Source organism: Phyllobates terribilis, unplaced genomic scaffold (genome assembly GCF_046119375.1).
Source record: "Phyllobates terribilis strain yellow unplaced genomic scaffold, ASM4611937v1 Scaffold_63__1_contigs__length_7903474, whole genome shotgun sequence".
Classification (NCBI taxonomy): domain Eukaryota; kingdom Metazoa; phylum Chordata; class Amphibia; order Anura; family Dendrobatidae; genus Phyllobates; species Phyllobates terribilis.
The window spans coordinates 3,661,635-3,733,723 of record NW_027362823.1 but is presented as its reverse complement, the minus strand read 5'-3'; the positions used below and the strand labels follow the sequence as shown (position 1 = coordinate 3,733,723).

The 72,089-nt window shown below is 51.6% G+C and overlaps 1 long non-coding RNA gene across 1 annotated transcript; it reads right to left on the bottom strand.

Moving 5' to 3' along the window:
• Positions 1-16,242: 16,242 nt before the first annotated feature.
• Positions 16,243-44,299, bottom strand: LOC141192507 (uncharacterized). The gene is made up of 3 exons (XR_012265891.1): positions 43,965-44,299; positions 20,058-20,144; positions 16,243-16,313 (listed from the first exon to the last, which is right to left on the bottom strand). It is a non-coding gene; the product is annotated as an uncharacterized lncRNA (long non-coding RNA).
• Between the last annotated feature and the right edge of the window lie 27,790 nt (positions 44,300-72,089).

Below are 72,089 nucleotides of genomic sequence, written 5' to 3'. Positions count from 1 at the left end.
AAAGCAGCCAAAGACTCCTCTATCCTTGGTAAAGGGTACGCATCCTTGTGTGTGATACGGTTGATTTTCCGGTAATCTACACACATCCTCATAGTGTTGTCTTTCTTTTTGACTAAAACTAGTGGGGCTGCCCAGGGGCTACAGCTATCCCGGATTACCCCAGCCTCCTTCATGTCTCTAAGCATCCCCTTGGCGTGTTGGTAATGTGCAGGGGGTACGGGTCGATACCTCTCTTTTATGGGAGGATGATCTCCCGTGGGGATGCGGTGTTCTACCCCCTTGACTCGCCCGAAGTCTAACGGGTGTTTACTAAACACTCTCTCATACTCTTGAACCACCCGGTAGACTCCCTGTTTCTGGTGGGAGGGAGTGGAGTCAGTTCCCAAGTGTAGTTGCTGACACCAATCCTCCATTACTTTCTTAGAGCCGTTACCTTCCTCCGGGTGAGATGGAGGCAAGGGTTCCACAGACTGTATAGAGTTTTGGTTGATGGTATATAATTTGGCTAGCGTGGCATACCGGGGCAGGTACACTTCCCTCTCCCCGATATTGATTATGCGAACGGGCACCCTCCCATGGCGTACATTGACCACCCCCCGTGCTGTCAAAATGGTGGGCCTACTGTCTGAGTAAACTGGTTCTACCATTGCCTGGTAATCTCTACCTCTCAGACCAATAGCTGCCCGGCACCAAATCATCATTTCACTTTTTGGGGGCATGGCAATAGGAAAAGGGTCACACATTCTTACGCTACCAATCTCACCGCCGGAGAGTTCCACCTGTTGCCGTCGCATCAGTGCCCGGATCTCTTTCTGGAGCACCCGCTGCTCGCCGGAGCTGGCGTTCTTGGCAACCTGCTGTAAAAGGAAAATCACCTCTGCAAGACAATTTTCAATTACATTAGTTCCTAGAGTTATTTTTGGGTGACTCTCATGTTTGTCAATATCTACAATGATCAGTCCCTGTGCTGCCAGTTCGACTCTACCGATTTTGATGGTCACCTCTTTAAATCCGATCTGTGGCACGGGCTGGCCATTGCTGGCGATGATACTCAAGTCGTCGTCAGGGTAGCGGGTAATATCCGAGTCATTCCAGTACTGCTTAAAGAGCACGTACGGGATGGTGGTGACCTGTGACCCGGTGTCCAGTAGGGCACTCATGGGAATGCCATCCAGTACAACAGGCAAGACTGGACGTCCTCCCACATATCTGTCGCGCCAGTTCGATGGGCCTGGTGATCTTTTTCCTGGGGGTTGGCCCTCTACCCCAGGTTGTGCCCGTTTAAAGAACAGTACCTTGCCATATGTCCGGGTTGATTGCAGCGGCGGCAGATGGGTCGTCCGTCCTCGCTGTATCGGTCACTGGGTCTTCCTCTGGCCGGTGGGGTCCTCCTTGGTCGACGCCACGGGATGTCCTCCGGTCCGGATGCCAGCTGGATCTTCCCTGGGGTGGAAGCCTGTAAAGACTGCACAGTTCGGGTTAGCGCAGCAATGCTCTTAGCTAGCTCTTGGACCTGATGGTGTAGGTCTGGAGCCGGGTCATTGTCCAAAGCCTGCGCATCAGCTCCCACAGGCCCTGCCGACAAGGGCGCCGCCTCCTGGTGGTAAGTGATAGCAGGGCGCTTGTGGGTCACAACGCCACCCGGTGCCGGTTCTCGGAGCACCCGGATGGCTCTGTCCTTGAACTGTGCAAAGCCCAGATGGGGATCCTGTAAGGCCATTGCCCGCAACTGGGTTCGGTGGGTATTACAATACAGTCCCTCTATAAACTGTTCGGTCAACAGCCTGTCCTCGTTTCCCACTCCATCAGGGTCGGTCTGCTTAATGGCCCTCAGGGCCTCTTGTAGGTTTAGTGCATAGTCCCTTATACTCTCATGCGCTCGCTGCTTGCACCCGTAGAATCTAAGCTTAATCTCGGCTGAGGTGCGGGTATCAAAGGTGTCCTTCAGCCGGGTTAGTATCCCTGCGACAGTCTTCCTCCCAGGTGGCCAGGATTTTACTTCCCTTTTGGCTGCCCCGGTTAGTTGGGCCACCAGGATGCTCACTTTTTGCTCCTCTGTGAGGGGGTACACCTGGAAGAGGCTATCCAGCTTTTCTCTAAAGTCATGCAGGGTATGTGACTCCCCTGAGTACTGGGGTAGCCAAGCTGCTCCCGGGATATAGGGCATGGTGAAGGGCATAACTGCAGCAGCGGTAGCGCTGGCGGGGGTTGAAGCGGTGAAGCTCTCCTCCGTATCCGACATCTTCCTCCCCCCTAGTGGACCGTGGCCTACCTTGCGATGATCCTCTTCCGTAGGCCGCGGCTCCGCAGTGGATCGTCAGGGTTGAGGACCTTCCGTCGCGCTCCTGTGACGTCGGCGTCTGCTGGGCTCCTTCCAGGACCTTACGCAACGTCCGGACGTGAGGCGGGGCTTCAGTTCTCGCGCGCTTTCGGAGTCCACGCCCCTCTTCTTCCCGCGTGGCGTCCTCAAGATGGCGTCCAATGGCGGGAAAACTCCACGGATGGCGGGAAGAAGGCAGAAGATGGCGCCGGATGGCGGGAAACTTCACCGATGGCGGGAAGAAGGCTGAATATGGCGCCGGATGGCGGGAATCTTCACCACAGGTAAGTTTGGAAAGTCTCTTTTTCAGGCACGCAGTACCCAGTGGTTGCGGGCACGAGATCCTGCCGACTACGCCAAAGTTGACGCGCCCCTGGGCCTGTGTCGCGCTGCGTTGCGCACGCGGGAGCTTACCCGGAGCCGGATCTCTTGAGGGTTGTAGTCTCGTGGCGGTGATCCGGTCCGTGCCCAGGGAGTCAAACTGAGCGGCGCTGTTTTAGCAGTAGATGTAGGACGACTACGCCACCCGTTGAATGCAGCTATGGAGCTGCCGCTGCAGGGCAGACCGCTGAGGCCGGTGGTAGGATAGTGCAGCGTAGATGGTATAACCCCCAACGGGAGGGGTATGGCCTCAGGGCAGCCGACGTGGATGATGGGGGTAGCAGGAACCACTCAGAGATGGTGCGGTGTAATTCAGGGTCTTTACTGGTAACAACGATAGACCCTCCCGGAGTACTTGCTAGCGAACGGGGCCTGGTCAGTCCTTGAGCAGATGGGAACTCCCCTGGCCAGGCGGAGTTGTAGGCCTCCCAAACTGACTGTACTCTTCTGGCTACCTTGCTAGAAGCGGATATAAGTAGCCCACGTCCCTGAGTGTACCGTGTGGTGCTCACCCGTATGGCCGGTGACTCGGGGCCTTCTAATGGCTTCCGCCCCACGATGGCGGTCCTGGTCCCACGCGTGTGACCGTGCCTTCGGGTTTCTGGGCCTGGGGACCTGAAATCCCCTGGCGGTCGGCTTCAGCTGCTGGGTAAGAGTTAGTCCCCACAGCCTCGGACGCCGGGTCCGGTAAGAAATCTTCTCAGTCAGGGCGAGCTCTGCAGCTGCCAGCCCCTGACTCTTAGTAATATTGCTCCCACTGAGCTTCTGCTGTTTCTTCCTATGCTGCTTCTTGTCTCTACTCTCCTTGACTGACTAACCCTGCTTCAGCCCCGGGTTTATATAGGGGAAGTTCTTCCCCTCCCAAGACCGGCCAGGAGGTGTGGCATGCACAGGATCCCTGACCAAAGGACCTCCCACCTGCTCTCAGACATAACATTACATTACTGTGGGAACCAGACCCCTGGGGTGCCACATATGCCCCTCCATCCATCCATCCTGGGTAAATGCATATGCCCCTTCATCCATCCATCCATCCTGGGTAGGAGTAAATGCCCCTCTATCCATCCATCCATCCATCCTGGGTAGGTGTAAATGCCTCTCCATCCATCCATCCCTCCTGGGTAGGTGTAAATGCCCCTCCATCCATCCATCCATCCTGGGTAGGTGTAAATGCCCCTCCATCCATCCATCCATCCATCCTGGGTAGGTGTAAATGCCCCTCCATCCATCCATCCTGGGTAGGTGTAAATGTCCCTCCATCCATCCATCCATCCTGGGTAGGTGTAAATGCCCCTCCATCCATCCATCCTGGGTAGGTGTAAATGCCCCTCCATCCATCCATCCATCCTGGGTAGGTGTATATGCCACTCCATCCATCCATCCATCCATCCATCCAGGGTAGGTGTAAATGCCCCTCCATCCATCCATCCATCCTGGGTAGGTGTAAATGCTCCTCCATCCATCCATCCCTCCTGGGTAGGAGTAAATGCGCCTCCATCCATCCATCCATCCTGGGTAGGTGTAAATGCCCCTCCATCCATCCATCCCTCCTGGGTAGGTGTAAATGCCCCTCCATCCATCCATCCTGGGTAGGTGTAAATGCCCCTCCATTCATCCATCCATCCATGGTAGGTGTAAATGCCCTCCATCCATCCATCCATCCTGGGTAGGTGTAAATGCCCCTCCATCCATCCATCCTGGGTAGGTGTAAATGCCCCTCCATCCATCCATCCTGGGTAGGTGTATATGCCCCTCCATCCATCCATCCTGGGTAGGTGTATACGCCCCTCCATCCATCCATCCTGGGTAGGTGTACATGCCCCTCCTCCATCCATCTATCCTGGGTAGGTGTATATGCCTCTCCATACATCCATTCTGGGTAGGTGTATATGCCCCTCCATCCATCCTGGATAGGTGTATATGCCCCTCCATCCATCCTGGGTAGGATTATCTGCCCCTCCATCTTTCCTGGGTAGGTGTATATGCCCCTCCATCCATCCATCCTGGGTAGGTGTAAATGCCCCTCCATCCCTCCATCCATCCTGGGTAGGTGTAAATGCCCATCCATCCTGGGTAGGTGTAAATGCCCCTCCATCCATCCATCCTTCGTAGGTGTAAATGCCCCTCCATCCATCCATCCTGGGTATGTGTATATGCCCCTCAATCCATCCTGGTTAGGTGTATATGCCTCTCCATCCATCCAGTCTGGGTAGGTGTATATCCCCCTCCATCCATCCATCCTGGGTAAGTGTATATGCCCCTCCATCCATCCATCCTGAGTAGGTGTATATGTACCTCCATCCATCCTGGTTAGGTGTATATGCCCTTCCATCCATCCCGGTCAGTATATGCCCCCCTCCATCCATCCATCCTGGTGGGTATATCCCCCACTCCATACTGGTGGGTATATGCCCCCCTCCATCCATCCTGGTGGGTATATGCCCCCCCTCCATACTGGCTTGTATATGGTCCCCCTACATCCATCATGGTGGGTATATGCCCCCCCTCCCTCCATCCTGGTGGGTATATGCCCCCCCATACTAGTGGGTATATGCCCCCCCCATCCATCCTGGTGGGTATATGCCCTTCCTCCATCCTGGTGGGTATATGTCCCCTCCATCCTGGTGGGTATATGCCTCCTCCTCCATCCTGGTGGGTATATGCCCCCCTCCATACTGGTGGGCTTATGCCCCCCCCATCCATCCTGGTTGGTATACACCCATCCTCCATCCTGGTGGGTATATGCCCCCTCTATCCTGGTGGGTATATGCCTCCGCCTCCATCCTGGTGGGTTTATGACTCCACCTCCATCCTGGTGGGTATATACCCCCCTCCATACTGGTGGGTATATGCCCCCCCTCCATCCATCCTGGTGGGTATATGCCCTTCCTCCATCCTGGTGGGTATATGCCCCCTCCATCCTGGTGAGTTTATGACTCCTCCTCCATCCTGGTGGGTTTATGCTCCCATATATTAAATGCAAAGGAAAAAAAAGCAAAACAATAAACGCTTCTACTCACCTTCCACGTTCCCACGCAGCGCTGTGTCTGTGTTGCCTGAAGATGTCGGCAGTGATAACAGCAGAGAAGCTGAGATCACCGCACGGCGCCGCCGCAGATACTCACTCGGGGCCTCCACTCCCAGGCATTTCCTCCCCGGCAGCTCCTGTCATGGCACGCTCTGACTGAGCAGTGCGTGCGACAACAGGGGGAATGTACAGCTTACACTGCAGGCTCCACAAAGATGGCTGCAATCTTCTCCCACGGCTGCGACCTGAACAGCCAAGGGGGCGTGCCCAGGTCACAGCTAGAGGCAGGAGGAGCGGCCTCTAATGTTAGAGATAGGGTCGGTGACAGACTACTGTCTCTTATGGCCAGGGCTGCCGTAAATGAGGTGTGTAAGAGCGCTTCTTACACCCCCCAAATAAAAATGGCAGCGCCTAGTGGCCAATGTCAACATAAATAACTAAAAAACTAATAAAGTGGTACATTTAATTTTGTATTAAAAATAATTGATTACATAATTAATAATACAAAACATAAAATGGTGGCCCCTTCCCTGTAAGAATAGCACACGGCTCTTTTCACGTCTGGTTATTTCTCTAACAGGTAGAATATGCTCCGTTATAGACCGGGGACAGGTTTACAGCTCTATTTTTTGTGGACGATTGATCTGTACATCAGAACTGAGACCGGTCCGATTTTCATCCGATTTGTAGATAAAGATCATCTATTGAAGTCAATGAGTCTGTCAGAAAAATGGCCAGAACCAACCATGTTGCCTGTACTGCTTGTTTTCCAGGGTCTATAGGCCGGGCAAGCGAGGCTAGGAAACCTTTAGCTTTTTACTTTACATATAAAAAAATATGCCCCACTGAGGAGAAAAACTGCCACACTGACCAAAATCAGATGAAAATGAGAAAAAAACATTGATTAAAACCTGACATGTGAACGGGGCCTTAGGCCTTAATCAGATGTCAGTGACTTATCGTATATGCAAAAAATGTCTGAAAGTGGTCAGTTTTTTCTTCAGCGTTTCATCAGCTTTTCTTGTATGCAAAATAAATCCATAAATTGAGAAGCTTCTCCTCTGGTAACAGTGTTATCACAGACAGCACATGGATGGCAATGCCAGCTGTCAGCGATGTCATGGACCCATAGATCTGACTGGAGAATTTTCATCAACCACTAGGATAAAAAACGGACACTACGCGGTTTTCAAAAAAAAAATGACATGTGGACGACTCCACAGATTATATTGTGTATGTGATCTATCCGTAACAAATATGGAGAGGACACAAACATGAAAAACAGACGTCTGAATGAGGCCAAAGATATATGTTTCCACCCTGATAAGGGAGCGAGAAATATCTATTTCAGATTTGCCAATGAGTCCATGGCAGAAAATTCCAGTTAACCCCTTTATCACCTCAGGTTTTTCCGTTTTTGCGCTTTCATTTTTTGCTCCCCTTCTTCCCAGAGCCATAACTTTTTTATTTTTCCGTCAATATGGCCATGTGAGGGCTTGTTTTATTGTGGGATGAGTTATTCTTTTGAACAACACCATTGATTTTACCATATTGTGCACTGGAAAATGGGAAAAATATCCAAGTGCAGTGAAATGGCAAAAAAAGTGCAATTCCACAAAAGTTTTTTTTTACCATGTTCAGTAAATACTAACACTGACCGGCCATTATGATTCTCCAGGTCATTACGAGTTCGTAGTTACCAAACATATGGAGCTTCTACTTTATTTAAGTGGTGAAATCAAAATTCAAAGCTTGTAAAAAAAAATAATCATTTTTCCGAGACCCGTAGCGTCTCCATTTTTCGTGATCTAGAGCCGGGTCAGGGGTTATTTTTTGCGCACTGAGCTGACATTTTTATTGATACCGTTTTGGTGTAGATATGATGTTATGATCGCCTGTTATTACATTTTAATGCAATGTTGCGGTGACCAAAACAACTTAATTTTGGAGTTTTGTTTTTGTTCTCGTTATACAGTTTACTGATGGAAGTCATTCTTTTTATATATTGATAGATCGGGCGATTCTAAATGCGGCGATACCAAACGTGTATTTTTGATTGTTTTATTTTGAATGGGGTAAAAGGGGGGTGATTTGAACTTTTAAATATTTTTTTTTACTTTTTACATGCTTCAATAGTCTCCTTAGCAGACTAGAAGCTGTGATCTTCCGATCGCTTGTGTTACACAAATGGCCGCCTGAGGCAGCAGATGCGCAATTGAGACCTCAGTAGCCGAGATCTCAGGAGACATTTACTTGGTTTGGCTTTCTACTTCTTTATCTAACTGTATTGCCCTCTGTATCATCCATTCTGTATGGACTGCTCTGTACTCATATTGGACATTTATGCATTTAGTAGGGCTTAAGGGGATTATTGTGCTTGTTACCCATCAAATCTGTAGATGCGCTCACTAATTAGACTTTGTTTAGGGTAATTTTAAAGTATAATATTGATAACGGTCCTGCACAGTGACAAGATTATGTTACAGGATTCTGGACAAATGTACAGTGCCAGTCATTCAAGGGTTAATTCTTTGGAACACTGAGAGAGACTTTCTAGCCAGTGAAGCACCAGTAATGAACACCTGTGGTAACTACGGCAACTGTGCTGATGTCATAAACACATACATCTATGATATAGAAGATGATTCCGGAACCACAGGTCATTCAGCCGTATGAAGCGCCGTACTTGATGTGTCTGGAGACCTGGAGCTTCATCACTCCATAACCTGTAAGGGAGGAAGGGGATACGGCCTAGCCAGCCAGATCAGCCATACCGCCTAGCCAGCCAGATCAGCCATACCGCCTAGCCAGCCAGATCAGCCATATCGCCTAGCCAGCCAGATCAGCCTAACCCTAGCGATCAATGGGGTGACAGATGTTGCAGCCAGATCTCCCTCACGTCCGGTACTAGTTGCCTTCACCTTTATGTGTACGGCCTGGAGATGTCGCATTAGACTTCTCCATATGGTGCTCGCACAGGGCACCTACTTTGACCTTCTCCATTACTGTCTGTTTTCTGATGATGTAATGTGTAACTTGTGTGACTATGTGATGTCACTGCTATCATATCTATAGTGGATGTATATTATGTCTCACTGTAAATATGATACAATGTACAAATTCTAGTACAATTTGCTGTTACTTGTTGGCACTATCCTTCTAAGCCCGAGGGATGGGCAAGTCCTCCAGCCATGGTTCCCTAGAGGTTTCCTCCACAGGGGGTTTTCCTCTCCTGAGTGCTGACGGATGATTCTTCGTGAGTCGGAGGTTTGCCATTTTCAGTGTCTTTTTCATAGCAATTGGCTGATTCTAAATTTCAGACACTGAATGAAATAATATGATTTGTAATAAAATTTGGTCTATTTAACATTCACTAAAAGTGTTTTGTGCATTTCTTTCACAATCTTGGGTTGGTGGGATTTTCTTGGGAATCAGGATCCAGCATCTATGATCAAGCCATGAAGCCGGATATGGAGTCAGAGCATTGTTAACCCTGTGCTTGAAGACAGAATGGAGCAGAAATGACAAAGTGTTACTGCACAAGTAGCACAAGTTCACAATCTTCCTTGCATTCAGATAATGGAGGTGGCTGCTGCAGAAAAACATACCCACAGCATGATACTGCAACCACCATGTTTCACTGTGGGGATGGTGTTCTTGGGGTGATGAGCTGTTGGTTTGGTGCCAGACATAGCATTTACCTTGGTGGCCAAAAACTTCAATTTTGGTCTCATCTGACCACAGCACATTCCTCCATATATTTTGGGAGTCTCCCACATGTCTTTTGGCAAACTCAAATCGAGACTTACAATTTTTAAGTAAAAGCTTTTTTCTGCCCACTGAACGAGACAACTGTAGACTGGACAAGGGGATCAGAGGATGCCCGCAAGCTCGGACACTGAGTTTTCAGCTCCTGCAGTGTCAGTGTGTGCAGGGCTGAGGATTCAATATAGGCAGTGCTGTCAATCATCGTAAGGGGAGGGGCAGAGGATGGTAATTAAGCGTGGGGTGTAAATGCTGTTTTTGCATAAAAATATCTATCCCTAAAGTATATTTTTTTTATAGGGGCCAAGATTCCTATACAAATCCATAAATGATTTGAGTATTGGGGTGACAGACTCCCTTTAAGAAACTGAGACCACCCCATTAACTGGTTGTACAAAAAACATGAAAAGTGTGAATTAACCAGACAGGTAAATTACAAAAAAGGAGATAAATACCAATGGAAATTTTCTGAAAATGTGATCAGTTTATTTTTATTAAGCATAAAACACGTTTTCCTGGAATATCCCTGTGTTTCCAAATAAATACCAGTAACGCAGTGAAGGATGGACATGGTGGAACAGGTTTCTATTAAAGTGCTTGAGCATATATTATGGATGCACCAAAATTCTGTAGTATAATAAAGCCTGCATCTTGGAGGGTTTCGTCCATATCTGGAGTAATATTAATAAAAATGTGGAGTTGGTGCATCCCTAGTATACTGCTATATCACTAGTAACACAATGGGACACACACAAAGCACTGTGTGCTGCCACCTAGACAGGGTAGCTGCTCAGCAGTGAGGGGTGCGGATTCGGCACAGATTGTCTATGATGACAGATATGTTGAGTTGTCCTCCACATTTATCTGATAGAAACTAAAGGGCTCCACAGCAAACAATCTTAGCATATCCAGTTCTAGGGGATGCATGCAGCCGCTGACCACCAGGGAATGAAGAGGACCTCCAAAGTCAACAGTGCTGAGTTGCTGCAGAGTGCCCGCCGCTATATGTTGGCAAGATGCCCCCCACTCGGCCCAGTCCCACGCAGATTGTGTTCTCAGGTAGAGCTGAGGATCGCAACAGAAACATTTGTATCTCAATGATATCGCAATACGGTCTTCTATTTAAAAACATTATAAGAAAACTCACATGGAAAAATACATATACATATATATATATATACATATATATATATATATATATATATATATATATATATATATATATAAAAACCTTTAGGCACAATGGATATTGATGCAAATCAAGGAATTTATTCAGACAATAAATTGTTCATGAGACAGATGTATGACCAACACTTCGGCCTCAGCCTTTATCAAGGTTTATCTAAAACAATACAAAAATGGGAAGAACTGTATAAAAAACGAAAATCCATCGTCTCATGATAAATCAAATTACAATCATATCTGAGAAAAAGAGGGGGGGTAACAAATAAGTCGACACTCAGCACATGAAAATATCTCATATAAATGAATACAAAGCGGTGCTTCATTCCGGAGTTAACCAATAAAGAGGAAAAATAAAAAATATACACGATTTAGTTATGGATTGTAACACATATATGCTTCAAGTGTAAAACAGCCTCCTTCAAAAGAGTAAAAAGGGGGGACATACTATGAGGTCAGACGTATCACAGGTATCAAAAGAGCCAAAGCGTAATGACACCATATACGCCCTACAGTATATGCCCCTCATCCTTCTATATGCCCCATCCTGGTATATGGAATATGGTCCCCATCCTGGGTAGGTGTAGATGCCCCTCCATCCATCCAGGGTAGGTGTATATGCCCCTCCATCCATCCTGGGCAGGTGTATATGCCCCTCCATCCATCCATCCTGGGTAGGTGTATATCCCCTTCCATACATCCATCCTGGGTAGGTGTATATCCCCCTCCATCCATCCATCCATCCAGGGTAGGTGTATATCCCCCTCCATCCAGGGTAGGTGTATATCCCCCTCCATCCATCCATCCTGGGTAGGTGTATATCCCCCTCCATCCATCCATCCTGGGTAGGTGTATATGCCCCTCCATCCATCCATCCTGGGTAGGTGTATATGCCCCTCCATCCATCCATCCTGGGTAGGTGTATATCCCCCTCCATCCATCCATCCTGGGTAGGTGTATATCCCCCTCCATCCATCCATCCTAGGTAGGTGTATATCCCCCTCCATCCATCCATCCTAGGTAGGTGTATATGCCCCTCCATCCATCCATCCTAGGTAGGTGTATATGTCCCTTCATCCATCCATCCTGGGTAGGTGTAGATGCCCCTCCATCCATCCATCCATCCTAGGTAGTCTATTCTGGTAGGTGCATATGCCCCTCCATCCATCCTGGTTAGGTGAAAATGCCCCTCCATCCATCCACCCTGGTTAGGTATAGATGCCCCTCCATCCATCCACCCTGGGTAGGTGTATATTCCCCTCCACCCATCCTAGGTAGGTGTATATTCCCCTCCATCCATCCATCCTGGGTAGGTGTATATGCCCCTCCATCCATCCATCCTGGGTAGGTGTATATGCTTCTCCATCCATCCATCCTGGGTAGGTGTATATGCCCCTTCATCCATCCATTCTGGGTAGGCGTAGATGCCCCTCCATCCATCCTGGGTAGTCTATTCTGGTAGGTGTATATGCCCCTCCATCCATCCTGGTTAGGTATAGATGCCCCTCCATCCATCCACCCTCGGTAGGTGTAGATGCCCCTCCATCCATCCATCCTGGGTAGGTGTATATTCCCCTCCATCCATCCATCCATCCTGGGTAGGTGTATATTCCCCTCCATCCATCCATCCTGAGTAGGTGTATATTCCCCTCCAACCATCCTGGGTAGGTGTATACGCCCCTCCATCCATCCTGGGTAGGTGTATATGCCCCTCCATCCATCCATCCTGGGTAGGTGTATATGCTTCCCCATCCATCCATCCTGGGTAGGTGTAGATGCTTCTCCATCCATCCATCCTGCGTAGGTGTAGATGCCCCTCCATCCATAAATCCATCCTGGGTAGGTGTATCGGCCCCTCCATCTATCCTGGGTAGGTGTATATGCCCCTCCATCCATCCTGGGTAGGTGTATATGCCCCTCCATCCATCCTGGGTAGGTGTATATGCCCCTCCATCCATCCTGGATAAGTATATATGCTCCATCATCTATCCATCCTGGTTAGGTGTAGATGCCCCTTTATCAATCCATCCATCCTGGGTAGGAGTATATGCCCCTCCATCCATCCTTGGTAGGAGAATATGCCCCTCCATCCATCCTAGGTAGGAGAATATGCCCCTCCATCCATCCATCCTGGGTAGGTGTATGTGCCCCTCCATCTATCCATCCTGGGTAGGTGTATATGCCCCTCCATCCATCCATCCTGGGTAGGTGTATATGCCCCTCCATCCATCCATCCTGGGAAGGTGTGTATGCCCCTCCATCCATCCTAAGTGTATATGCCCCTCCATCCATCCATCCTGGGTAGGTGTATATGCCCCTCCATCCATCCATCCTGGGTAGGTGTATATGCCCCTCCATCCATCCATCCTGGGTAGGTGTATATGCCCCTCCATCCATCCATCCATCCTGGGTAGGTGTATATGCCCCTCCATCCATCCATCCTGGGTAGGTGTATATGCCCCTCCATCCATCCATCCTGGGAAGGTGTATATGCCCCTCCATTCATCCAGCCTGGGTAGGTGTATATGCCCCTTCATCCATCCTGGGTAGGTGTATATGCCCCCTCTCTCTATTCTGGTGAGTATATGCCACCTCTCCATCCTGGTGGGTATATGCCACCTCTCCATCCTGGTGCGTATATGCCCCCCCTCCATCCATCCTGGTGGGTATATGCCCCCCCTCCATCCATCCTGGTGGATATATGCCCCCTTCATCCATCCTGGTGGGTAAAAGCCCCCCTTCATTGGTGGGTATATGCACACTCCCTCCATCCTGGTGGGTATATGCCTCTTCCATCCATCCTGGTGGGTTTATGCCTCCCCCTCCATCCTGGTGGGTTTATGCCCCCATATATTCACTGCAAAGGAAAAAAAAACAAAAAACAATAAACGCTTCTACTCACCTTCCACGTTCCCACGCAGCGCTGTGTCTGTGTTGCCTGAAGATGTCGGCGGTGATAACAGCAGAGAAGCTGAGATCACCGCACGGCGCCGCCACACATACTCATTCGGGACGTCCACTCCCAGGCATTTCCTCCCCGGCAGCTCCTGTCATGGCACGCTCTGACTGAGCAGTGCGTGCGACGACAGGGGGAATGTACAGCTTACACTGCAGGCTCCACAAAGATGGCTGCAATCTCCTCCCACGTTCTGCGACCTGAACAGCCAAGGGGGCGTGCCCAGGTCACAGCTAGAGGCAGGAGGAGCTGCCTCTAATGTTAGAGATAGGGTCGGTGACAGACTACTCTCTCTTATGGCCAGGGCTGCCGTAAATGAGGTGTGTAAGAGCGCTTCTTACACACCCCCCAAATAAAAATGGCAGCCCCCAGTGGCCAATGTCAACATAAATAGCTAAAAAACTAATAAAGTGGGACATTTAATTTTGTATTAAAAATAATTGATTACATAATTATTAATACAAAACATAAAATGGTGGCCCCTTCCCTGTAAGAATAGCACATGGCTCTTTTCACGTCTGGTTATTTCTGTAACAGGTAGAATATGCTCCGTTATAGACCGGGGACAGGTTTACAGCTCTATTTTTTGTGGACGATTGATCTGTAAATCAGAACTGAGACCGGTCCGATTTCCATCCGATTTGTAGATAAAGATCATCTATTGAAGTCAATGAGTCTGTCAGAAAAATGGCCAGAACCAACCATGTTGCCTGTACTGCTTGTTTTCCAGGGTCTATAGGCCGGGCAAGCGAGGCGAGGAAACCTTTAGCTTTTTACTTTACATATAAAAAATATGCCCCACTGAGGAGAAAAACTGCCACACTGACCAAAATCAGATGAAAATGAGAAAAAAACACTGATTAAAACCTGACATGTGAACGGGGCCTTAGGCCTTAATCAGATGTCAGCAGGGTCGGACTGGGGTGTCTGGGGCCCACAGGGGACATTGACTCTAGGGGCCACCTACAGCAATATGCAGATCTCTTTTCTCTGCTCTCCCTGTTATAACAGTATAAGACACTGATCATATTCAGACCCACAAATCAACGGGCCGGTAAGTAATCGTGTACTTATTATATGGACCAACGTGAAATGGCAGACCATTCGGTAAGACACATAATATAAGAGAACCACCGAATGATAGGTCCAATACAACAAAAGCAATTCAAAAATACCTTTATTCAAGTTATGGTTAAAGTGACACTACATACACAAGGAAAGCCGCATTATAATAGTCATACAGCAATGTTATAATATATACTAGACTCTAAGATATATAGATGAATAAGAATAGATAAACATCAAGCAGGTTAATACATGGAAGGAAGGGGACAAACGGAAAGGGGTTATATCACCGAAATGGCAACTAAGAAAACATGTGAATGGCCAAATCATAAATATATATATATGTACATGGCAGTGTGGAGAGGAAAATTCCCGTGTGCTCCATGTCATTTAATAGTACATATACCCCATGCTTATCCATACAGTCCAGAGTAATCAGTGTGTAAGCCCAAATATAGAGTGTATCTACCTGCACAGAAGTCCAGTGTGTATAAATGGCATCAAGCGGCGCAGCCCCGACGTGCGTTTCGGACACACGTCCTTCGTCAGGGGGTAGCGTCCATATGAACCAGCACGTATAAAAATACTAATGTGACCAATCGGTAAGCACCGGGTGTCCTACATAATTAGGATCGCCCGCAATTAAGCTCCAAATTGAGGCGGGCGCATACAGCTGGTTATCTGCCGGTGTATACAGGCAGCGCTTGATGTGCACGCATGCGGCGGCCGGAGGGACCGGAAGTCGCGGGCATCGCGTCATGCATCAGCCGACGACGGGAACACACGTGACCCGGGTCACCTGATGCATAGAGACACGTGACCGCAGCCTCACGGAGCACAGACGGCGCATGCGCGCAGCGCTTACCCGTAGAATGGGCATCAAATTGTCCTCTGTATCCAAGCAACCACGGGAGATCAGGAAGCCAGAATGGAGAAAGGAACACAAGAGGAATAAGGATCACGCAGATAGAGACAACTCGGGGAATCAGAGTGACAATAAGTAAGTGTGAGACTAGTGAAGTGACTGTGCAAATCATACAAATATAATCATATGTTATGTATATACACATCGACCACAATGGGAGATATGCATAGAGAGGAAGAGGGATAAAGTGAACATGTGCTATATATCAAAGACCTATAATGGCCAGTTAAAACATTAAGGTGTGTGTATATAGAGTATAACACAGTGTATATATCCATATTTGAATATATTTGCGTATACATACATATCAAATATAAAGTGTTTACGTGCAATAAATAGAGTAACATGAAAAAAAGGGGGGGGAAAGAAAAAAAGAGAAGAGAAAAAAATATATATATAAAAGATATATATAAAAAATAAAATAAAAAATTTTTTTTACATATAAATATATAGATAGATAGTAAAAACAATCAGATAATACATCATCATACGTATGGAAATAATATACAGGTGAGACATTCTATCCCATCAAGAAAAAATTACATTTTTATATATAAAATATATAAAGAAAGAAAAAAGGGGGAGAAAGAGAAGAACAATATAATAACGGCTTCCAATCTTCAATCCCGAAATATGTCATAACACTAGGATCCCACTCCGATGCTAGATCAAAGGCCACATCAGAAATAAACTATAAGAGGGGAGAGAGAGTTAAAATTACTATCATATAGAAAATAAATAAAAACATGTTAAAAACAAATTAAAAACAAACAGGCAGGTTCAAGGACTAGATTGGTCACAGAAATGGAACGTAACTCATGTTCTCATTGAGTCCCAAAGGACAGACAGTTTTCAATGTCCAGATCCATCTTGTTTCTAATTGGGCCAGACGTTTACTTATCTTACCTCCTCTAATGTTAGGTGGAACCATATCAATTCCAATTACTCTAAGTAATGAGGCGTCACATCCGTGAAATGTCTTGAAGTGTCTCGGTATTGTCTTCAAGAGCGATGGATCATTGATTTCTTTTGCTGCTATAATACCAAGAACATGCTCGCGTATCCTAACCTTTAATTGGCGGGTAGTTAATCCCACATAGATTAATGAGCATGGGCAAGTGGCATAATAGATCACTGCAGTTGTGGTACATGTAATGAGGTGTTGGATATTATATATTGTAAGTCCGTCCAAGCTTTGAAATGTGTCGGATCGCACCACATTTGAACATGCCACACATTTACCACAGGGTCTACAGCCTTTGAGTGGTTTCACTTTAGACATAAAAGTTGTTCTTTCATTGGTATAGTGACTTTTCACTAGATCGTCCCGTAAATTACGTGACCGACGAAAAGTGATATTGGGTTTCGGGCTCAAATATCTCGAGCGCACAGGGTCAGATTGTAGGATGGGCCAAGATTTGTTTAGAAAATAGCGCATCAGATTAGTTTGACCATGATACTGTGTGATGAATCTAACAGTTCTGTTCGTTGGCTGTGTCTTATTTGAATATAGTTCATTGTGTCTAGAGGTATGTTTAGCCCTATTAAATGCTCTTTTGACGGAGCGACGGCTGTAGCCTCTCTCCAAGAATCGCATCTTTAATATATCGGCCTGTTGTATAAAATCCGCATCACTGGAGCAGATTCTCCTTAATCTAAGGAATTGGCCTACCGGTATTGACATGAGTTACGTTCCATTTCTGTGACCAATCTAGTCCTTGAACCTGCCTGTTTGTTTTTAATTTGTTTTTAACATGTTTTTATTTATTTTCTATATGATAGTAATTTTAACTCTCTCTCCCCTCTTATAGTTTATTTCTGATGTGGCCTTTGATCTAGCATCGGAGTGGGATCCTAGTGTTATGACATATTTCGGGATTGAAGATTGGAAGCCGTTATTATATTGTTCTTCTCTCCCCCCCCCCCTCTCCCCTCCCCCCACCCTCCCCTCTCCCCCTTTTTTCTTTCTTTATATATTTTATATATAAAAATATAATTTTTTCTTGATGGGATAGAATGTCTCACCTGTATATTATTTCCATACGTATGATGATGTATTATCTGATTGTTTTTACTATCTATATATTTATATGTAAAAAAAATTTTTTATTTTATTTTTTATATATATCTTTTATATATATATTTTTTTCTCTTCTCTTTTTTTCTTCCCCCCCCCCTTTTTTTCATGTTACTCTATTTATTGCACGTAAACACTTTATATTTGATATGTATGTATACGCAAATATATTCAAATATGGATATATACACTGTGTTATACTCTATATACACACACCTTAATGTTTTAACTGGCCATTATAGGTCTTTGATATATAGCACATGTTCACTTTATCCCTCTTCCTCTCTATGCATATCTCCCATTGTGGTCGATGTGTATATACATAACATATGATTATATTTGTATGATTTGCACAGTCACTTCACTAGTCTCACACTTACTTATTGTCACTCTGATTCCCCGAGTTGTCTCTATCTGCGTGATCCTTATTCCTCTTGTGTTCCTTTCTCCATTCTGGCTTCCTGATCTCCCGTGGTTGCTTGGATACAGAGGACAATTTGATGCCCATTCTACGGGTAAGCGCTGCGCGCATGCGCCGTCTGTGCTCCGTGAGGCTGCGGTCACGTGTCTCTATGCATCAGGTGACCCGGGTCACGTGTGTTCCCGTCGTCGGCTGATGCATGACGCGATGCCCGCGACTTCCGGTCCCTCCGGCCGCCGCATGCGTGCACATCAAGCGCTGCCTGTATACACCGGCGGATAACCAGCTGTATGCGCCCGCCTCAATTTGGAGCTTAATTGCGGGCGATCCTAATTATGTAGGACACCCGGTGCTTACCGATTGGTCACATTAGTATTTTTATACGTGCTGGTTCATATGGACGTTACCCCCTGACGAAGGACGTGTGTCCGAAACGCGTGTCGGGGCTGCGCCGCTTGATGCCATTTATACACACTGGACTTCTGTGCAGGTAGATACACTCTATATTTGGGCTTACACACTGATTACTCTGGACTGTATGGATAAGCATGGGGTATATGTACTATTAAATGACATGGAGCACACGGGAATTTTCCTCTCCACACTGCCATGTACATATATATATATTTATGATTTGGCCATTCACATGTTTTCTTAGTTGCCATTTCGGTGATATAACCCCTTTCCGTTTGTCCCCTTCCTTCCATGTATTAACCTGCTTGATGTTTATCTATTCTTATTCATCTATATATCTTAGAGTCCAGTATATATTATAACATTGCTGTATGACTATTATAATGCGGCTTTCCTTGTGTATGTAGTGTCACTTTAACCATAACTTGAATAAAGGTATTTTTGAATTGCTTTTGTTGTACTGGACCTATCATTCGGTGGTTCTCTTATATTATCTCCCTGTTATAGTGGAGCAGTGACCGGCGGCTCCTCACATCTACTGTGCACAGACTAGAACAGGGATGGACAATTTCTGGAGTTTGCATGAAAGAGCTTCTGCGGTTAAAACAAGTGATCACAGATTCATGGGCTACACAGGATAGGTGATCACTTATTGATTGGAAACTGCACCGATTGGAAGAATGGATCAGTGGTCGAGTCGCACATGAGCTCCAGTCTAATGGGGAGAAAAGCTCCACATTCTGCCGATCGGTGCAGGTCCCAGTAGTCAGACCCCCACCAATCAATAAGTTATCACTGATCCTGTGGAGAGGTGATTACTTGTTTTCCCCGGAGAACCCCTGTAAGTGCATCTCTGACGCTCTGCTCCAAGTATTTCATCTCTAAGGCCACAGCCCCACTATCAGTATTCAGTCAGGATTATTCTCAGGAGTGGGAGCCAAAACCAGGTGAGGAACAATCAGAGAAAAGGTAGAATAGAAACAAGTCACCAATTCTGGATTTATCACCCACTCCTGCTTTTGCCTCTCACTACTGAGAAAAAATACTGACCAAATACGGATAGTGAAGCCGTGGCCTCATTGAAAAAAATCTTTTCCTAGTTAATCTCAGCGAGAACAAATGACCGCCATACACAACATAATCCACTATAACAACACCAATAATACCACATACAAAAGGGACAAATATCACCACACCATGACCAGACCACATATTACCACCACATAGTGACCAAATACTACAATACTGATCAGGAATACAAACCACAATACTAACAACACTGTCACTATACATATGAGCTCTGTATATAGTGTCAGTGTACAGGTAATACAGTGATCACCAGTGACATTATACACAGGAGCTCTGTATATAGTGTACAGGTAATACAGTGATCACCAGTGACATTATACACAGGAGCTCTGTATATAGTGTCAGTGTACAGGTAATACAGTTATCACGAGTGACATACACAGGAGCTCAGTATATACTATATAGTGTAAGTGTACAGTAATACACTGACTCACCAGTGATGTCTCTAGGTGAAGTTCTTCATCTTCGCTTTTCTTCATCTGGCACAGTCCGCCATCACTTCTTCCAGCCAGGAATCATCTCTGCAGAAAATAACACACAGTTATCAATAACTGATCTCTTTTAGAGCACATTCCCACTTTTCCCCAGGATTCTACACTACACCAGTTGAAGAAATAAAGCGACATAGTGGCGCCCTGCACAGTAACAGGACCCCCCTTTTGTCCCCTCTTATGGAAAACAGTTTCCTAAAAAGTAAATTATATTACAGAAGTAATAATGTCCCTAATTGGACTCTAAAGTAATAATGTTCCCCATTCGCCATCATAAACTAATAAAGTTCCTCAATCTGGCCCCTAAACAGTAATAAAGTCCCTTGTCCAGCGTGGCCACCCAGCTATCCAACCTGACCCCCCCCCCCCCATATATCCATTCTGGTCTCCATGTGTCCAGCCTGCCCCTCCCATATATCCATCCGGGCCTCCATGTGTCCAGCCCGCCCCCCTTCATATATCCATCCTGTCCCCCTCATATATGCATCCCACCCCACCCCATATATCTATCCAGGTCCCCATGTGTCCAGCTTGCCGCCTTTCACCTCCATGTGTCCATCCAGGTCCCCAACTTGGCCACCTTCACCTCCATGTGTCCGATCATGCGTCCAGCCAGCCCCCCCCTTCAGCCCCGTGCCTCCATCCATAAGTCTCCCCATGCGTCCAGCCAGCCCCCCCCTTCAGCCCCATGCCTCCATCCATGTCTCCCCATGTGTCCAGCCAGCCCCCCCTTCAGCCCCCTGCCTCCATCCATATGTCACCCCATGCGTCCACCCAGCCCCCCCTTCAGCCCCATGTCCCCATCCATGTCACCATGGGTCCAGCCAGCCCCCCCCCCCTTCAGCCCCATGTCCCCATCCATGTCACCATGGGTCCAGCCAGCCCCCCCCCCTTCAGCCCCATGTCCCCATGGGTCCATCCAGCCCCCCTTTCCGCCCCATGTCCCCCTCCATGTCCCCATGGGTCCATCCAGCTCCCCTTTCCGCCCCATGTCCCCCTCCATGTCCCCATGGGTCCAGCCAGCCCCCCCCATCAGCCCCATGTCCCCATCCATGTCCCCATGGGTCCAGTCAGCCCCTCCTTCAGCCCCATGTCCCCATGGGTCCAGCCAGCCCCCCCATTCAGCCCCATGTCCCCATCCATGTCCCCATGGGTCCAGCCAGCCCCCCCATTCAGCCCCATGTCCCCATGGGTCCAGCCAGCCCCCCCATTCAGCCCCATGTCCCCATGGGTCCAGCCAGCCCCCCCATTCAGCCCCATGGGTCCAGCCAGCCCCCCCATTCAGCCCCATGGGTCCAGCCAGCCCCCCCATTCAGCCCCATGGGTCCAGCCAGCCCCCCCATTCAGCCCCATGGGTCCAGCCAGCCCCCCCATTCAGCCCCATGGGTCCAGCCAGCCCCCCCATTCAGCCCCATGGGTCCAGCCAGCCCCATGGGTCCAGCCAGCCCCCCCATTCAGCCCCATGGGTCCAGCCAGACCCCCCATTCAGCCCCATGGGTCCAGCCAGCCCCCCCATTCAGCCCCATGTCCCCATGGGTCCAGCCAGCCCCCCCATTCAGCCCCATGTCCCCATGGGTCCAGCCAGCCCCCCCATTAGCCCCATGTCCCCATGGGTCCAGCCAGCCCCCCCCATTCAGCCCCATGGGTCCAGCCAGCCCCCCCATTAGCCCCATGTCCCCATGGGTCCAGCCAGCCCCCCCATTCAGCCCCATGTCCCCATGGGTCCAGCCAGCCCCCCCATTCAGCCCCATGTCCCCATGGGTCCAGCCAGCCCCCCCATTCAGCCCCATGTCCCCATCCATGTCCCCATGGGTCCAGCCAGCCCCCCCATTCAGCCCCATGTCCCCATCCATGTCCCCATGGGTCCAGCCAGCCCCCCCATTCAGCCCCATGTCCCCATCCATGTCCCCATGGGTCCAGCCAGCCCCCCCATTCAGCCCCATGTCCCCATCCATGTCCCCATGGGTCCAGCCAGCCCCCCCATTCAGCCCCATGTCCCCATCCATGTCCCCATGGGTCCAGCCAGCCCCCCCATTCAGCCCCATGTCCCCATCCATGTCCCCGTGGGTCCAGCCAGCCCCCCCATTCAGCCCCATGTCCCCATCCATGTCCCCGTGGGTCCAGCCAGCCCCCCCATTCAGCCCCATGTCCCCATCCATGTCCCCGTGGGTCCAGCCAGCCCCCCCATTCAGCCCCATGTCCCCATCCATGTCCCCGTGGGTCCAGCCAGACCCCCCATTCAGCCCCATGTCCCCATCCATGTCCCCGTGGGTCCAGCCAGCCCCCCCATTCAGCCCCATGTCCCCATCCATGTCCCCGTGGGTCCAGCCAGCCCCCCCCATTCAGCCCCATGTCCCCATCCATGTCCCCGTGGGTCCAGCCAGCCCCCCCATTAAGCCCCATGTCCCCATCCATGTCCCCGTGGGTCCAACCAGCCCCCCCATTCAGCCCCATCCATGTCCCCGTGGGTCCAGCCAGCCCCCCCATTCAGCCCCATGTCCCCATCCATGTCCCCGTGGGTCCAGCCAGCCCCCCCATTCAGCCCCATGTCCCCATCCATGTCCCCGTGGGTCCAGCCAGCCCCCCCCATTCAGCCCCATGTCCCCATCCATGTCCCCGTGGGTCCAGCCAGCCCCCCCATTAAGCCCCATGTCCCCATCCATGTCCCCATGGGTCCAACCAGCCCCCCCATTCAGCCCCATCCATGTCCCCGTGGGTCCAGCCAGCCCCCCCATTCAGCCCCATGTCCCCATCCATGTCCCCGTGGGTCCAGCCAGCCCCCCCATTCAGCCCCATGTCCCCATCCATGTCCCCGTGGGTCCAGCCAGCCCCCCCATTCAGCCCCATGTCCCCATCCATGTCCCCGTGGGTCCAGCCAGCCCCCCCATTCAGCCCCATGTCCCCATCCATGTCCCCGTGGGTCCAGCCAGCCCCCCCATTCAGCCCCATGTCCCCATCCATGTCCCCGTGGGTCCAGCCAGCCCCCCCATTCAGCCCCATGTCCCCATCCATGTCCCCGTGGGTCCAGCCAGCCCCCCCATTCAGCCCCATGTCCCCATCCATGTCCCCGTGGGTCCAGCCAGCCACCCATTCAGCCCCATGTCCCCATCCATGTCCCCGTGGGTCCAGCCAGCCCCCCCATTCAGCCCCATGTCCCCATCCATGTCCCCGTGGGTCCAGCCAGCCCCCCCATTCAGCCCCATGTCCCCATCCATGTCCCCGTGGGTCCAGCCAGCCCCCCCATTCAGCCCCATGTCCCCATCCATGTCCCCGTGGGTCCAGCCAGCCCCCCCATTCAGCCCCATGTCCCCATCCATGTCCCCGTGGGTCCAGCCAGCCCCCCCATTCAGCCCCATGTCCCCATCCATGTCCCCGTGGGTCCAGCCAGCCCCCCCATTCAGCCCCATGTCCCCATCCATGTCCCCGTGGGTCCAGCCAGCCCCCCCATTCAGCCCCATGTCCCCATCCATGTCCCCGTGGGTCCAGCCAGCCCCCCCATTCAGCCCCATGTCCCCATCCATGTCCCCGTGGGTCCAGCCAGCCCCCCCATTCAGCCCCATGTCCCCATCCATGTCCCCGTGGGTCCAGCCAGCCCCCCCATTCAGCCCCATGTCCCCATCCATGTCCCCGTGGGTCCAGCCAGCCCCCCCATTCAGCCCCATGTCCCCATCCATGTCCCCGTGGGTCCAGCCAGCCCCCCTTTCCGCCCCATGTCCCCCTCCATGTCCCCATGGGTCCATCCAGCTCCCCTTTCCGCCCCATGTCCCCCTCCATGTCCCCATGGGTCCAGCCAGCCCCCCCCATCAGCCCCATGTCCCCATCCATGTCCCCATGGGTCCAGTCAGCCCCTCCTTCAGCCCCATGTCCCCATGGGTCCAGCCAGCCCCCCCATTCAGCCCCATGTCCCCATCCATGTCCCCATGGGTCCAGCCAGCCCCCCCATTCAGCCCCATGTCCCCATGGGTCCAGCCAGCCCCCCCATTCAGCCCCATGTCCCCATGGGTCCAGCCAGCCCCCCCATTCAGCCCCATGGGTCCAGCCAGCCCCCCCATTCAGCCCCATGGGTCCAGCCAGCCCCCCCATTCAGCCCCATGGGTCCAGCCAGCCCCCCCATTCAGCCCCATGGGTCCAGCCAGCCCCCCCATTCAGCCCCATGGGTCCAGCCAGCCCCCCCATTCAGCCCCATGGGTCCAGCCAGCCCCCCCATTCAGCCCCATGGGTCCAGCCAGCCCCATGGGTCCAGCCAGCCCCCCCATTCAGCCCCATGGGTCCAGCCAGACCCCCCATTCAGCCCCATGGGTCCAGCCAGCCCCCCCATTCAGCCCCATGTCCCCATGGGTCCAGCCAGCCCCCCCATTCAGCCCCATGTCCCCATGGGTCCAGCCAGCCCCCCCATTAGCCCCATGTCCCCATGGGTCCAGCCAGCCCCCCCCATTCAGCCCCATGGGTCCAGCCAGCCCCCCCATTAGCCCCATGTCCCCATGGGTCCAGCCAGCCCCCCCATTCAGCCCCATGTCCCCATGGGTCCAGCCAGCCCCCCCATTCAGCCCCATGTCCCCATGGGTCCAGCCAGCCCCCCCATTCAGCCCCATGTCCCCATCCATGTCCCCATGGGTCCAGCCAGCCCCCCCATTCAGCCCCATGTCCCCATCCATGTCCCCATGGGTCCAGCCAGCCCCCCCATTCAGCCCCATGTCCCCATCCATGTCCCCATGGGTCCAGCCAGCCCCCCCATTCAGCCCCATGTCCCCATCCATGTCCCCATGGGTCCAGCCAGCCCCCCCATTCAGCCCCATGTCCCCATCCATGTCCCCATGGGTCCAGCCAGCCCCCCCATTCAGCCCCATGTCCCCATCCATGTCCCCGTGGGTCCAGCCAGCCCCCCCATTCAGCCCCATGTCCCCATCCATGTCCCCGTGGGTCCAGCCAGCCCCCCCATTCAGCCCCATGTCCCCATCCATGTCCCCGTGGGTCCAGCCAGCCCCCCCATTCAGCCCCATGTCCCCATCCATGTCCCCGTGGGTCCAGCCAGACCCCCCATTCAGCCCCATGTCCCCATCCATGTCCCCGTGGGTCCAGCCAGCCCCCCCATTCAGCCCCATGTCCCCATCCATGTCCCCGTGGGTCCAGCCAGCCCCCCCCATTCAGCCCCATGTCCCCATCCATGTCCCCGTGGGTCCAGCCAGCCCCCCCATTAAGCCCCATGTCCCCATCCATGTCCCCGTGGGTCCAACCAGCCCCCCCATTCAGCCCCATCCATGTCCCCGTGGGTCCAGCCAGCCCCCCCATTCAGCCCCATGTCCCCATCCATGTCCCCGTGGGTCCAGCCAGCCCCCCCATTCAGCCCCATGTCCCCATCCATGTCCCCGTGGGTCCAGCCAGCCCCCCCCATTCAGCCCCATGTCCCCATCCATGTCCCCGTGGGTCCAGCCAGCCCCCCCATTAAGCCCCATGTCCCCATCCATGTCCCCATGGGTCCAACCAGCCCCCCCATTCAGCCCCATCCATGTCCCCGTGGGTCCAGCCAGCCCCCCCATTCAGCCCCATGTCCCCATCCATGTCCCCGTGGGTCCAGCCAGCCCCCCCATTCAGCCCCATGTCCCCATCCATGTCCCCGTGGGTCCAGCCAGCCCCCCCATTCAGCCCCATGTCCCCATCCATGTCCCCGTGGGTCCAGCCAGCCCCCCCATTCAGCCCCATGTCCCCATCCATGTCCCCGTGGGTCCAGCCAGCCCCCCCATTCAGCCCCATGTCCCCATCCATGTCCCCGTGGGTCCAGCCAGCCCCCCCATTCAGCCCCATGTCCCCATCCATGTCCCCGTGGGTCCAGCCAGCCCCCCCATTCAGCCCCATGTCCCCATCCATGTCCCCGTGGGTCCAGCCAGCCACCCATTCAGCCCCATGTCCCCATCCATGTCCCCGTGGGTCCAGCCAGCCCCCCCATTCAGCCCCATGTCCCCATCCATGTCCCCGTGGGTCCAGCCAGCCCCCCCATTCAGCCCCATGTCCCCATCCATGTCCCCGTGGGTCCAGCCAGCCCCCCCATTCAGCCCCATGTCCCCATCCATGTCCCCGTGGGTCCAGCCAGCCCCCCCATTCAGCCCCATGTCCCCATCCATGTCCCCGTGGGTCCAGCCAGCCCCCCCATTCAGCCCCATGTCCCCATCCATGTCCCCGTGGGTCCAGCCAGCCCCCCCATTCAGCCCCATGTCCCCATCCATGTCCCCGTGGGTCCAGCCAGCCCCCCCATTCAGCCCCATGTCCCCATCCATGTCCCCGTGGGTCCAGCCAGCCCCCCCATTCAGCCCCATGTCCCCATCCATGTCCCCGTGGGTCCAGCCAGCCCCCCCATTCAGCCCCATGTCCCCATCCATGTCCCCGTGGGTCCAGCCAGCCCCCCCATTCAGCCCCATGTCCCCATCCATGTCCCCGTGGGTCCAGCCAGCCCCCCCATTCAGCCCCATGTCCCCATCCATGTCCCCGTGGGTCCAGCCAGCCCCCCCATTCAGCCCCATGTCCCCATCCATGTCCCCGTGGGTCCAGCCAGCCCCCCCATTCAGCCCCATGTCCCCATCCATGTCCCCGTGGGTCCAGCCAGCCCCCCCATTCAGCCCCATGTCCCCATCCATGTCCCCGTGGGTCCAGCCAGCCCCCCCATTCAGCCCCATGTCCCCATCCATGTCCCCGTGGGTCCAGCCAGCCCCCCCATTCAGCCCCATGTCCCCATCCATGTCCCCGTGGGTCCAGCCAGCCCCCCCATTCAGCCCCATGTCCCCATCCATGTCCCCGTGGGTCCAGCCAGCCCCCCCATTCAGCCCCATGTCCCCATCCATGTCCCCGTGGGTCCAGCCAGCCCCCCCATTCAGCCCCATGTCCCCATCCATGTCCCCGTGGGTCCAGCCAGCCCCCCCATTCAGCCCCATGTCCCCATCCATGTCCCCGTGGGTCCAGCCAGCCCCCCCATTCAGCCCCATGTCCCCATCCATGTCCCCGTGGGTCCAGCCAGCCCCCCCATTCAGCCCCATGTCCCCATCCATGTCCCCGTGGGTCCAGCCAGCCCCCCATTCAGCCCCATGTCCCCGTGGGTCCAGCCAGCCCCCCCATTCAGCCCCATGTCCCCGTGGGTCCAGCCAGCCCCCCCATTCAGCCCCATGTCCCCGTGGGTCCAGCCAGCCCCCCCATTCAGCCCCATGTCCCCGTGGGTCCAGCCAGCCCCCCCATTCAGCCCCATGTCCCCATCCATGTCCCCGTGGGTCCAGCCAGCCCCCCCATTCAGCCCCATGTCCCCATCCATGTCCCCGTGGGTCCAGCCAGCCCCCCCATTCAGCCCCATGTCCCCATCCATGTCCCCGTGGGTCCAGCCAGCCCCCCCATTCAGCCCCATGTCCCCATCCATGTCCCCGTGGGTCCAGCCAGCCCCCCCATTCAGCCCCATGTCCCCATCCATGTCCCCGTGGGTCCAGCCAGCCCCCCCATTCAGCCCCATGTCCCCATCCATGTCTCCGTGGGTCCAGCCAGCCCCCCCATTCAGCCCCATGTCCCCATCCATGTCCCCGTGGGTCCAGCCAGCCCCCCCATTCAGCCCCATGTCCCCATCCATGTCCCCGTGGGTCCAGCCAGCCCCCCCATTCAGCCCCATGTCCCCATCCATGTCCCCGTGGGTCCAGCCAGCCCCCCATTCAGCCCCATGTCCCCGTGGGTCCAGCCAGCCCCCCCATTCAGCCCCATGTCCCCGTGGGTCCAGCCAGCCCCCCCATTCAGCCCCATGTCCCCGTGGGTCCAGCCAGCCCCCCCATTCAGCCCCATGTCCCCGTGGGTCCAGCCAGCCCCCCCATTCAGCCCCATGTCCCCATCCATGTCCCCGTGGGTCCAGCCAGCCCCCCCATTCAGCCCCATGTCCCCATCCATGTCCCCGTGGGTCCAGCCAGCCCCCCCATTCAGCCCCATGTCCCCATCCATGTCCCCGTGGGTCCAGCCAGCCCCCCCATTCAGCCCCATGTCCCCATCCATGTCCCCGTGGGTCCAGCCAGCCCCCCCATTCAGCCCCATGTCCCCATCCATGTCTCCGTGGGTCCAGCCAGCCCCCCCATTCAGCCCCATGTCCCCATCCATGTCCCCGTGGGTCCAGCCAGCCCCCCCATTCAGCCCCATGTCCCCATCCATGTCCCCGTGGGTCCAGCCAGCCCCCCCATTCAGCCCCATGTCCCCATCCATGTCCCCGTGGGTCCAGCCAGCCCCCCCATTCAGCCCCATGTCCCCATCCATGTCCCCGTGGGTCCAGCCAGCCCCCCCATTCAGCCCCATGTCCCCATCCATGTCCCCGTGGGTCCACCAGCCCCCCCATTCAGCCCCATGTCCCCATCCATGTCCCCGTGGGTCCAGCCAGCCCCCCCATTCAGCCCCATGTCCAAATCCATGTCCCCGTGGGTCCAGCCAGCCCCCCCATTCAGCCCCATGTCCCCATGGGTCCTACCAGCCCCCCCATTCAGCCCCATGTCCCCATCCATGTCCCCATGGGTCCAGCCAGCCCCCCCATTCAGCCCCATGTCCCCATCCATGTCCCCATGGGTCCAGCCAGCCCCCCCATTCAGCCCCATGTCCCCATCCATGTCCCCATGGGTCCAGCCAGCCCCATGTCCCCATCCATGTCCCCATGGGTCCAGCCAGCCCCCCCATTCAGCCCCATGTCCCCATCCATGTCCCCATGGGTCCAGCCAGCCCCCCCATCCATGTCCCCATGGGTCCAGCCAGCCCCCCCATTCAGCCCCATGTCCCCATCCATGTCCCCATGGGTCCAGCCAGCCCCCCCATTCAGCCCCATGTCCCCATCCATGTCCCCATGGGTCCAGCAAGCCCCCCCATTCAGCCCCATGTCCCCATCCATGTCCCCATGGGTCCATCCAGCCCCCCCATTCAGCCCCATGTCCCCATCCATGTCCCCATGGGTCCATCCAGCCCCCCCATTCAGCCCCATGTCCCCATGGGTCCATCCAGCCCCCCCATTCAACCCCATGTCCCCATCCATGTCCCCATGGGTCCATTCAGCCCCCCCTTCAGACCCATGTCCCCATGGGTCCATTCAGCCCCCCCTTCAGACCCATGTCCCCATGGGTCCATCCAGCCCCCCCTTCAGCCCCATGTCCCCATGGGTCCATCCAGCCCCCCCTTCAGCCCCATGTCCCCATGGGTCCAGCCAGCCCCCCCATTCAGCCCCATGTCCCCATCCATGTCCCCATGGGTCCAGCCAGCCCCCCCATTCAGCCCCATGTCCCCATCCATGTCCCCATGGGTCCAGCAAGCCCCCCCATTCAGCCCCATGTCCCCATCCATGTCCCCATGGGTCCATCCAGCCCCCCCATTCAGCCCCATGTCCCCATCCATGTCCCCATGGGTCCATCCAGCCCCCCCATTCAGCCCCATGTCCCCATGGGTCCATCCAGCCCCCCCATTCAACCCCATGTCCCCATCCATGTCCCCATGGGTCCATTCAGCCCCCCCTTCAGACCCATGTCCCCATGGGTCCATTCAGCCCCCCCTTCAGACCCATGTCCCCATGGGTCCATCCAGCCCCCCCTTCAGCCCCATGTCCCCATGGGTCCATCCAGCCCCCCCTTCAGCCCCATGTCCCCATGGGTCCATCCAGCCCCCCCTTCAGCCCCATGTCCCCATGGGTCCATCCAGCCCCCCCTTCAGCCCCATGTCCCCATCCATGCCCCATGGGTCCATCCAGCCCCCCCTTCAGCCCCATGTCCCCATGGGTCCATCCAGCCCCCCCTTAAGCCCCATGTCCCCATGGGTCCATCCAGCCCCCCCTTCAGCCCCATGTCCCCATGGGTCCATCCAGCCCCCCCTTCAGCCCCATGGGTCCATCCAGCCCCCCCTTCAGCCCCATGTCCCCATGGGTCCATCCAGCCCCCCCTTCAGCCCCATGTCCCCATGGGTCCATCCAGCCCCCCCTTCAGCCCCATGTCCCCATGGGTCCATCCAGCCCCCCCTTCAGCCCCATGTCCCCATGGGTCCATCCAGCCCCCCCTTCAGCCCCATGTCCCAATGGGTCCATCCAGCCCCCCCTTCAGCCCCATGTCCCCATCCATGTCCCCATGGGTCCATCCAGCCCCCCCTTCAGCCCCATGTCCCCATCCATGTCCCCATGGGTCCATCCAGCCCCCCCTTCAGCCCCATGTCCCCATCCATGTCCCCATGGGTCCATCCAGCCCCCCCTTCAGCCCCATGTCCCCATCCATGTCCCCATGGGTCCATCCAGCCCCCCCTTCAGCCCCATGGGTCCATCCATGTCCCCATGGGTCCATCCAGCCCCCCCTTCAGCCCCATGGGTCCATCCAGCCCCCCCTTCAGCCCCATGTCCCCATGGGTCCATCCAGCCCCCCCTTCAGCCCCATGTCCCCATGGGTCCATCCAGCCCCCCCTTCAGCCCCATGTCCCCATGGGTCCATCCAGCCCCCCCTTCAGCCCCATGTCCCCATGGGTCCATCCAGCCCCCCCTTCAGCCCCATGTCCCCATCCATGTCCCCATGGGTCCATCCAGCCCCCCCTTCAGCCCCATTTCCCCATCCATGTCCCCATGGGTCCATCCAGCCCCCCCTTCAGCCCCATGTCCCCATCCATGTCCCCATGGGTCCATCCAGCCCCCCCTTCAGCCCCACGTCCCCATCCATGTCCCCATGGGTCCATCCAGCCCCCCCTTCAGCCCCACGTCCCCATCCATGTCCCCATGGGTCCATCCAGCCCCCCCTTCAGCCCCATGTCCCCATGGGTCCATCCAGCCCCCCCTTCAGCCCCATGTCCCCATGGGTCCATCCAGCCCCCCCTTCAGCTCCATGTCCCCATCCATGTCCCCATGGGTCCATCCAGCCCCCCCTTCAGCTCCATGTCCCCATGGGTCCATCCAGCCCCCCCGTTCAGCCCCATGGGTCCATCCAGCCCCCCCTTCAGCCCCATGTCCCCATGGGTCCATCCAGCCCCCCCTTCAGCCCCATGGGTCCATCCAGCCCCCCCTTCAGCCCCATGGGTCCATCCAGCCCCCCCTTCAGCCCCATGTCCCCATGGGTTCATCCAGCCCCCCCTTCAGCCCCATGTCCCCATGGGTCCATCCAGCCCCCCCTTCAGCCCCATGTCCCCATGGGTCCATCCAGCCCCCCCTTCAGCCCCATGTCCCCATGGGTCCATCCAGCCCCCCCTTCAGCCCCATGTCCCCATGGGTCCATCCAGCCCCCCCTTCAGCCCCATGTCCCCATGGGTCCATCCAGCCCCCCCTTCAGCCCCATGTCCCCATGGGTCCATCCAGCCCCCCCTTCAGCCCCATGTCCCCATCCATGTCCCCATGGGTCCATCCAGCCCCCCCTTCAGCCCCATGTCCCCATCCATGTCCCCATGGGTCCATCCAGCCCCCCCTTCAGCCCCATGTCCCCATCCAGCCCCATGTCCCCATGGGTCCATCCAGCCCCCCCTTCAGCCCCATGTCCCCATCCATGTCCTCATGGGTCCATCCAGCCCCATGTCCCCATGGGTCCATCCAGCCCCCCCTTCAGCCCCATGTCCCCATCCATGTCCCCATGGGTCCATCCAGCCCCCCCTTCAGCCCCATGTCCCCATCCATGTCCCCATGGGTCCATCCAGCCCCATGTCCCCATCCATGTCCCCATGGGTCCATCCAGCCCCATGTCCCCATCCATGTCCCCATGGGTCCATCCAGCCCCATGTCCGCATCCATGTCCCCATGGGTCCATCCAGCCCCATGTCCGCATCCATGTCCCCATGTCCCCATGGGTCCATCCAGCCCCATGTCCCCATCCATGTCCCCATGGGTCCATCCAGCCCCCCCTTCAGCCCCATGTCCCCATGGGTCCATCCAGCCCCCCCTTCAGCCCCATGTCCCCATCCATGTCCCCATGGGTACATCCAGCCCCATGTCCCCATCCATGTCCCCATGGGTCGATCCAGCCCCCCCTTCAGCCCCATGTCCCCATCCATGTCCCCATGGGTACATCCAGCCCCATGTCCCCATGGGTCCATCCAGCCCCCCCATTCAGCCCCATGTCCCCATCCATGTCCCCATGGGTCCATCCAGCCCCCCCATTCAGCCCCATGTCCCCATGGGTCCATCCAGCCCCCCCATTCAGCCCATGTCCCCATGGGTCCATCCAGCCCCCCCATTCAGCCCCATGTCCCCATCCATGTCCCCATGGGTCCATCCAGCCCCATGTCCCCATCCAGCCCCATGTCCCCATCCATGTCCCCATGGGTCCATCCAGCCCCATGTCCCCATCCAGCCCCATGTCCCCATCCATGTCCCCATAGGTCCATCCAGCCCCCCCATTCAGCCCCATGTCCCCATCCATGTCCCCATGGGTCCATCCAGCCCCCCCATTCAGCCCCATGTCCCCATCCATGTCCCCATGGGTCCATCCAGCCCCCCCATTCAGCCCCATGTCCCCATCCATGTCCCCATGGGTCCATCCAGCCCCCCCATTCAGCCCCATGTCCCCATGGGTCCATCCAGCCCCTCCATTCAGCCCCATGTCCCCATGGGTCCATCCAGCCCCCCCATTCAGCCCCATGTCCCCATCCATGTCCCCATGGGTCCATCCAGCCCCCCCATTCAGCCCCATGTCCCCATGGGTCCATCCAGCCCCCCCATTCAGCCCCATGTCCCCATGGGTCCATCCAGCCCCCCCATTCAGCCCCATGTCCCCATCCATGTCCCCATGGGTCCATCCAGCCCCCCCATTCAGCCCCATGTCCCCATGGGTCCATCCAGCCCCCCCATTCAGCCCCATGTCCCCATCCATGTCCCCATGGGTCCATCCAGCCCCTCCATTCAGCCCCATGTCCCCATCCATGTCCCCATGGGTCCATCCAGCCCCCCCATTCAGCCCCATGTCCCCATCCATGTCCCCATGGGTCCATCCAGCCCCCCCATTCAGCCCCATGTCCCCATCCATGTCCCCATGGGTCCATCCAGCCCCCCCATTCAGCCCCATGTCCCCATCCATGTCCCCATGGGTCCATCCAGCCCCCCCATTCAGCCCCATGTCCCCATCCATGTCCCCATGGGTCCATCCAGCCCCCCCATTCAGCCCCATGTCCCCATCCATGTCCCCATGGGTCCATCCAGCCCCCCCATTCAGCCCCATGTCCCCATCCATGTCCCCATGGGTCCATCCAGCCCCCCCATTCAGCCCCATGTCCCCATCCATGTCCCCATGGGTCCATCCAGCCCCCCCATTCAGCCCCATGTCCCCATCCATGTCCCCATGGGTCCATCCAGCCCCCCCATTCAGCCCCATGTCCCCATCCATGTCCCCATGGGTCCATCCAGCCCCCCCATTCAGCCCCATGTCCCCATCCATGTCCCCATGGGTCCATCCAGCCCCCCCATTCAGCCCCATGTCCCCATCCATGTCCCCATGGGTCCATCCAGCCCCCCCATTCAGCCCCATGTCCCCATCCATGTCCCCATGGGTCCATCCAGCCCCCCCATTCAGCCCCATGTCCCCATCCATGTCCCCATGGGTCCATCCAGCCCCCCCTTCAGCCCAATGTCCCCATGGGTCCATCCAGCCCCCCCTTCAGACCCATGTCCCCATGGGTCCATCCAGCCCCCCCTTCAGACCCATGTCCCCATGGGTCCATCCAGCCCCCCCTTCAGCCCCATGTCCCCATCCATGTCCCCATGGGTCCATCCAGCACCCCCTTCAGCCCCATGTCCCCATCCATGTCCCCATGGGTCCATCCAGCCCCCCCTTCAGCCCCATGTCCCCATCCATGTCCCCATGGGTCCATCCAGCCCCCCCTTCAGCCCCATGTCCCCATCCATGTCCCCATGGGTCCATCCAGCCCCCCCTTCAGCCCCATGTCCCCATCCATGTCCCCATGGGTCCATCCAGCCCCCCCTTCAGCCCCATGTCCCCATCCATGTCCCCATGGGTCCATCCAGCCCCCCCTTCAGCCCCATGTCCCCATCCATGTCCCCATGGGTCCATCCAGCCCCCCCTTCAGCCCCATGTCCCCATCCATGTCCCCATGGGTCCATCCAGCCCCCCTTTCAGCCCCATGTCCCCATCCATGTCCCCATGGGTCCATCCAGCCCCCCCTTCAGCCCCATGTCCCCATCCATGTCCCCATGGGTCCATCCAGCCCCCCCTTCAGCCCCATGTCCCCATCCATGTCCCCATGGGTCCATCCAGCCCCCCCTTCAGCCCCATGTCCCCATGGGTCCATCCAGCCCCCCCTTCAGCCCCATGTCCCCATCCATGTCCTCATGGGTCCATCCAACCCCATGTCCCCATGGGTCCATCCAGCCCCCCCTTCAGCCCCATGGGTCCATCCAGCCCCCCCTTCAGCCCCATGTCCCCATCCATGTCCCCATGGGTCCATCCAGCCCCATGTCCCCATCCATGTCCCCATGGGTCCATCCAGCCCCATGTCCCCATCCATGTCCCCATGGGTCCATCCAGCCCCATGTCCCCATCCATGTCCCCATGGGTCCATCCAGCCCCATGTCCCCATCCATGTCCCCATGGGTCCATCCAGCCCCATGGGTCCATCCAGCCCCCCCATTCAGCCCCATGTCCCCATCCATGTCCCCATGGGTCCATCCAGCCCCCCCATTCAGCCCCATGTCCCCATCCAGCCCCCCCATTCAGCCCCATGTCCCCATCCATGTCCCCATGGGTCCATCCAGCCCCATGTCCCCATCCATGTCCCCATGGGTCCATCCAGCCCCATCCATGTCCCCATAGGTCCATCCAGCCCCCCCATTCAGCCCCATGTCCCCATCCATGTCCCCATGGGTCCATCCAGCCCCCCCATTCAGCCCCATGTCCCCATCCATGTCCCCATGGGTCCATCCAGCCCCCCCATTCAGCCCCATGTCCCCATCCATGTCCCCATGGGTCCATCCAGCCCCCCCATTCAGCCCCATGTCCCCATCCATGTCCCCATGGGTCCATCCAGCCCCCCCATTCAGCCCCATGTCCCCATCCATGTCCCCATGGGTCCATCCAGCCCCCCCATTCAGCCCCATGTCCCCATCCATGTCCCCATGGGTCCATCCAGCCCCCCCATTCAGCCCCATGTCCCCATCCATGTCCCCATGGGTCCATCCAGCCCCCCTATTCAGCCCCATGTCCCCATCCATGTCCCCATGGGTCCATCCAGCCCCCCCATTCAGCCCCATGTCCCCATGGGTCCATCCAGCCCCCCCCATTCAGCCCCATGTCCCCATGGGTCCATCCAGCCCCCCCATTCAGCCCCATGTCCCCATCCATGTCCCCATGGGTCCATCCAGCCCCCCCATTCAGCCCCATGTCCCCATCCATGTCCCCATGGGTCCATCCAGCCCCCCCATTCAGCCCCATGTCCCCATGGGTCCATCCAGCCCCCCCATTCAGCCCCATGTCCCCATCCATGTCCCCATGGGTCCATCCAGCCCCCCCATTCAGCCCCATGTCCCCATCCATGTCCCCATGGGTCCATCCAGCCCCCCCATTCAGCCCCATGTCCCCATGGGTCCATTCAGCCCCCCCATTCAGCCCCATGTCCCCATCCATGTCCCCATGGGTCCATCCAGCCCCCCCTTCAGCCCCATGTCCCCATCCATGTCCCCATGGGTCCATCCAGCCCCCCCTTCAGCCCCATGTCCCCATGGGTCCATCCAGCCCCCCCTTCAGCCCCATGTCCCCATGGGTCCATCCAGCCCCCCCTTCAGCCCCATGTCCCCATGGGTCCATCCAGCCCCCCCTTCAGCCCCATGTCCCAATGGGTCCATCCAGCCCCCCCTTCAGCCCCATGTCCCCATGGGTCCATCCAGCCCCCCCTTCAGCCCCATGTCCCCATGGGTCCATCCAGCCCCCCCTTCAACCCCATGTCCCCATGGGTCCATCCAGCCCCCCCTTCAGCCCCATGTCCCCATGGGTCCATCCAGCCCCCCCTTCAGCCCCATGTCCCCATGGGTCCATCCAGCCCCCCCTTCAGCCCCATGTCCCCATGGGTCCATCCAGCCCCCCCTTCAGCCCCATGTCCCCATGGGTCCATCCAGCCCCCCCTTCAGCCCCATGTCCCCATGGGTCCATCCAGCCCCCCCTTCAGCCCCATGTCCCCATGGGTCCATCCAGCCCCCCCTTCAGCCCCATGTCCCCATGGGTCCATCCAGCCCCCCCTTCAGCCCCATGTCCCCATGGTTCCATCCAGCCCCCCCTTCAGCCCCATGTGTCCATCCAGCCCCCCCTTCAGCCCCATGTCCCCATGGGTCCATCCAGCCCCCCCTTCAGCCCCATGTGTCCATCCAGCCCCCCCTTCAGCCCCATGTCCCCATGGGTCCATCCAGCCCCCCCTTCAGCCCCATGGGTCCATCCAGCCCCCCCTTCAGCCCCATGTCCCCATGGGTCCATCCAGCCCCCCCATTCAGCCCCATGTCCCCATGGGTCCATCCAGCCACCCCATTCAGCCCCATGTCCCCATCCATATCCCCATGGGTCCATCCAGCCCCATGTCCCCATCCATGTCCCCATGGGTCCATCCAGCCCCATGTCCCCATCCATGTCCCCATAGGTCCATCCAGCCCCCCCATTCAGCCCCATGTCCCCATGGGTCCATCCAGCCCCCCCATTCAGCCCCATGTCCCCATGGGTCCATCCAGCCCCCCCATTCAGCCCCATGTCCCCATCCATGTCCCCATGGGTCCATCCAGCCCCCCCATTCAGCCCCATGTCCCCATCCATGTCCCCATGGGTCCATCCAGCCCCCCCATTCAGCCCCATGACCCCATCCATGTCCCCATGGGTCCATCCAGCCCCCCCATTCAGCCCCATGTCCCCATGGGTCCATCCAGCCCCCCCCATTCAGCCCCATGTCCCCATGGGTCCATCCAGCCCCCCCATTCAGCCCCATGTCCCCATCCATGTCCCCATGGGTCCATCCAGCCCCCCCTTCAGCCCCATGTCCCCATGGGTCCATCCAGCCCCCCCTTCAGCCCCATGTCCCCATGGGTCCATCCAGCCCCCCCTTCAGCCCCATGTCCCCATGGGTCCATCCAGCCCCCCCTTCAGCCCCATGTCCCCATGGGTCCATCCAGCCCCCCCTTCAGCCCCATGTCCCCATGGGTCCATCCAGCCCCCCCTTCAGCCCCATGTCCCCATGGGTCCATCCAGCCCCCCCTTCAGCCCCATGTCCCCATGGGTCCATCCAGCCCCCCCTTCAGCCCCATGTCCCCATGGGTCCATCCAGCCCCCCCTTCAGCCCCATGTCCCCATGGGTCCATCCAGCCCCCCCTTCAGCCCCATGTCCCCATGGGTCCATCCAGCCCCCCCTTCAGCCCCATGTCCCCATGGGTCCATCCAGCCCCCCCTTCAGCCCCATGTCCCCATGGGTCCATCCAGCCCCATGTCCCCATGGGTCCATCCAGCCCCATGTCCCCATGGGTCCATCCAGCCCCATGTCCCCATCCATGTCCCCATGGGTCCATCCAGCCCCATGTCCCCATCCATGTCCCCATGGGTCCATCCAGCCCCATGTCCCCATCCATGTCCCCATGGGTCCATCCAGCCCCATGTCCCCATCCATGTCCCCATGGGTCCATCCAGCCCCATGTCCCCATCCATGTCCCCATGGGTCCATCCAGCCCCATGTCCCCATCCATGTCCCCATGGGTCCATCCAGCCCCATGTCCCCATCCATGTCCCCATGGGTCCATCCAGCCCCATGTCCCCATCCATGTCCCCATGGGTCCATCCAGCCCCATGTCCCCATCCATGTCCCCATGGGTCCATCCAGCCCCATGTCCCCATCCATGTCCCCATGGGTCCATCCAGCCCCATGTCCCCATCCATGTCCCCATGGGTCCATCCAGCCCCATGTCCCCATCCATGTCCCCATGGGTCCATCCAGCCCCATGTCCCCATCCATGTCCCCATGGGTCCATCCAGCCCCATGTCCCCATCCATGTCCCCATGGGTCCATCCAGCCCCATGTCCCCATCCATGTCCCCATGGGTCCATCCAGCCCCATGTCCCCATCCATGTCCCCATGGGTCCATCCAGCCCCATGTCCCCATCCATGTCCCCATGGGTCCATCCAGCCCCATGTCCCCATCCATGTCCCCATGGGTCCATCCAGCCCCATGTCCCCATCCATGTCCCCATGGGTCCATCCAGCCCCATGTCCCCATCCATGTCCCCATGGGTCCATCCAGCCCCATGTCCCCATCCATGTCCCCATGGGTCCATCCAGCCCCATGTCCCCATCCATGTCCCCATGGGTCCATCCAGCCCCATGTCCCCATCCATGTCCCCATGGGTCCATCCAGCCCCATGTCCCCATCCATGTCCCCATGGGTCCATCCAGCCCCATGTCCCCATCCATGTCCCCATGGGTCCATCCAGCCCCATGTCCCCATCCATGTCCCCATGGGTCCATCCAGCCCCATGTCCCCATCCATGTCCCCATGGGTCCATCCAGCCCCATGTCCCCATCCATGTCCCCATGGGTCCATCCAGCCCCATGTCCCCATCCATGTCCCCATGGGTCCATCCAGCCCCATGTCCCCATCCATGTCCCCATGGGTCCATCCAGCCCCATGTCCCCATCCATGTCCCCATGGGTCCATCCAGCCCCATGTCCCCATCCAGCCCCATGTCCCCATCCATGTCCCCATGGGTCCATCCAGCCCCATGTCCCCATCCATGTCCCCATGGGTCCATCCAGCCCCATGTCCCCATCCATGTCCCCATGGGTCCATCCAGCCCCATGTCCCCATCCATGTCCCCATGGGTCCATCCAGCCCCATGTCCCCATCCATGTCCCCATGGGTCCATCCAGCCCCATGTCCCCATCCATGTCCCCATGGGTCCATCCAGCCCCATGTCCCCATCCATGTCCCCATGTCCCCATCCAGCCCCATGTCCCCAATGGGTCCATCCAGCCCCATGTCCCCATCCATGTCCCCATGGGTCCATCCAGCCCCATGTCCCCATCCATGTCCCCATGGGTCCATCCAGCCCCATGTCCCCATCCATGTCCCCATGGGTCCATCCAGCCCCATGTCCCCATCCATGTCCCCATGGGTCCAACCAGCCCCATGTCCCCATGGGTCCATCCAGCCCCATGTCCCCATCCATGTCCCCATGGGTCCATCCAGCCCCATGTCCCCATCCATGTCCCCATAGGTCCATCCAGCCCCATGTCCCCATCCATGTCCCCATGGGTCCATCCAGCCCCATGTCCCCATGGGTCCATCCAGCCCCTTGTCCCCATGGGTCCATCCAGCCCCATGTCCCCATGGGTCCATCCAGCCCCATGTCCCCATGGGTCCATCCAGCCCCATGTCCCCATGGGTCCATCCAGCCCCATGTCCCCATGGGTCCATCCAGCCCCATGTCCCCATGGGTCCATCCAGCCCCATGTCCCCATCCATGTCCCCATGGGTCCATCCAGCCCCATGTCCCCATCCATGTCCCCATGGGTCCATCCAGCCCCATGTCCCCATGGGTCCATCCAGCCCCATGTCCCCATGGGTCCATCCAGCCCCATGTCCCCATGGGTCCATCCAGCCCCATGTCCCCATGGGTCCATCCAGCCCCATGTCCCCATGGGTCCATCCAGCCCCATGTCCCCATGGGTCCATCCAGCCCCATGTCCCCATCCATGTCCCCATGGGTCCATCCAGCCCCATGTCCCCATCCATGTCCCCATGGGTCCATCCAGCCCCATGTCCCCATGGGTCCATCCAGCCCCATCCATGTCCCCATCCAGCCCCATGTCCCCATCCATGTCCCCATGGGTCCATCCAGCCCCATGTCCCCATCCAGCCCCATGTCCCCATCCATGTCCCCATGGGTCCATCCAGCCCCATGTCCCCATCCAGCCCCATGTCCCCATCCATGTCCCCATGGGTCCATCCAGCCCCATGTCCCCATCCATGTCCCCATGGGTCCATCCAGCCCCATGTCCCCATCCATGTCCCCATGGGTCCATCCAGCCCCATGTCCCCATCCATGTCCCCATGGGTCCATCCAGCCCCATGTCCCCATGGGTCCATCCAGCCCCATGTCCCCATGGGTCCATCCAGCCCCATGTCCCCATCCATGTCCCCATGGGTCCATCCAGCCCCATGTCCCCATCCATGTCCCCATGGGTCCATCCAGCCCCATGTCCCCATCCATGTCCCCATGGGTCCATCCAGCCCCCCCTTCAGCCCCATGTCCCCATCCATGTCCCCATGGGTCCATCCAGCCCCCCCTTCAGCCCCATGTCCCCATGGGTCCATCCAGCCCCCCCTTCAGCCCCATGTCCCCATCCATGTCCCCATGGGTCCATCCAGCCCCCCCATCAGCCCCATGTCCCCATCCATGTCCCCATGGGTCCATCCAGCCCCCCCATCAGCCCCATGTCCCCATCCATGTCCCCATGGGTCCATCCAGCCCCCCCATCAGCCCCATGTCCCCATCCATGTCCCCATGGGTCCATCCAGCCCCCCCATCAGCCCCATGTCCCCATCCATGTCCCCATGGGTCCATCCAGCCCCCCCATCAGCCCCATGTCCCCATCCATGTCCCCATGGGTCCATCCAGCCCCCCCATCAGCCCCATGTCCCCATCCATGTCCCCATGGGTCCATCCAGCCCCCCCTTCAGCCCCATGTCCCCATCCATGTCCCCATGGGTCCATCCAGCCCCCCCTTCAGCCCCATGTCCCCATCCATGTCCCCATGGGTCCATCCAGCCCCCCCTTCAGCTCCATGTCCCCATGGGTCCATCCAGCCCCCCCTTCAGCCCCATGTCCCCATGGGTCCATCCAGCCCCCCCTTCAGCCCCATGTCCCCATGGGTCCCTTCAGCCCCATGTCCCCATGGGTCCATCCAGCCCCCCCTTCAGCCCCATGTCCCCATGGGTCCATCCAGCCCCCCCTTCAGCCCCATGTCCCCATGGGTCCATCCAGCCCCCCCTTCAGCCCCATGTCCCCATGGGTCCATCCAGCCCCCCCTTCAGCCCCATGTCCCCATGGGTCCATCCAGCCCCCCCTTCAGCCCCATGTCCCCATGGGTCCATCCAGCCCCCCCTTCAGCCCCATGTCCCCATGGGTCCATCCAGCCCCCCCTTCAGCCCCATGTCCCCATGGGTCCATCCAGCCCCCCCTTCAGCCCCATGTCCCCATGGGTCCATCCAGCCCCCCCTTCAGCCCCATGTCCCCATGGGTCCATCCAGCCCCCCCTTCAGCCCCATGTCCCCATGGGTCCATCCAGCCCCCCCTTCAGCCCCATGTCCCCATGGGTCCATCCAGCCCCCCCTTCAGCCCCATGTCCCCATGGGTCCATCCAGCCCCCCCTTCAGCCCCATGTCCCCATGGGTCCATCCAGCCCCCCCTTCAGCCCCATGTCCCCATGGGTCCATCCAGCCCCCCCTTCAGCCCCATGTCCCCATGGGTCCATCCAGCCCCCCCTTCAGCCCCATGTCCCCATGGGTCCATCCAGCCCCCCCTTCAGCCCCATGTCCCCATGGGTCCATCCAGCCCCCCCTTCAGCCCCATGTCCCCATGGGTCCATCCAGCCCCCCCTTCAGCCCCATGTCCCCATGGGTCCCTTCAGCCCCATGTCCCCATCCATGTCCCCATGGGTCCATCCAGCCCCCCCTTCAGCCCCATGTCCCCATCCATGTCCCCATGGGTCCATCCAGCCCCCCCTTCAGCCCCATGTCCCCATCCATGTCCCCATGGGTCCATCCAGCCCCCCCTTCAGCCCCATGTCCCCATCCATGTCCCCATGGGTCCATCCAGCCCCCCCTTCAGCCCCATGTCCCCATCCATGTCCCCATGGGTCCATCCAGCCCCCCCTTCAGCCCCATGTCCCCATCCATGTCCCCATGGGTCCATCCAGCCCCCCCTTCAGCCCCATGTCCCCATGGGTCCATCCAGCCCCCCCTTCAGCCCCATGTCCCCATGGGTCCATCCAGCCCCCCCTTCAGCCCCATGTCCCCATGGGTCCATCCAGCCCCCCCTTCAGCCCCATGTCCCCATGGGTCCATCCAGCCCCCCCTTCAGCCCCATGTCCCCATGGGTCCATCCAGCCCCCCCTTCAGCCCCATGTCCCCATGGGTCCATCCAGCCCCCCCTTCAGCCCCATGTCCCCATGGGTCCATCCAGCCCCCCCTTCAGCCCCATGTCCCCATGGGTCCATCCAGCCCCCCCTTCAGCCCCATGTCCCCATGGGTCCATCCAGCCCCCCCTTCAGCCCCATGTCCCCATGGGTCCATCCAGCCCCCCCTTCAGCCCCATGTCCCCATGGGTCCATCCAGCCCCCCCTTCAGCCCCATGTCCCCATGGGTCCATCCAGCCCCCCCTTCAGCCCCATGTCCCCATGGGTCCATCCAGCCCCCCCTTCAGCCCCATGTCCCCATGGGTCCATCCAGCCCCCCCTTCAGCCCCATGTCCCCATGGGTCCATCCAGCCCCCCCTTCAGCCCCATGTCCCCATGGGTCCATCCAGCCCCCCCTTCAGCCCCATGTCCCCATCCATGTCCCCATGGGTCCATCCAGCCCCATGTCCCCATCCATGTCCCCATGGGTCCATCCAGCCCCCCCTTCAGCCCCATGTCCCCATCCATGTCCCCATGGGTCCATCCAGCCCCCCCTTCAGCCCCATGTCCCCATCCATGTCCCCATGGGTCCATCCAGCCCCCCCTTCAGCCCCATGTCCCCATCCATGTCCCCATGGGTCCATCCAGCCCCCCCTTCAGCCCCATGTCCCCATCCATGTCCCCATGGGTCCATCCAGCCCCCCCTTCAGCCCATGTCCCCATCCATGTCCCCATGGGTCCATCCAGCCCCATGTTCCCATGGGTCCATCCAGCCCCATGTTCCCATCCATGTCCCCATGGGTCCATCCAGCCCCATGTTCCCATGGGTCCATCCAGCCCCATGTTCCCATCCATGTCCCCATGGGTCCATCCAGCCCCATGTTCCCATGGGTCCATCCAGCCCCATGTCCCCATCCATGTCCCCATGGGTCCATCCAGCCCCATGTCCCCATCCATGTCCCCATGGGTCCATCCAGCCCCATGTCCCCATCCATGTCCCCATGGGTCCATCCAGCCCCATGTCCCCATCCATGTCCCCATGGGTCCATCCAGCCCCATGTCCCCATCCATGTCCCCATGGGTCCATCCAGCCCCATGTCCCCATCCATGTCCCCATGGGTCCATCCAGCCCCATGTCCCCATCCATGTCCCCATGGGTCCATCCAGCCCCATGTCCCCATCCATGTCCCCATGGGTCCATCCAGCCCCATGTCCCCATCCATGTCCCCATGGGTCCATCCAGCCCCATGTCCCCATCCATGTCCCCATGTCCCCATCCAGCCCCATGTCCCCATCCATGTCCCCATGGGTCCATCCAGCCCCCCCTTCAGCCCCATGTCCCCATCCATGTCCCCATGGGTCCATCCAGCCCCCCCTTCAGCCCCATGTCCCCATCCATGTCCCCATGGGTCCATCCAGCCCCCCCTTCAGCCCCATGTCCCCATCCATGTCCCCATGGGTCCATCCAGCCCCCCCTTCAGCCCCATATCCCCATCCGTGTCCCCATGGGTCCATCCAGCCCCCCCTTCAGCCCCATGTCCCCATCCATGTCCCCATCCATGTCCCCATGGGTCCATCCAGCCCCCCCTTCAGCCCCATGTCCCCATCCATGTCCCCATGGGTCCATCCAGCCCCCCCTTCAGCCCCATGTCCCCATCCATGTCCCCATGGGTCCATCCAGCCCCCCCTTCAGCCCCATGTCCCCATGTGACCAGCCTGCGACCCCTCCATATATGGATGATGACCAATGCTGGGAACACTCACCCAGAAAAACGTGGCTATTGCACTTGACTTGAAGGTGAAGCAGGGAGAGCTGTAGCCAGGCCTGCAGCCTTGTTTCCAGGGTGATGGTGAGAGAGCAGAGTGCAGGTCACCGTATACTCAGCCCAGGAGCCGGCTTAAAAGGCCAAGAGAGCAGGAGAGAAGAGGGCGGTGCGCGGTGCTGGTGCGGTGTTCCATACCCGGACGGGAGCCGGTGTTACAAGGCCAATTCCAAGGGAGCAGGAGCCGGGACTGGAGAGCAGAGCGCGGCGTCGGCGTATCAAAAGCCGGCAGTGGAGCAGGGAGAGGAGAGCGTGACGTCACCGTGTCACGTGACACCACACAACTGCCAGCCACCAGCGGGAAAGCAGTGCGCGGTGCGTGTCACCGCCCACCAAGATCACGTCCTCCTGTCATGTGACTATGCGCGTCACCCGCTGTCGCCACTGAATAGTAGGAGCGCCGCACGCGACGCTACATTTCCTTCTGCTGCGCTTTTAAAGGGTCCGCACTTTTTGAGAGCCCCCGCTACCAATTCTCTCACTCTCTCATCGGGGCCCACCGGGAATTTTTCCCGCTATCACACCAGGCCAGTCCTACCCTGCATGGGCCCATCAGGTAAAGTGATGGAATGACGTTTTCTCTCCTCCTGTTGAAAAATGACATTTTCTGCCACCTATTGATGAGAGAAAAAAAGTGATGAAGATTTACAAACTTCTAACATTAGTCAGTGAAAAACATACAGAACAAGGATGCAAATGGATCTTTTTTTGGCAATCCAATCATTTGAATGGGCCAACTTTATCTGCAAATCAGATTACAATCAAACATGTCTCAAATTTCTTTTGTGAACCATCAGCATCAGAAAAGGTCCATAGACTATAATTATTATGTTTTTATAAGCAAAGAAAAGGAACACAATGCAAACTCTAAAATCAGACATTTAAATGGATGAGTTTGGTGGGCAAACAGGGTCTGACTGGAGCACCGGGACACTGGACGATTATCCGGTGGGCCAGGGTCCTTGGCAGGACCCTGAGCAGGACGTAGAGGGGGCCCACTGGTTTCAACTGAATGTGCGTCCGAGGACATTTCATTAATGATCAGTATTGTAATATTCGGTCACTATGTTGTAATATCTGGTCCGGTCATGGTGTGGTATTTATCCCTGTATGTGTTATTATTTGGTCACTATGTGGTGTGGACATGGTGTGGTGGTATTTCTCCCTTGTATGTGGAATTATTTGGTCGCTATATGTTGGTAATATCTGGTCTGGTCATGGTGTGGCGATATTTCTCCCTTTTACAGTATGAGGTATTGTTCGGTCACTATGTGGTGGTCATATATGGTCTGCTCACGGTGTGACGGTAGTTCTCCCTTCTATGTGGAATAATTTGGTCGCTATATGCTGCTAAAATCTGGTCTGGTCATGGTGTGGCGATATTTGTCCCTTTTACAGTATGAGGTATTGTTCGGTGACTATGTGGTGGTCATATGTGGTCTGCTCACGGTGTGACGGTAGTTCTCCCTTCTATGTGGAATAATTTGGTCGCTATATGCTGCTAAAATCTGGTCTGGTCATGGTGTGGCGATATTTGTCCCTTTTACAGTATGAGGTATTGTTCGGTCACTATGTGGTGGTCATGTGGTCTGCTCACGGTGTGACGGTAGTTCTCCCTTCTATGTGGAATAATTTGGTCGCTATATGCTGCTAAAATCTGGTCTGATCATGGTGTGGCGATATTTGTCCCTTATACAATATGTGGTATTATTCGGTCACTATGTGGTGGTAATATGTGGTCTGGTCACGGTGTGGCTGTATTTCTCCCTTCTACGTGGGATTATTCGGTCGCTTTATGCTGGTAATATGTGGTCTGGTCACAGTGTCACGTTAGTTCTCCCTTGAATGTGGTATTATTGGTCTTGAAAAAGTGGATTGTGTTGTGTATAGCAGTCAATTGTTCTCTCTGATATTAATTAGGAGAATAATCTTTATTTAGATTTCTGATTAAATACTTGGAACAAGATGCACTTACAGGAATTCTACTGTGAAAACAGGTAATCACCTTTCCAAAGGATAAGTGATAAGGTATTGATTGGTGGGGGTCTGACTGCTGGGACCCGCACCGATTGGTAGAATGTGGAGCTTTTATCCCCACTAGACTGGAGCAGCATGTGCGACTTCACCACTGATCCATTCATTCCCTCAATGGCTGCGAGCGCTGCTCTTGTTTTTTTCTGGAAGCCCCATAGAGAATGAATGGATCTGGGGTCAGACATCCCACCTGCCACTGCATTTTAAAATGGGGATAAAAGTGTCCTGTCAGGGATAAAACTTCCCAATTCTGATCAGTGCGGTTTCCAATGGTCGGACCCAAACGATCATTAAGTTATCACCAATCCTGAGGAGCCCATGGATCGGTGATAACTTGTTTTCACCAAAGAAGCCCTTTAATGCAAACTACCGTAATTGTCCATCCCAGTTGTGCTGTGCGCACAGTAGATGTGCAGGAGCCGCCTGTGTTTTACAGTCGAGGTCCCACTATAACGGGGATAACGGCTAACAGGTATCAGCATCTAGCTGTAGGGTGGGCCCCAGTCTCCCCAGTGCGACGCTGTGGGCAAATATAACCTGTCTGGGCAATTGTAGCCAATTTTGCTGCAAAAAAAGAAAAGTCTTTTTACCTTTTTAGCCATAACTTTCAATGTCTTGGATAAATGTGTAACCCTTTATTAAATTCTGCCTTTATTATGGGGATCTCATGGTAGTAGAGCATACCAGAGGTTGACTATATTTTATTTATTTATTTTTTACAGAAAGATCCAGGTAAAGAAAAAAAAAAAAGTAAAACAAAATGGAAACCAAAAGAAAATAAACAGACCACACCTTTTTGGTAAATGTTTATACTTTGAGCAGCCCCATGATATAAGCTGGTGCAGGTCACTAATCAGACAAATCCACATGAATGAGTGTAAGAAGTGAATGCAGCACTCACCGCTATAATAAAACATTGTATTCCATCATTAATAACCATCAGCTTCTCACAGAGGGAGGTCGGCGAGTGGTAGATACAGCGCATTGTGAAAGGATTTGGCCCCCTTGAACTTTTCCACCTTTTGCCACATTTCTGGCTTCAAACATAAAGATATAAAATTCAAATTTTTTTGGGAAGAATCAACAAGTGGGAATGAAATTTATTGGATATTTTAAACTTAAAAATAAAAAATGAAAAGTGCAATATTATTCGGCCCCTTTACTTTCAGTGCAGCAAACTCACTCCAGAAGTTCAGTGAGGATCTCTGAATGATCCAATGTTGTCCTAAATGACTGGTAACGATAACTAGAATCCACTGATCCAATGTTGTCCTAAATGACTGGTAACGATAACTAGAATCCACCTGTGTGTAATCAAGTCTCTGTATAAATGCACCTGCTCTGTGATAGTCTCAGGGTTCTGTTTCAAGTGCAGAGAGCACCATGAAGACCAAGGAACACACCAGGCAGGTCCGAGATACTGTTGTGGCGAAGTTCAAAGCCGGATTTGGATACAAAAAGATTTCCCAAGTTTTAAACATCTCAAGGAGCACTGTGCAAGCGATCATATTGAAATGGAAGGAGTATCAGACCAATGCTAATCTACCAAGACCCGGCCGTCCCTCTAAACCAGTGTTTCCCAAACTCCAGTCCTCACGGACCACCACAGGTCATGTTTTCAGGATTTCCTTAGTATTGCATAGATGATGGAAGTATCATCAAGGCATCAGGAATTTTCTCACCTGTGCAATACTATGGAAATCCTGAAAACATGACCTGTGGGGTCTGTGAGGACTGGAGTATGGGAAACACTGCTCTAAACTTTCATCTCGAACAAGGAGAAGACTGATCAGAGATGCCGCCAAAAGGCCGATGATCACTCTGGATGAACTGCAGAGATCTAGAGCTGAGGTGGGTTAGTCTGTCCATAGGACAACAATCAGTTATACACTGCACAAATCTGGGCTTTATGGAAGAATGGCAAGAAGAAAGCCATTTCTCAAAGATATCTATAAAAAGTCTCGTTTGAAGTTTGCCACAAGCCATCTGGTAGACACACCAAACATGTGGAATAAGGTGCTCTGGTCAGATGAAACCAAAATCAAACTTTTTGGCCACAATGCAAAACGATATGTTTGGCGTAAAAGCAACACAGCTCATCACCCTCAAAACACCATCCCCACTGTCGAACATGGTGGTGGCAGCATCATGGTTTGGGCCTGCTTTTCTTCAGCAGGGACAGAGAAGATGGTTAAAATTGATGGGAAGATGGATGGAGCCAAATACAGGACCATTCTGGAAGAAAACCTGTTGGAGTCTGCAAAAGACCTGAGACTGGGACGGAAATTTATCTTCCAACAAGACAATGATCCCAAACATAAAGCAAAATCTACAATGGAATGGTTCAAAAATAAACATATCCAGGTGTTAGAATGGCCAAGTCAAAGTCCAGACCTGAATCCAATCGAGAATCTGTGGAAAGAGCTGAAAACTGCTGTTCACAAACGCCCTCCGTCCAACCTCACTGAGCTCGAGCTGTGTGCAAGGAAGAATGGGCAAGAATTTCAGCCACTCGATGTGCAAAACTGATAGAGGCATACCCCAAGCGACTTGCAGCTGTAATCGCAGCAAAAGGTGGCGCTACAAAGTATTAACTCAAGGGGGCCGAATAATATTGCACGCCCCACTTTTCAGTTTTTAATTTGTTAAAAAAGTTTAAAATAGCAAATAAATTTCATTCCACTTCACGATTGTGCCCCACTTGTTGTTGATTCTTCCCCCAAAAAATAGAATTTTATATCTTTATGTTTAAAGCCAGAAATGTGGCAAAAGGTAGAAAAGTTCAAGGGGGCCAAATCCTTTCACAATGCACTGTATAGGTGACGGCAGTACTGTGTATCTGCAGTATTCCAGGCCAGTATCTGCCACCCGCTGGATTTCCCATGGGAGAAGCTCTGGGATTTTATTACAGGGAAACTGTCATCAGGTTTTTGCTATGTAATCTAAAAGCAACAAGTCGGGACAGAGGACCTTATCCCAGCGATGTGTCACTTGCTGGTCTGCATGATGGCATTTTGATATAATCCCTCTTTTATCTGCTGCAGATCTAGCAGTTCCCTGAATTCACAGATTATGTAGAGACCAATGCGGGAAAGTTACCCCAAATGTGATAGAAGTCAGCATTGGATTTTCTGCTTTCAGATCACCTCACAGACCAATGTAAGTTAAGGGACAAGTTCAGATCACTGTTTATCCCACTGTTTTTTGAAAGAAATTCGCCATTAAAACTCATGCATCCAGTACAAAAAGAAATAGATGCCACAACCAGGGCCGGCTCCAGGATTTCATGGGCCCCGGGCAAAAGTCTCAGTGGGCCCCATTCACACCTACCACGATTCATGATGCACAGGAATATAGGTATAGTACAATGCTAAAGATTTCACTTACTTCTCACATTACATGAGTGATATCTATTGTAAAGTCTACAACAGCTCAGAACCCGGCGAATCCTCCCAGCGCACAGTTCAGACCAGACAATATAGTCCTCTATACAGTATTATGGGCACCACGTGGTCCTCCATATACAGTATTATGGGCACAACGTGGTCCTCCATATACAGTATTATGGGCACCACATGGTCCTCCATATACAGTATTATGGGCAGCACATGGTCCTCCATATACAGTATTATGGGCAGCACATGGTCCTCCATATACAGTATTATGGGCACCACGTGGTCCTCCACATACAGTATTATGGGCACCACGTGGTCCTCCACATACAGTATTATGGGCACCACGTGGTCCTCCACATACAGTATTATGGGCACCATGTGGTCCTCCACATACAGTATTATGGGCACCACGTGGTCCTCCACATACAGTATTATGGGCACCACGTGGTCCTCCACATACAGTATTATGGGCACCACGTGGTCCTCCACATACAGTATTATGGGCACCACGTGGTCCTCCATATACAGTATTATGGGCCCCACGTAGTCCTCCATGTACAGTATTATGGGCACCACGTGGTCCTCCATACAGTATTATGGACACCACGTGGTCCTCCATATACAGTATTATGGGCACCACGTGGTCCTCCATATACAGTATTATGGGCACCACATGGTCCTCCACACAGTATTATGGGCACCACATGGTCTTCCATACAGTATTATGGGCACCACATGGTCCTCTATACAGTATTATGGGCACCACATGGTCCTCCATACAGTATTATGGACACCACATGGTCCTCCATACAGTATTATGGACACCACATGGTCCTCCATATACAGTATTGTGGGCACCACATGGTCCTCCACACAGTATTATGGGCACCACATGGTCCTCCACACAGTATTATGGGCACCACATGGTCCTCAATACAGTATTATGGACACCACATGGTCCTCCATACAGTATTATGGACACCACATGGTCCTCCATACAGTATTATGGATACCACATGGTCCTCCATACAGTATTATGGACACCACATGGTCCTCCATACAGTATTATGGACACCACATGGTCCTCCATCCAGTATTATGGGCAGCACATGGTCCTGCATCCAGTACTATGGGCACCATATATTGCTCCATACAGAATAATGGACCGCATATAATGCTCCATACAGTATGATCCCCATATATTGCTCCATTCAGTATAATGGACCCCATATATTGCTCCATAAAGTAAAATGAGCCCCATATATTGCTCCATACAGAATAATGGAGCCCAAATATTGCTCCATACAGTATGGGCCCCATATATTGCTCCATACAGTATGGGCCCTATATATTGCTCCATAAATAGTGGGCCCTATATATTGCTCCATAAATAGTGGGCCCAATATATTGCTCCATAAAGAATAGGCCCCATATAATGCTCCATAGATAATGGGCCCTATATAATACTCCATACATAATGGGCCCCATATATTGTTCAATAGATAATGAGCCACATATAATACTCCTTACATAATGGGCCCCATATATTGTTCAATAGATAATGAGCCCCATATAATACTCCATACATAATGAGCCCCTTATATTGTTCAATAGATAATGAGCCCCATATAATACTCCATACATAATGAGCCCCTTATATTGTTCAATAGATAATGAGCCCCATATAATACTCCATACATAATGAGCCCCATATAATACTCCTTACATAAAAAAAAAAATCAAATACCGCTCCTTGCTGGAAGCAGGCCTGTCTCATCAGCGTCTTCTGACTCTCTGCACTGGGACTGCTCAGCAGAGGGCGCTCTGTAGTGACATCATCGTACCCTCTGCCCTGAGATGTCACAGAGTAAGAAGACGCAGAAGACAGAGGAGCAGCAGAGGAACAGGGAGAGGTAAGTATTGAAAACAGTTTAAAGCACTGGGGAAGGCCCAGTGCAAGTGCCCATTCGCTGGCATCAGGCCCCGCTGACTCATGGGCCCCATAGCGCGCTGGTGTCCCAGAGGGTGAGTGGGCCCCCTGCTCGCTCAGGGCCCAGGCACTTGCCCGGGTGGTGATGCCGGCCCTGGGTACAACACATACAGCACCCGTTTTTAACTGATCCGCTGCAATGATTATGTAGGAAACTGTATTCATTTACAATCATCCACAGCGTGAGAGAAAACAGCTACAACATTACTGAATAAACAGAAACCCTGCAAGTATAAGAAAATGATTTTATTAAAAATATTTTGCATATCAATCCAGTTTGAAAAAAAATAACTTATTAAGCATTTTTTGCAACGTAGCAGTCCCCATCTGACAGAGTCCTGTAACTCTGGACACAGTATAATAGTGTGGCCGCTGTTCTCTAGCAGGACCCTCTAATGATAGAAGCAGGACGGCATACTGGATCTCGCACAACGCTACCTGCATGCCATCTGATTGGCTACTGTAAGTGCTCCAGCCGTATAAAGATCACTATGTATACAATATACTCCGAAAAGATGTCAGTGATTACTGTGAAGTCAAAATATTGTGCCCCCATTGAGCAGGAATGATTAGAGATGGACGAGCTCCAGTTGGCAGACAGTCAGTGATGGCGGAGAGCTGACCATCTTTACTCGCTGCTCATTAGGAAAGTGGTCGCTTTCTGAAACCATTTGACTCTGAACTCGGCGTCAGACGGCATTATGTAAGAGGCCAATGTCTGAGCGGTTTTTGTGTCCATTTGTCCTTCCTCTGTTCTTTCTGCCAAAAGATCCTCACCCATAACCTAAGGATTAAAATAAAGTTGAATTGTTACTAATATTTTTGTAAATTTAGCGCATGAATTGAATTTCATAAATTAAAAGAAAACTTTCCCTCCGATGTCCACAAAACTGAGCGCCACTACATAAGCCATAAATAGTCTCCCCTCTCTCTCCCAGTCTGTGCAGCGGACGGGAACCATTTAAATGGGTGCAGGGCCGATTTTAGATACAGTGGGGCCCTGGGGAAAAGTTTAAAGTGGGGTCCCAAATGCTGACATACAGCACCACACAAACATTTAGCTTGTATTTACATGCGCTGAGATCAGGCCGCTAAACGAGCGCAATCCACAATACTGAAGCCGTTCGACGCTTGTTTCCCGGCCTCTTTACACCAGCTGAGGAAGAATGATGGATACAGAACAATCACTAATAGATCAATCTGTCCCCATACAGCATCATGTTATCAGCAGCACATCTGCAGGTTACACCGGCCGATGTGCTGCTGAGAACAAGGATTTTTGTTCTGGCATAAACAATCCAATTACTCGATGAATAGGCAGCATTTTGCTTGTTTAGTATAATACATGCCATAGTCCTCCATATTTTATAATGTGCCCCACAACCCCCCATATTGTATAATGAGGCCCATAGTCCTCCATATAGTATAATACACTCCCGATAGCCCTCCATATAGTATAATGCACTCCCCATAACCCTCTATATAGTATAATATACTCCCCATAGTCCTCCATATTGTATAATGTGCCCCACAGCCCTCCATATTGTATAATGCACTCCCCATAGCCCTCCATATTGTATAATGCACTCCCCATAGCCCTCCATATTGTATAATGCACTCCCCATAACCCTCTATATAGTATAATATACTCCCCATAGTCCTCCATATTGTATAATGTGCCCCACAGCCCTCCATATTGTATAATGTGGTCCATATTCCTCCAAATAGTATAATGCACTCCCCATAGCCCTCCATATAGTATAATATACTCCCCATAGTCCTCCATATAATGGAATGCACCTCATAGTCCTCCATATAGTATAATGCACTCCCCATAGCCCTCCATATAGTATAATGCACTCCCTATAGCCCTCCCTATAGTATAATGCACTCCCCATAGCCCTCCCTATAGTATAATGCACTCCCCATAGTCCTTTATAGTGTATAATGCACTCCCCATAGTCCTTCATATAGTATAATGCATTCTCCTCAGTCCTTAATAGAGTATAATGCAGCCTCCCTATAGTATAATGCAGCCAAACATATAGTACATATAATATAATGCAACCCATAGTCCTCGATAAAGTATAATTCAGCCACTCCATACAGTATAATGCAGCCCCCCAGTTCTGCAGTATTATGGTCACCACATATAAAAAACAAATACATACAATACTCACCTCTCCTCGTTCTCCAGCTGCTCCATGCTCTGCAGAGCGTCTCAGCAGCTCCACTCTGCAGGCACAGTCATTCCCCCGCTACCGATACAGTTCAATGCGCGATGCGGGGGGACGAACTCACAGGCCCTATAGCGGCACGCCACGGGCTGGAGGCCCCAGGAAGATGCCTAGTCTGCCTGCCCTTACGCCGGCCCTGAATGGGTGTCTCATGCTGGGGACGTGTTTTTCTGCTTTTTTTCTTGCCATAGTCCTACTGAATAGAATTTGTACTATCAGCTGTGTATCCACCAGACTTCTGCACAACACAACTGATGGTCCCAACCCCATTTATAAGGCAAGAAAGCCCACTTATTAAACCTGACAGGGCACACCTATGAAGTGAAAACCATTTCTGGTGACTACCTCTTGAAGCTCATCAAGAGAATGCCAAGAGTGTGCAAAGCAGTCATCAAAGCAAAAGGTGGCTACTTTGAAGAACCTAGAATATAAGACATATTTTCAGTTGTTTCACACTTTTTTGTTACGTATATAATTCCACATGTGTGAATTCATAGTTTTGATGCCTTCAGTGTGAATGTACAATTTTCATAGTCATTGAAAATACAGAAAAATCTTTATATGAGAAGGTGTGTCCAAACTTTTGGTCTGTTACTGTATATATCCAGGATGTGTGATCAAGGGTTGCCATACATACCAGAATGGGGGATCAAGGGGTGTCATGCATACCAGGATGGGTGATCAAGGGATGCCATGCATACCAGGATGGGGGATCAAGGGGTGCCATGTATACCAGGATGGGGGATCAAGGGGTGCCATGAAAACTAGGATGGGGATCAAGGGGTGCCATGCATTCCAGGATTGGGATGAGGGCCACGTATACCAAGATGGGATGGGGGCCACATATACCAGGAAGGAGGGACCATACATACCAGGATGGAGGATATTAACAGAATTGGGGGACATTACCGCAATACCAATGTCAGCAGCAGACTCCTATTAGACAAAGATAGCACAAGTATACACAAAATGCAGTTTTTAAAAGGAAGTATTTTATGATTAAGGGAAAAGGAAATCCAAACCTACAGGGCCCTGTGTGAAAAAGTGATGCCCCTCCCTCCTTAAAATATAAATTAACTGTGATTTGTCACATCTTTGGGAAGCTGAGTTCAATTTCCGTAGCCCCACACAGCCCTGTTTACTGCCACACGTGTTCTCAATCAAGAAATCACTTAAATAGGACATGCCTGACAAAGTGAAGTAGAACAAAAGATCCTCTAAAGCTAGACATCATGCTGCGATCCAAAGAAATTCAGGACCAAATGAGAAACAAAGTAATTGAGATCTATCAGTCTGGAAAAAGTTCTAAAGCCATTTCTAAAGATTTGGGACTCCAGCGAACCACAGTGGAAGTCATTATCCACAATAGGCGAAAATATGGAACAATGGTGAACTTTCCTAGGCGTGGCCAGCTGATCAAAATTACCCCAAGAGCGGAGCAACGACTCATCCAAGAGGTCACAAAAGACTCCACAACAACATCCAGAGAACTGCAGGTGTCAATTGCCTCAGTTAAGGACAGTGTTCATGACTACACCATAAGAAAGAGACTGGGCAAAAACGACACGCATAGCAGAGTTCCAAGACGAAAACCACTGCTGAGCAATAAGAACAAAGGCTCATCTCAGTTTTGGCAGAAAACATCTTGATGATCGCCAAGACTTTTGGGAGAATACTCTGTGGACTGGCAAGACAAAAGTTGAACTTTTTGGAAGGTGTGTGTTCCATTACATCAGGCGTAGAAGTAACACTGCGTTTCAAAAAAGGAACATCATACCAACAGTAAAATATGGTGGCGGTAGCGTGATGGTCTGGGACTGTTATGCTGCTTCAGGACCTGGAAGACTTGCTGTGGTAAATGGAACCATGAATTCTGCTGGTTAACCAAAAAATCCTGAAAGAGAATGTCCGGCCATCTGTTCATGACCTCAAGCTGAAGTGCACTTGGGTTATGCAGCAGGACAATGATCCAAAACACACTATTAAGTCCACCTCTGAGTGGCTTAAGGAAAACAAAATTAAGACTTTGCAGTGGCTTAGTCAAAGTCCTGACCTTAAGAAAGAGGTTCATGCTTGGAAACCCTCCAATGTGGCTAAATTACAACAATTTTGCAAAGATGAGTGGGCAAAAATTCCTCCAGAGTGTTGTAAAAGACTCATTGACAATTATCCCAAACACTTGATTGTAGTTGTTGTTGCTGAGGGTGCTTCAACCAGTTATTAGGTTTAGAGGGCAATCACTTTTTCACACAGGGCCCTGTAGGTTTGGATTTCTTTTTCCCTTAATAATTAGGATCTTCATTTAAAAACTGCATTTTGTGGTTACTTGTGTTATCTTTGTCTAATATTAAAATTTGTTTTGAGATCTGAAATATTTAAGTATGACAAACATGCAAAAGAATGAGAAATCAGGAAGGGGCAAACAACTTTTCACACATACACATATACATATATATATATATTCATCCCACAATGTCACATTCATGGTAGAAGAGAGGGATTGGTAAGATGGGACAACCATTACAAACCAGCCACCTGATCAGACGTTATTGAACACCTTTCCAGAAGCTTTAATCAATCTTATCTACTGTTATTTTCTGAAGAGAGGAAACAAATGTCCTAAAAATAAAAAAATATAAAAATGAAAGTTAAGAAAAAAAAAAAAAATAATAATAATAGTCTCACCTCCACTATGAGCATTTTTTGCTCTTCTAATAATCCAAGCTTTCCTAATTGTTCTTCCATTTGCTCCTGCGTCTTCATATTCCTCTCCAGCACAAATGATGCATGCTGGGGCTGTAAGAGCTGTAATAGAAGCCTAGAAGAACCATCAGAGGTCAGGCCCATCTGGTTACAGAAAGAACACAGATACACGCTGTATAAGACAATGGGATGGAAACAAGATTTTAAAAGGAGTTATCAAACACTTTTATACTCCACTGGATAGGTCATTAATATAAGATAGGTGGGGGTCCAACCATCGGCCCCCCGATGATCAGCTGTCATCACCTCTGGCAAGATGCAGGCAATGTTCAAAGTGGAACAAAACCGCTCCGTACACTGCGGCCGCTGCCGGGTGCAGACCAGCTATTGAGGAGTACCGGAGGTGATCTGCAGCACCAGGCAGTGGCCACTGGGGTGCGCTCTGTTCACAAGTTACATCCGGCCGTTGCCAGAGCTATAAACAGCTTATTGGTGCGGAGCCAAGAGTCGGACCTACAACGATCTGATATAGACCACCTATTTTATGCATAAATCATCTGCATTAAAGTATTAGAGAACGTCTTTAAGAGCCCTGCATTTTCAGAGCCAAACTTCAGTCAACATCTAATAACCAATTACAAGGTCTTTCTTAGGACTCGTTCACACGAATGTATTTTCAGTAGGAAAGTTGTCTGTGGAACAAATGGACGGCACTCAGACCAATGGTATTCAATGGGAAAGTGCAGAGGAGTCATTTTTCTTTTTTGTCACTGATCGAATCTGTGTGTGAGCAAAAAATAAAGAAAGAAAATGGCAGCATGTCCTCGTTTCATCCGTCAGACAAGATTCACCCATTCAAGTCTATGGGTACAGAAAAAAATCTGCTTTATACAGATACATTGCAATCCTGTAGCCCTGGAAACTGTAAATGGTTAAAAAGCCAGATTAGATCTGGACTGCACATGGACGACAAGTGAGAAAAGAATTCTCCCACTTTTCTGGATGAAACTCTGAATGATATTTTATCTGCTTGTGTGAACAGGCCCTTAGAGGTCTCGACAAGAGGGAGGAGCTGATCCAGAGTGTCCAGGGAAAGCTAGCAGTCCAGGTAATGGCGGATACGGAGGCAACCATCCACATCGTGCTCCATGCCCTTCTAATCTGACCTCCGTGACAGTGATGCTCAGTGTAAAGCCTGAGCTCAGGAGATGTGGGCTCGGACCCTGTTCAGACACACTGGAACTGATCAATCTCCATTCAACATTATGAACGTAAAACTGGAGCACTGGTCCCACTCAAATATATTGTATTGTGGTCAAATCATTCCCTTTAGGAACTGAGTGCTGTGTAATAGAGGAGGATAAGGCCCCCCGTATACAGCAATCTATTCTCTGATAGGCGAGAGGGAAGAGACGTCATCTCCTCCTTTCTGATAATGTCCCCTGTATCCTGCTGACAGTGATTGTGCCATCCCAGCAGGTGACACTAGAGCCGCTCCCCGCTCTTAGGCTATGTGCCCATGTAAAACCGTCTGCCATGCAAAGCAATGTGAATTGGGATGTGCTGTGCACATGATGCGCTAATTAGCGCGCCGAAATTGCATTGCGTTGTAACACGCAGCATGACCATTTCTACCGCGATTACACGGCCATTGAAAAGCAGCAAACCCGCAGGTATATGTGGATTTGCTGCGTTTCAATTAAATTCAATGGCCGAGAATTTGCAGCGTAATCGGGGTGCGTGTGGTACCCAGGATGAAGAAGAGACTACAACTCCTCTTCATCCCGGCTACCAAGCGGTGAAAAAAAGAAATAAATAAGTTAAAAATAAAAAACCCTGTATACTCCCCTCTCCGGTCTGCTCCCGGCGGCGATCCTCTCTCCTCCGCGTCCAGTGGTGTACTGGCAGGACCTGCGGTGACGTCATCTAGTCAGTTGATGGTCACGCGACCGCTGACGTCAGAGGTCAGGTGATGGTCGCGTGACCATCAGCTGACTAAATGATGTCACCGCAGGTCCTGCCAGTATACCGCGGGACGCTGAAGAGAGAGAACGCTGCTGGGAGGAGACTGGAGAGATGAGTATACAGGGTTTTTATTTTTAACTTTTTAATTCTTTTTTTTTTTTTGTTACTATAGATGCAGCATTTAAAGCATCTAAGTTGGTCACACAATATAAATCCATGCCGGTTGCCGGTTGCATGGATTTATATTGTGTGACCAACTTGTCAAGCAGTTTTCCAAGTGATGCTCAAAATCACTTGGAAAAGTGCTTGAAAAAACGCTGAAAAAACACTTCTCTCTGGCAGAAAAAATGCATGTAAATCTGCTACGTGGGCACATAGCCTTAGCGTGTATGTGCTGTACTTATCATTCAGGACTGTGCACAGACCTGCCTGTGACCAAAAGAACAACAAGGCTGTGTGCACACGCTGCAGATTTGGTGCGTTTTTCAATGGAACAGGCTGCCACGAGAGGTGGTGAATTCTCCTTCAATGGAAGTCTTCAAACAGAGGCTGGACAGACATTTGTCTGAGATGCTTTAGTGAATCCTGCATTGAGCAGGGGTCGGACACTAGGACCCTGGAGGTTCCTCCAATTCTAATGTTCTAGGATTCTATGTATAAACACCAGCTGCAATCTTCCATGGAGAAGTAACTGTGGTTTCAGGAGAACTTGCAGCAGAAGGTCTGTGCCTTCCGCTAGCTCCTCCCCCTTCCGCTAGCTCCTCCCCCTTCCTTCTTTAAAGAGTATTAATAGCACTAACTGTCATCTATCTCACTAATAGGAAAGTTTGTCTTCACTGAATACAGATTTTACAGATGTTACCGCGAATTGAGACTGAAAGATCAATCCAGCAGGAAAAAGAAGACTTCTCTGATAAGATTATAAAATTACTTATTTTCATGTGTAATATTAATTTACAAAACAAAAATTAAAACAACGGTTATTCTTTAACTAATAAAGCACTTAGGACACGGATTCATTAAGACTGGCCATATTCAAGCTGCTCTTGATGAGGGAGCGTGCTGGAGTCAGACGGTCCAGATTCATTAAGTGGCACATGAATTATGCGCTTCTGACAAGTGGTGTGTGCACCTTGCCACAAATCTTACTCCAGTCACGGACTGGAGTAAGATTTCTGGTGTAAGGGAAGCCACAGTTCGCTATGAATTAGACAAGCTGTGGTGCCACACTTCCATCCTGCCCCAACTCTGCCCATTTTGGTGAAGCTGGGCAAAACTGACGTGAAAACACCAAATGTCACAACATTTTTAATCAACTCAACAATGCATAAAAATTGTGACTTTGCAAAGTGATTTACACCAGAATTCTGGCATAATTGCATTGATCAATCAGGACTATAGTGTCCTAAGTTTTTATACTTCATTAAAACCTCCTCCTCCCAAGAGGTGGTCCTAGGTACTGACCCTCGCAGTGTTCGGTCACTTCTGCTGCAGGACTGCTTGTCCGGCTTCTCGGTACAGATGAGATCCTCTATATACCTTGCCCTAATGAAGCCGGCACAGGACCACGTCCACAGCTGCCCCCTGTGTGTGGGGGCCGTCCACTTCTATTACAGGGTCCTAGTACGGAGTGATCAGCTCTGGATACAGTGGGGTGGTCTGTTCTGGCAATGTCATGTATACATTGCTGGGGGGCTCCCAGTGATGTCTGAGCACATAAGCTGAATCTATGGCAGTTCTGTGATGGATCCTCGTAGTCAGTGATGGAGGAAAAGACTCATGGAAGATTCAGCCGGACAAATCCACAACTGTGGACTGAATGGAGGCAGAGAAATCAGTGGCTGCAAACAAGACATTTCTTCTTGTAGATTCCCCAGATGATTGGGAATAGTTGCTTGAAGATGTAAGACCCCGGTCAGGTGATCGCTGTTATTAACTCCTTTTGCCTAAAAAAAATACAAATAAAATCTGCAGTCACTTTTGATCATTTTTGGTCACAGCTTCGAGCCTTAGTCTTTCTTCTCTAATTCTATCCAGTAATGGAGATTACAATGATAGCAGACACGGTACCATCTAGAGCCACAATACATTTATATGGAAAGGAGTTCTAGAATAGCAGAAAATGTCTTTTGTCACAGAAACAATCACATTAAATAGGATCTGTCACTTGTCATAAATCTAGAACATTTATTTGGTGTAAATGCCGCTGTTCTTCTGGATCTGGGATTGGTTTTATTCCCTTTTCCATCTGCCACTCCACTCCTCTTACTTATATATTCATCTTGTCCCTTTAGCTAAGTGGTAGTGATACAAAACTCTTCTACATGGGGGTCTTTTTAACCCCTTAATGACCGGAGCATTTTCCAGTTTTGCATTTTCATTTTTTGCTCCCCTTCTTCCCAGACCCATAGCCTTTTTATTTTTAGGTCAATATTGCCATGTGAGGGCTTATTTTTTGCGGGACAAGTTGTACTTTTAAACGCCATCACTGGTTTTACCATATCATGTACTGGAGAACGGGGACAAAAATTCCAAGCGCGGTGAAATTGCAAAAAAAATGCAATTCCACGGTTGTTTTTTTTTTACCACGTTCACTGAATGCTATAACTGACCTGCAATTATGATTCTCCAGGTCATTACGAGTTTGTAGACACCAAACATGTATAGGTTCTTTTTTATTTAAGTGGTGAAAAAAATCCAAAGTTTGCTAAAAATGGCGCCATTTTCCGAGACCCGTAGAGTCTCCATTTTTCGGGATCTGGGGCCAAGTGAGGGCTTATGTTTTGCGTGTCGAGCTGATCGCCCGTTATTTCATTTTATTTCAATGTTGTGACGACCAAAAAACATATTTCTGCCATTTAGAATTTTCTCGTTACGCCGTTTACCAATCGGATTAATTCTTTTTTTTATATTGATAGAATGGGCGATTCTGAATGCAGCAATACCAAATATGTGTATGTGTTTTTTCTTTATTATTATTATTTTGAATTGGGCGAAAGGGGGCGATTTAAACTTTTATATATTGTTTTACCTTTTTCATATTTTTAAAAACATTTTTTCCCACTTTCTGCCTCTTCAATAGTCTCCACAGGAAACCAGAAGCTGCAGTTACCTGATCGGCTCGGCTTCAGAAAGGCGATGAGCAGATTGCCTCTATGTAGTAGAAATGCTCATGTGCTATGAGCGCCAACCACTAGGTGGCGCTCATACCAAGCAAGACATGACAACCACAGGGGTCTGCTGCAGACCCCGGGTTGCCATGCCCACGCATCGGTAACCCGCGATCACGTGACAGGTCACCGATGGGCGGGGCTAATGCCGCTGTCGGAGATTGACAGCGGCATTTAAGTGGTTAACAGCTGCGGGTGGATCGCAGTTCCACCAACGGCTGTTGCAGCCACATGTCAGCTGTAAGAATCAGCTGACATGTGCCTGGTTCAGTGCAGGCTCAGCGCCGGAGCCAGTCCTGAACCGGGGGTGATGGCCTGGGGCGTACTAATAACCCCTGGCCAGTAAGGGGTTAAAGACCACTCCGAGTTGGCTAAAAAGACTACTTTACACAAGGCGTAAAGTGCCATATTTTAGAAACGAAGGGGCACAGGAAAGAAAAACAAAATGACGCAGATTCATGAGAACGGAAAAAAATTACACATTTATGTCAAGTGACAGCTTCTCTACAAAGGAAGTTGTTCAACAGAAAAAGTTGTCTTAATGTACTTAAAATAAAAACTGCTGAAACTTCCTGTAACACGGCTGGGTGTGGACCCACTGCTCCTGGGGCCGGGCTTACCCTGGAGTGGCGTGACTAAGCAACTAACTGGTTTTCACTAGAGCCTCTGGTGGCGAGGATAGCCTCGGCCACAGGTAGTCGCCAGGTACCACTCCTGATCTCTGCAGGACAAAGCAGGGTTAAATTCCTGCAGAGACCGGCCATGCCCCCTAAGGTCAAATGGAAAACACCATGCTGTTGCAGCTGTGCAGAGGAGAGCGGCAAGAGGCAAACCTCAGCGAGCCGACCTGATGGGAGGAGACGCCGAACGCTGACGATGGAGAGTAGGACGACGCTGAGGAGGCACGTGAGTTACTGCTGTGACAGCACCCCCCTTACGCCCCACTGTTCTTTAGGCCAACCCGACGGAGAAACTGCTCAAAAATCACAGGGGGGAGAACGATGTTGTCGGTAGGCTCCCAGGACCTTTCCTCAGGACCGACACCCCTCCAATCAACTAGACAGGCAGGTGTGGAGAAACGCTGCATAGTGAAAATGGTTTAAAAAGTAGAAGTGGGGAGCGTGGCCTGGGCTTGGCTGATGTAGGTCGCAGAAGAGCTGAGCTCCGTACAGGCAACCAAATCAAAGCTACCTCAAAGCAATTTAAATGAGGAAATCCCAAATGCTCCTACAAAATCCGTCTGGGGAACTTCTCAGGAGTATTTTGAGACCTTCCCTGAAGAAATCGCACCAAAATTGAAGTTGTTCCAGCTACTTGAAGCCGGCGGCTGCACTTTCCCACCATCAGAAGCACAGCTCAAGTTCCCAAGGGAGAAGAGGGAAGGCGACAGCACCTCAGGCACCATTAACAAGCTGTGCCTCATCACAAACCCACATCCTTCCTGACACCCTTGGATCACGAAAAGGCCGACCGAGGTCCCACACAGGAAGGCACGGAGGAGAAGATCCAGCACCACGGTGAGGAGGACAGCGCGGACTGCACGGAGGGAGCGAAGAGGACACCGGATCAGCGGAGACATAGTACAGGCTAGTACATACTCCCCCGTCCCGTCCCCCCCTACTACCCGGCGAACGAAGGAATCATCGCGTCCTTCTCAGCTCCCACAGTGTGAATACAGACTGCTGACTGCTCGGCATTTAAATATTAACTGGACCTTGTGGCACATTGCATCTATACATTGCAGTTCTGTCTCTTTTGGAACTCAGAGTGTGAATACAGATTGCCATCTGCATATCACAGCTACAACTCCCCTAACACCTACAGTGTTACACCTGACAGTCAACTGCCTCAACAGCAGAATCTAAGTGCATCTCGCAGCACTAATTGGAATTGCAAAACGTAACACTGTTCCCTACTTGCATCTACAGAATTACTTCTGCCAACTGCCAATCTTGAGCATAGATCACATCTGAATGCAAAATCTATGACACATATAACACGACAAAGTTGTGACTTCCTCAATTTTGGCACAATAAATCAGTGCTACTGATCTCTTAAGGTTCAATTCTCGTATCATTTACTTGGATCCCCTACAAAACTCTCCTATGTTCAGGCAATAGGTCTCAACCTGTCACTGGAAAAGAAGGAAAATCATATTAAACGTTAGGATTACAGAGTCCCACGGACTTATTTCCAACCGTCTAACTTGTATTTTTCTAACTTAGTAATACAGGTTAATTATATCTCTGACAGATTACCTCTGCTTGGTTGAGATCATTTAATATCCAATAACATTTTTTTTTCTTTACAAAAACCTATAAACTACAGAGGAGTCGGATAAACTCATTTCAAAATCAAATCCTGTCTAAAAATTTAAAGTTTTGCTCTAACTGACACAGTCAAACATGAGCTCTACTAAAAAAAGTGCTACTGCAAGTAGCAAATCCTCTAATTCTACAAATAAATCTAAAAATCCTGCCGAGAAAAATCCTCATTACCACACATACTGTAATACCCTGGAGAACTCTCCAAATACAGCAAGCCCTCTCAAGTCCAGATCTCCCCTCAAAAGGGAAGAAACATCAACCTCCAGAAAAAATTCCCAAAAAGAAGTGTCACAAACTTCTTTCCAAAATCCCTCTTCCTCTATCCTATCCCCTCCAACAGTCATAAACAAGGACCATCCTCCTTCAATCGCACCTAACAATCTGAACTTTGAGGGAATGGACACCTCAATATCTCATAAAAGATCGAAACCTGAAAGCTGGGGTCACAAGGGCACAGTGTGCCAGGATCACGCTGAGTCTGACTCAGACTCTGACTTCACAGACTCATCCCCAAATCATAGCCCGGAAAAAAATAAGCAGAAAACAGATCACGGGCCCAAGACCCCCGATAAAGCTTCTTACAATTCAGGCATTTTCAAGGAATTTCCACCTCCCTCAAATAACACTGAATCTTACATGTTAGAATTGGCCAGAGTGATCAACGATAATATGAAAATTACTCTGGACAAACAAACAGAAACAATAAATTCCACTTTCCAAGTTTTCAATAAAAGACTGGAGGATTATGAAAAAAGACTTACTCTAGTAGAAGTCAAAACCGAAAAAACAACAAACGACCAGTATAATACCCACGCAGAGATCAACAAGCTCAGAGCAAAACTTGCGGATTTGGAGGACCGTAACCGCAGGAACAACCTCAAAATACGAGGTATCCCGGAGACAGTCCCACCACAAGATCTATCTGAATACGCTAAATCAGTGTTCAAAAAATCTCTGCCCTTATTATCCAATCAAGAACTCACTATAGACAGGATCCACAGACTACCCCGTCCCAACTCAGTTGCAGCCGACACCCCAAGAGATACAATCTTACGAATTCACTTCTACCAAACAAAAGAAAAAATTCAAAACTTTATCAAGGTAGAAAAAACCTTTCCTGAACCATTTAAAGATCTAAAAATCTACACAGACCTGTCTAAGGAAACAATAGATGCCAGAAAATCCTTCAGAGACACCACGACATATTTGAGAGAATCGGGAGTGCCCTACAGATGGGGCTTCCCGCTAAAACTATTAGTTTTTCACAAAGGAAAAACCATCATTCTTTTCTCCCCCGAGGAAGGGCGTAAATTTATTGCCTCGCTGAAGGACGATTCCTCATTTAAAGTCCCTCCTCTCTCCCAAAGGGACAATCGTTGAACTTCCGGCTAACCATTACCTTTTCTAAAAATTTGTTTACTGCTTAAAGCTGCAGTTTCCCTCCACGTTGTTGAAGGATTTAATGTTATGTTATAATTATATAACCTTTTCATCATACAGGTATTATGCGTTTCGTAGTGTGTTATATACCAACTGTATGCAATCCTAACTGGACCTCTTTCACACTGGGATTTTCTCTTCTAACAACTTGGTTGTTCTACATTGGACAATTTCACAAACTTTTTTCCCCCAGAAAAAAAACCCTACGGACTAGTAGGTATCCCCTGAAGGTTTGTCTAGAAGTCGTGATTTTATTACACAAATATTCACTTCGCTTATCACGTACAATCCTAAAGTTGTGTTATTGTTCTCATTTGTTTGTTGTTTGCATTGTGAATTGTTCACACATTTTATGACACATTTATAATAACTCACCTGTGTAGTCATCTAAAAAGCTTTAACATACTACCTGATTCCAACTCCTAAATCTCTCCACCTTTCCCAATTGAATATAAGCATTCTCCAACTTGAGTATTAAAATATCATCATATAATGTTAAGGGACTAAATAGCCCGAATAAAAGATTCTTCCTCTGGAAAGAAATTAACTCCCAAAAAGCGGATATTATCTGTCTACAAGAGACAAAATTCTCTGAATCCAATCATCCCAAATTCGGCCACAAAAACTTTACTAACATTTTTGAGTCTACAAACAAGAATAAAAAAAAAGCGGGGGTCGCCACTATAATCAAAAATACTGTCCCCTTTAAACTTGAAGAAGAGGTTTCTGACCCTAATGGCAGATATCACATTCTTGTTTGTGGGGTCAATAACAAGATTTGTACAATTGTGAACATTTATGCTCCCAACAAAAGACAAATCAGCTTTCTTAACAAGGTGATGAAAAAGATTTCCAAAATCAAGAAGGGAGAACTGTTTATACTGGGTGATTTCAATATGGTTCCTGATGGTCATATGGACTCCTCATCCCCCAGAAGATGTCTATCTGCTTCCCTAAACCCGTGGCTAATAAAAAACGAGCTGTTTGACGCATTTAGGTGTATCAACACTACCTCAAAAGAGTACACGTTTTTTTCAGACGTCCACCAGACTGCGTCCAGAATAGACCTTATTCTAACTGATGTCTTTTCCATCTCAAAAATTGAAATTCTCCCAAAAACTATCTCTGACCACTCCCCTTTGCTGGGAGAAATTAGGTTAGGCCCACCCCTCACTAATAGCTTTCTTTGGAAATGCAACCCGTCCCTCCTTTATTCACCAGAGTACAGATCTATAATTGAGGAAAATTTAAAACAATACTTCAATGAAAATGAAGATGAAACCATTAGTCCATTTACTCTCTGGAATGCTCATAAGGCAGTCCTCAGAGGGACATTGCTGAAACTGTCATCCTCCATCAAAAAGAAAAATAGGGCTAAAATTATAGAACTCCAAGCCTTAATTAGATCTAAGGAGGAGATCCAAACCAACACTTACCCACCCTCTCGAAAAATTGGCCAAGAAATTCATAATTTAAGAGTAGAACTCAAAGAATTATTTGCCCCCTTCGAATCTCTAGTCAAGAACTCACAATTTAAAGTATATGCATCCTTGAACAAACCGACTAAATTTATGATGAACCGTATTAAGAAAAAGAGGATACAAAACAGGATTAATAAAGTTCTATCGGAGGATGGCACACTTAGACATCACCCAAAAGAGATAGTATTTCTCAAAAGTGGAGACTATCATAGACTATATAATATTAACACAAATGATTCCATACCAAAGCCTAACAAAGAACTCATCAACAAATTCCTTTCCTCAATTAATCTACCAAAAGCCAGTAAACATGACTTAGAAACGTTATCATCCCCCTTTACAGAAAAAGAGGTCGTCGAGGCATTAACACAACTAAAACCCTATAAATCCCCAGGCCCCGACGGATTCACCAACCAATATTTCAAAACGTTCAAATCTATTCTTACCCCTCACCTCACCCAAGTATTCAATAAGGCAGCGTCTCAGGGCTCATTCCCAGACGAAATGCTGGAAGCCATAATCATACTTATACCCAAACCCAAAGGAAATCCGGAGGATGTCAAAAACTTCAGGCCCTACCTTAATAAACAACGATCAAATTGGCTTTGTCGAAAAAAGACAATCTACAGACGGAACGAGACGCCTCATTAATATTATCAAATTATTGAATTTATCCAAAACCCCATCAATCCTCCTGACTCTTGACGCTGAAAAAGCGTTCGATCGTCTCAACTTGCTATATTTAAAACTTGCACTAATGAAATTTGGTTTTGGCGAAAAAATTTTGTCTTCCATCCTCGCGTTATACTCTAACCCCTCTGCCAAAATATACGCCAACAATCACTTATCTAGCCCAATAAAAATAAATAACGGAACCAGGCAGGGTTGCCCCCTATAACCTCTTTTGTTTGCTTTGGCAATTGAACCCCTCGCACAAAAAATCAGGGAAAATGAAAATATCAAAGGGATACAGGCAGGCTCCCGACAATTTACAATTAGTCTGTTTGCAGACGATATCCTCCTTACACTAGCTGACCCCCTCAATTCGGTCAAAGAGGTAACAAACACCCTGGAAAAATTCTCGGAAATATCGTATTTCAAAATAAACAACAAAAAATCAAAAATAATCCAAATCAACCTAAGCAACTGCATAATAAATAAAATCAAAAAAGACTTTAACTACGATTGGGAAGAGGAAGAATTCACATACCTAGGAATCATCATCACAAAAAATATAAACTCAATTATCACCAAAAATATGGTTTCAATAACAGAAACAATAAAGACTTACAATACTTTAACGACAAAGACCTATCGTGGCTAGGCAAGTCGCTAATCCTGAAAGCATTTGTACTTCCTAAAATCTTATACGTACTAAGAAACCTTCCCTTAATTATTCCCGCCCCATACATAACCAAGATGCAATGCCTTATCAATACATTCATTTGGAGCGGTAAAAAAGCGAGGACCCCGACAGCTTTGCTATATAAAAGCAAAGTTAACGGTGGCATTGGTCTCATCAATGTGAACGCTTACTATTTAGCAAATTTAATTAAACAAAGCCAATACTGGTTACATTCAAAACACCCTCCAGCATGGATTGAATTGGAGACATTGCTCAATGGTAACCTTCTTCCCCAAAATCTACTCCTTAATAATCTTTTCAAAAAATCCCGGTATACTCCATCCCACCCTATCTTCCAAGCTGCTTTATTTGCTCGGGGAAAGTTCATTACTCTCAATAGAAGCAAAAACAATTCAAATAACTCACTGAATTTTCCTCTTTCATATATCGCAGCAATCTACAATCACCCATTCCCCTCTCATTGGCCCATCATAGGCATAAGCAAAATCAAAGAAATTTTTAACAGTAGCAATTTTATTCCCTTCGCAGAACTAAAATCCAAATTTAAATTGACATCCGACGAGTTCTTCTACTACTCAATGACTAAGGACATGATTGGAATATTTCTATCCAGCAGGAAATCAATGTCTGAGGCCTCTATAAACTTACTTCGTAATACAAACCATAACATCTTCTGGAGTCTGAAATATATTTACTCAAGTTTTAACAAAGACGCATTTTTAAAAAAAACTACATTCATGAAAAAATGGGAAGTAGACTTAAATACATCCTTCACAATGGAGATGTGGGAAAACGCCCTCTGCTCATCATATTCCTCCAACATTTGCATGGCGTTACATGAGGGATACTATAAAACGTTATCACGTTGGTACTATACCCCTTTAAGACCCTCGCATATAGACCCCAACAATTCCCCTCTCTGTTGGAGAAATTGCGGGCAATACGGAGATCTGATCCACATTTTCTGGAACTGCCCCAAAATTAAAAAAATCTGGGCTCAGACGTCTAAACTAATTAATAACCTAACCAACCAAGAAATCGCCCTTACACCCCAGAAGGCTCTCTTGTCCTTAGAGTTGGAATCACTGACCTCACACACTAGATACCTTATCATCCACATATGTTTGGTAATAAAAAATTAAATCGCATATAACTTGAAGAAACCAGATCCCCCTCGTTTCTTCGAACTTCTAGGCAGAATCTCACTCCATAAATCGTATGAGTTCAGATATGCTTCCAGCATAAATGGCTCAACAAGAAACTTAAAAAAATGGTCATTATGGTCAAAAAAATTCCCCGATTAAAGAGAAACCATAGACAGACAATCGTCATTCCCAAACCTTTCACACAGGTTTAACATGTTGTTCCAATGTGTCATTGCTAAGCGTATTCGCTTTTACTTGTTCTGTTTTGTTTTGATTTATATTATCTTGGATAAACAATGCTAATGTACCTGATTACCCTCCTTCCCCTTTCACAAATTCTCCCCCCCCCCTTTCCCTCCCTCCCCACCCCCCCCCATACGAACCATGTTTGAGTTCGTGTTTAAATGTTGATAAAATTCAATAAAAATATTGTGAAACAAAATTAGAAAAATTTTGTCTCTGTCCAAATATATATGGACCTAACTGTAAGTTTACCACTAAAAGTACAATGTGTCAAAAACAAACAACCCCAATCTCAATCATTGGGATTTGAAGCGTTCAGAGTTACTACAATATAAAGTGGCAGTGGTCTAAATTGTACAAGTTGGCCTAGTCATGAAGGTGAAACAAGGGTGAAGGGGTTAAAGAACTGATTAGCTCTTCACATCACATGGCTATCATTATCAGAAGGGATATTTTTACCACTTTTAAAATTACATTCATTGGGCAAGAAAAAAGCGAAAAGGACATCTACAGAATGGGAAGAATAGAACCAAGCAACAGCACATGTGAAAAAGACTTGGGTATAATAATAGATCACAGATTGCACATAAGTCAACAGTGTGATGCAGCAGAAATAAAGGCAAACAGTTCTGGGATGTATTAAGAGAAGCATAGAATCTAGATAAAGGGAAGTAATTATCCCCCTCTACTCCTCCATGGTCAGACCTCATCTGAAATACTATGTCCACTTCTAGGCACCACATTTGAAAAAGACATCGAAAAACTGGAACAAGTTCAGAGAAGATCCACGAGGATATTGAGCGGACTGCAAACTATGTCCAACGAGGAACGGTTAAAGGATCTGAGAATGTTTAGCTTGCAAAAAGAAGGCCAAGAGGAGACTTAATAGCTGTCTACAAATATCTGAAGGGATGGGACAGTGTAGAGGGATCATCTTTATTCTAATTTGCACATGGAAACACGAGAAGCAATGGAATAAAACTGAAAAGGGAGCAGATACAGATTAGATATTAGAAAAAACATTTTGACAGGGTGATCAATGAGTGGAACAGGCTGCCACGAGAGGTGGCGAGTTCGCCTTCAATAGAAGTCTTCAAACAGAGGCTGGACAGACATCTGTCCGGAGATGGTTTATTGAATCTTGCATTGAGCAGGGGGTTGAACACGATGAACCTGGAGGTCACTTACAGCTACGAATCTATGATTCTATTCAATGGCCCCAATTTTGATAGGTTGGGGTATCCTCATTATGAAAAAGCTAAATCTGTATAGTAATATTATGGACCAGGTTATCAATGAGACTTCTGATGCTCTGGCAGAAATCTCTTTAGAATTAGAACAGACATGTAGAGTAGCAGATTTCTTACTGGCAGCTCAAGGTTGTGTGTTCATTCGTGGAGGATTAATGTTGTATCTTTGATAGCTCTGAAGTTGTGATTGAGCATCTCAAGAATGTAAAAGAGCTCCAAGTGATAGCATCCAAAATAGGTTCCCTAGGAGCTCAGTTGATTGAGTTCTTTGTTTCATTCCTCAAAACCTATTGTTGCAATTTGTGTTATTATAATTCTAGACATTGCAAATACACATGAATATTCAAAATAGAAACAGTGTACTTTTAAGCTTGAAAAAGTAGCTATTGCTTTTAATTTTGTGATTCATAGAGTTGTTTACGTGCAAAACAAAGGTGGGAACTGATGAAAATAATCCGTATAGCTATTATAACGAGTAATATAACATATTGGCAAATGATGGATTATATGTCAGCTTTATAAAGTGATGTTTTGTTTCAGCTAAAAGAAACCAATTCTAATCAGGGGCGTATCTAAGGGGGTGCAGGTGTGGCATTAAACTTCAGTGCAGCCGGCCAGGGGGCGCCATCGGGCCACCTAAAGTCGCGGTCAGACGTGTCTCTGCCGCCCCCATAGTGGGATTCAGCTATTAGCTTGATGGCCGGCTCAGAGAAGGTGCAACAACGGCTCCCAGCAATCAACTTTACTCACGTCTTTCATGCACAAGAACAATTCAAGCACTGACTTCCCGCACTTCTGGGTCAGGGCGACGTCAGCAGCGTCATCAGGTCATCTGATTATACTGCTGATGACACTCTTCAGCGACACATAGGCGTGAAGAATGTCTGTTGGTGTGGCAAGCGCTCCAATTAAGCTGAAGGAACCAAAGAATTATTGTAATGCTGGGTGAATTTGAGGAGACAGTATGGAGAGAATGTGTGAAGAAACAGTACGGAGAGCGAGAGGAGAATGTGTGAGGAAACAGAATAGTGAGCGGGGGTGAGGAATGGGTGTGGAAACACTGCGGGGAGGGAATGTGCGAGGAGCAAGCGTGAATGGGTGTGTGGAAATAATGAGGAACGGGGGGGGGATGTGTGCAGAAATAGTATAAGGAATGGTGGGGGGGGGTGTCAGGAGACAGTATAGGAGGAGAAAAGTTAGTGCGGGCACATAATAGAGACTGGGTAATGTGGGGAAAGGGGTAACATGAAGAGACAGTGTGAGGACATACCAAGGAGGAGACAGTACATGTACTGATGGTGGTTCTGGTGTTGTACTGTA